A 72089-nucleotide genomic window follows, 5' to 3' on the forward strand; every position below is an offset into this window, starting at 1 on the left:
GACCTCAGTGACAGGTACTGTTAAGACGCTCTTAGCCGGTAACGAGAACTCTGGAGTAGTCGTAGATCTACGAGTGTTTTCACGATGCTCTTAAGCTACGATGGTTTCGGGAAACAGTCGGCAAATCTTAAGACGTTCGTAAGAGGGACTTTACGACGCTCTTAGGCTTAAGATGCTTTCGGGGAACTGGGCCAGGTATGATAAGGGATCAGATTCCAAAAATAATTCCGTGGAAATGCATGGATTCCAGTTGCTGCTACTGGAAGCAACTGAATCCATGCATTTCCACTGAATTATTTTTTGGATTTTGATCCCTTATCATACGTTCACACTCGGTATCATGTTTCAACACACGTCAAAATCACAGAATTCTCCTTTAAGAGCAGAATAATATGGCTATGCAATATGAACAAAGTATGAACAACATGTATAGATATGTGCAATGTAGTAGCAGTAACATTATAATAGTAGTATAGATACAGTATATACAGTGTATTAACAGAATATAAAATAAGAAAACAGAATACATGTGGATATTCAGTATGAAAAATAAAGACAGATATGTACAGCTATGTGCAGTGTGGTAACATTGTAGTGCAGAAACAGTAACATTATAAGTATTAAGAAAAAGTGTATGTGCAAGATGAATAGAATGAAGAGCAGTAGAAAATGGAATGGCTATATGTAAGTGTAATTACACTATGTACATTTGTAAATAAATAGATAGAACACTATAGATGGGATAGGGTAGTGTAAATGTCCGGGGCGGGGTCCGCCTCCTTGTTGTCCCTGTCAAGGTTGCTATGTCGTGGACACCTAAACAGGCACAGGCAGGAGGCATCGGGCAGGTGTGGTTGCTCAGTAGGGTGACAGCCGCAGGACAGAAGCTTCCTCTGAACCTGCTGGTTCGGGTGCAGAGAGACCTGTAACGCCTCCTGGAGGGGAGTGGGGTGAACAGTCTGTGTTTGGGGAAAGAACAGTCTTTGATGATCCTGCGCGCCTTACGCACGCATCGCTTGCCCTGGATGGCCTCAATGGAGGGGAGTGAGGAACCGATGAAGCGTTGGGCAGTTTTCACCACCCTCTGCAGTGCTTTTCGATCGTAGGCAGAGCAGTTGCCATACCAAACTGTGACACAGTTGGTGAGGATGGTCTCGATGGTGCAGCGGTAGAAGTTCACCAGGATCTGAGGAGACAGGTGGACTTTCTTTAGTCTCCTCAGAAACTGCACCACGATGTTAGGTGCTGGACCTCCTCCCTGTAGGCCGTCTCATCGTTGTTGCTGATGAGACCAATTACCGTGGTGTCATCTGCAAACTTGACAATGGTGTTAGAGCCATGTACAGGTGTACAGTCGTGGGTGAAGAGGGAGTAAAGGAGAGGGCTCAGCACACATCCCTGTGGTACGCCGGTGTTCAGGGTGATGGTTGAGGAGGTGACAATCTTGAGTACTGTAGGTGACAATCTTCCCTCTGGCCAAAAAACAATCCCAATGTCCCAGTGCAATGATGGGGACACTGTGCTCGTCTAGGGCCACGGTTGTCAAACTGGGGTACGCGCACCCTCAGGGGTACGTGGACTGATTTCAGGGGGTACGCGAAAAAAGATTTAAGTCATATGCCTTTTCAAATGTTTTCTCTATCCCACGTTGGTAACTTAACTTCCGCATTTGCACTGCACATTAAAAACGTATTTTCTCTGCCTTAACAAAATATTCGAGAGTGGAGACAGAGAGGGTAAAACAGCGTTTCTCAAATGGTGGGTCGCGGAGACATGCCAGGTGGGGTGCGAACTGACCTGAAAAACAGGAGTTTTTTAATTAATTTTTTTATCTGTAGCCTAGGCCCAGGTAGCACCCGATGCGCAATGGACGCACTGTGTTATTCATAGGGAAGCGCTCGTGTCAAGGCAGCATAGTTTTTCCCGACCTGAATGAGATTTTGAACGAGGTTGTGAGAGTAGTGAATTTCATCAAGACCCGGCCCTTAAAAGCGTGTCTATTCTCCGCACTTTGAGAGGAGATGGGAGCTGACCAAAAGGCTGTACTGTTTCACAGCGAGGCAAGGTGGCTTTCCCGAGGTAAAGTGCTGTGTCGCGTGTTTGAGCTCCGAGTCGCCTCTTCTTGGAGGAAGAGCGCATGTTTGAATCTGCAAGCACGTTCACTAACGAACATTTCTTGACAAAGCTGGCCTATCTTAGCGATATTTTTGGAAAGCTCAATGAGTTAAATCTCCAGTTACAAGGCAAAGAGAAGCACCTAGCAGATAAGACCACTGCATTCAACAAGACGATTGTGTGTGAGATTAGGTGCAGATCTATTTAAAATCATTATATTCAGTACATTTGTAGGCCTATCATATGTTGACTATTAATGAGATTTGTATCATATGTTTATGATCCTATTCACTATTCTTGACAAAATTGATAAAAATAAATATTAATAAAACAATTAAAAAGAAAACTTGTTAACAATTGGTGGTGTTGGGGGTACTCCGGAAGATCATAATGTCTCAGGGGGTACATGCCTGTTAAAAGTTTGGGAACCACTGGTCTAGGGGATGCTGTCCTTCAGGTGAGATCTTAAACTGAGGTAAAGATCTGTAAAGATCCCATGACACGTATCACAAAGAGTAGGGGGTTTCCCAGTGACTAAAGGCTAAATTCCCAACCCAGGGGGGTATTCCATCAACCTCGCTAAAGGCCAAACCTGGCTTATTTCGATAAGGTAAGTTAAGTCTCGCTAATTTTAGTGAGAATTCCGTTCCATTAATGAGGTTAACGTGAATCCCAGCTTGGTAACTATGGGAATTTATGTCACAGAACTAACCTGCTCCGTATCAGGTTAACTTTCAAGCTAAATTGTGTTGCAAAAAAAACAATCGAAAACGGGTCAAAAAAGATGGTTCCGTCAATCTGTGTTTTCGTCACCTGTAGCCTACAATTTCAAAAATAGAAGTAGGCCTAGAAATGTTTTTTCCGACAGTGTCACCAAGCATGGATTTACACATTCACTTGCTCCAAAGAATTTATGAAGATTATGCGACTTAAAATGTTTTAACTTCACGTGCGTGTGGTTCTAGGGATCTTGCTACTCTACGTCATTTACGTTCTGTGGCGGTGTAACGTGCATCGAGACGACACATCAAAGGAGTTACATTAATGCGTGTCCCACATGAAGTAGGCTATATTAAGGCTTCATTGCTTATCACCTTGATAATGACATTTTTAGTACTCTTTAATGAAAGACATACACTGTTGATAAAGGGTCATGCACATTTGGTAGGCTGTTCATTGACAGTAATATGCTTTGCAGTGGGCTATATTATATCTGATGCAAGCCAAAGGATAATTCTGTAGCCTGTAGGCCTATAGGCAGCTAATAATTAAAACTGCTTCATGTGTCGACGATTGTTCATGAATGTCAAATCAACTGTGTGCTACACAGATTAAATACTAGGCATAAATGACAAATTGAAAGCCATATTGCATTTCAGATAATTGTATTTCAAACACTTTGGGACTTATGGGAGACAATACTATTATGTTGATACTAATTTATTTTATGACCACCTACACCTAGATAATAATTTGGAGTGAACTCTTTTACAGTAATCTAAGAACGTAGGCTATAGTATAGATAGTTTTGAATATCCATATGCCAAAGTTGTTTTTAGTTTATAGTATTTATTCATTCACTCGTTTTGTTCAAGCATAGACAGTATGACTGTATCAGTGAAGCTAATCAAACTCGCAATTTATTTCAAACCATTAGCATTGTTGTTTTAAATGTAGGCCTATGCTTTCATTATTCTCCAATTTCTGTAGGCAACTATCATTTGTTTTCTCTCGATGTTAAATTTGACTTTCGATGAAAATCCTGTAGATGGCGCTTGCCAAATCGAACAGAAATCGTCTAGTATTGTCTTAATTTTACGACATATATCCTCTTTTCGTCAATCTACTGTTTTGGTCTACTGTTCTACCTCGTGCACAAGCAGAGATGAAGCTGAACTACACCTCGCTTGAATAAACGAGGCCAAGATGCTGCTAACTTGAGTTAATGGAACGGCTTCAGCCCCAAGTGAAAGTCTACGCTAGTTCAAGCCGGGCTATTTCTGTTAAGCGCCGCCTTCATTAGTGAGGTTGATGGAATACCCCCCAGCTCACTCAGTCTGGCTTCCTAATCACCCCACAGTGTAACTGGCTCATTCATTCATTCACTCCACCTCAAACTGCTGTGTGGTGAGCACTCAGACGCATAATGGCTGCTATGCATCATCCAGGTGGGTGCTACAAATTGGTGGTGGATAGTAAGGGTCCCCCATCTCTGTAAAACGCTTTGGGTGCCTGGATCAAGCACTACTGTATATGAATGCAATGTGTTATACATATTTATAAAGACAGGAATTAAACCCTGGTCAACCACCTAATCTAATAGCCAGCAATGATGGCTTTCTAGCTAACAAGGTAGAAAGCGTATTGCACCATTGCATTATTATAAAACACCACCATATGTGAAATAAGCATTTGATATCTAGCCCTAAGCCTATTTGTGATTCTCGTTGTCAGCAGATGAAACATATAAAGCAACAATACATAATAAACCTGATATCCCCTGCTGAAAAACACTCCATGATCTTCAAAAATCTACAAAACATTATGCCATGAAAGATTAGAAAATGTTCTCTCTCTCACTCTCTCTCTCTCTCTCTCTCTCTCTCTCTCTCTCTCTGTGTTTTGAAGACAGAGATATAAAGCTGCGTCAGGCAGATGGGGCGTTGAGGGCCAGCTTGGGTGTTGAGGGCCAGCGTGACTGGGCCTCTGTAGTAATTAGCCATGTCTTCCTTTCTCTCCTCTCACTTGCAGCTGGAGCTCCTTCAGTCTTCTCCAAAGAGCCGCAGCTCCAACAGGTTCTTTGGGCCCCATTGTGCTTAAAGCACACACTTTCCCAACACATCTTTTTTTTTAAGGAGTGGGAGGGGGGGGGGCTTAGAAAGAAACCCTTTGTAGAGCCAAGTACCTCTGTCTACTCACAGTCATTGCCTGAATATGCTGATCAAGACTATTTGTCCAACAGGCTCTCTAGTTATTTGCTTTTGGTCTTTCCACATCCGTACCTTTAAATACACCATTTCTCTCTCTCATATTCAGATTCCTTTCTATACTATAGATAATGCATCATCAGGTGTCAATTCTTCAATAAATGTTATCTTCCAGGAAGGAAGCATAGTGAAAATGTGTTGAAGCTCAACATTTTCAACAAATTATGAAATGAGCAACCATTCCAGTTTTACCTTTCTGGTAAAAAATAAGACATTTAGCACTGAATAAGACTTTAAGCACTAATGTTTATTGGTCTCCTGATATTTTCCCATTTCTATTTCTCCCTCTCTCCATATCCTATCAGTGTATCACTGCCCCTCTCCTTTCCTCCATCCCTCCCTCCAATACCTTTGGGACACTTTTGTCCCTTCTATTCTTTCTGTGATCCTGCCGGTCCTCTGTACCAGACTTAATTGCCAGCCTTGCAAATACCCTGCCCTGTCAAAGGCCAGGACATTGCTGTCAATTTCCCAGAGGAGTTTCCCGGGGGAGAACAGCATTCCTGTCACCATTCCCTTGCAAGGCCTTGCCACCCCCCGCCTCACAGCTGTCACGCTGGCATCTCTCTGCTTAACATAGTCATTCTAGAGTGAGGCACTGAGAGTTGATCATTCATGTTCCCAACAAACTGAGCAGCAGAAATATGTGACAGCACAAAGGATTGCATTGAGGTAAGTTCTCACTCAGCCACTGGTGTTATACATTTGATCATTTTCCCTCCCAGACATTGGGACTGCTACCCACTTCTTTTAAATGCAGGGTGATGATAATGTAGAAAAATGGCATCTTATGACCATGTCTAAGATGACAGCTGCAAGACATTATATTGCATTATAACAAGAGTTTGACTTCTATGTCCAATGTTGATACTACCCCTGTCAGACTATATTCTAGCCTTGTGCACAGTTTATGGAATGAATATGACTAATGAATAATGCATAATGAATAATGAAAGAAGGATCATTATGGTGATGAAGATAGAAGAGGAGAAGACAGACAAGAAAGACAAATGAAGAACGGGAAGAACTAGGTACCTGTAATAATGAAAGACTTAAGAATAGAAACTTGTTGAAGCACACTATAGTGATGTCATTCAGAGTCAACAAACTAATATAAAATATTAACAAGCAGCATATGTAGCATGAGCTGCAGTGCCCGCAAACTGCAGTATGCCTGTAGGGCATCACCGCCTTAGCGGCATTCAGCTTCAGTCGAGCAAATAATCTTTTTTTAAATCATGTAAAATAACCTGCCCTGGACCATCTTCCTATACCATATCTCACACTCCTTATGGAGCCAAACAGTCCCTGATGTCACTGTAACCAAGGCAGACCAGAGGCAACAAGCTCTGCCCCCCTCTCTCCACACACACACACACACACACCTCCACCACCGCCAGAACGTCCTCTAGTGAGCCTGTGCTAGTTCCACGTGCCCATGCTCCTTGTTGCCATGGTAACGGTCGGAGACCGGCCGCACTGTTGACATGGATGCTGTAGGATTCTCTTGAATGCAGACTCCAAAGCACAGACTTTCAGTCCTAATTAAAGGACTATCTATTTTCTCAGCAGTGCAGTAAAAAAATATCCTATAAAATGTGCCTAAGAAAACTTTTACAAATGGAAAGTTCCTTACCTGGTCCAAAGCATGGTGCCTATAATGGTGCAATGTTCAGGGAAAATAAGGGGATAAAAAGGGATTACATGGATGGGTTAAAGATAGTAGACACTTCTAAAACATAACAAATAGCCTGTTCCATAAGCTATATGGCAGAAAATAGCCTTCAGTCACAATATAAAAGAGTAGAGGTTTGGTTGCCTGATTTTTTTTTTTTTTAAGAAAATGCACTTGTGAAAGTCGACATGAGATAATTCTACTGTTACAGAGAGAACATGTTGACAGATCCTCTGACAATGGTATCACTCACAAAAAAGTGTGAAAAGTGCCACCAGTTTTTTTGCTGTTAGAAACACTGGTTTCTGCAAATCCTTTATAGCTGATACCTGCTCATAACCAATGAAGAGGGTGTCATTTTTCTTGTGATATACAGGTAAGGTCTGAACATGCTTGCTGTTGTAAGACATTGATGTTTTGGCAATTACCTTTTTCTCCCCACTCATGAACAGTTAGCATCATATGTTAACAGGCTGCATACCAGTAAATGCATACATATGAACATATGTAACATTCTTGACTCAACATTAATAAAGTATGAACTAAACCTCACTGAATGTAGAAACCTAAATATTTAAAGTCTATCTGGGCTATGACATTTGTACGATGTGTTTACACGCAATCATGAGCATAGATAAATAACGTATTTAGCCTATACAGCTCTGGTAAAAATTAAGAGGCCACTGCACATTTTACTGATGTCATCCTACGGTTGCTGAGTGACATTCGAATGAGTTGCCGGTCATATTCAATGTAGAGACCACTGCAAAACATTACTAGCCAACTACTACTTATTTTCGATCTGGTTTAATTTTATTTTTTTCATGGCGCAGTCATAGGCGAAGCCCAAGTAAAAGTCAAACAAAAACCTTAGTTTCAGGACCTTGGACAACGACAGAACAGTTCCATGTCAATTATGTTGTAGGTTGTGTTTTATACATGGGTTTAGCTCACACTATCTTATAAGTCTTTATTAGCACATTGCTCACAAACATGTAAATATTATGGCGTGGTCGTGTGCTCTATGGAAAATCTGGTTTTAGATTTGAGTGTATTTAAGTAGACTATAGCCTATTATTTGTCATTAGCCGTTCTGACTACAGTATATCGATGTGATTTATGACCTGCGTTCTTATGTCTTAGCACTAGCACCCCCTGTAGCCATTAGGATGACTTAAAGTCACGGAGAATCCATCACGACTGAAAGAATATGGAGAAGTCGAGATGTGGAATATTATTCAGCCGTTATTCATTCTAGAAATCCAAGTTTTTGCAAGTGTGTTTAGTTGCTTTGGTGATCCTTGATGTAAAGTTTTGTGCAAACATCTAAGACCGATTAACTTTCTAAGTAAACAAATCATTTGTTCTCTAGTGATGCGTTCAGGCATACTGAAATCTCGCCTGGACACTAAGCCCAAAGAGCAAGTCAGTGCACTAGAACAAATTAAACCTTTTATTTTCCAAGAAATATAAACAATCCCCCAGGATCCTACAAGCCCACAGGCGCAGTCGGGGTTGTCTGAACCTGTGGGGCTGTACAACAACGAATATAATATGTTTACTTCCATAGCCTTTTTGCAAATACCCTAGTAGTCTATATCGCGATAAGTTTCTTCCTATGCAGCTCCAAGGGAATTGAGAGGATGGATAGAAACGTGTTTTAGCTAGGCCGACGCAATCTGTCCAGCTGCGCGGGACTCGTGCGTAATGAGCTTAGGGAAAGCGCGTGCGGAGAAAACAGTGCGAGCGTGGAGAGGGGGCACGAGGGAGTCGAACCTAGCGGAGAGCAGGCACCACTGTAGTTTGACGAGCAAACCTATTCCAGGGAACTAAAACAACCAGCAAGCCTTCAAACACACCTCCCCCTCCCTTTGAACTCTCTCTCTCTCTCTCTCTCTCTCTCTCTCTCTCTCTCTCCGACTCACAGAAAAAAAATGTTTCTCTCTTCCCTGAAATCTACAGTAATCTGAATAGCTCGCGACTATGGAAAAGACAACACCGCAGAAAGACTGAGACGTAAACAGGGTACTTGTACTATTTAAACTAAACATATATTTCAAGAAAATACCCCCCGAGTTCCATTCGGGAAGCTTGAGGGTACGTCCTCTCGAATAAGGATCGCACGGACCTCGGCTCCCTTCGGTATCAACGGTATGTGAACACTAACCTTCAATTCCCGCTGCATGTACTTTTTGCATTTTTACATTGTTCCTTCAACTAGGCTAGCCTTTTTTCGTTCTTGTTGGCTATTAGCAGTACAACATGGAATGTAGTGAAAGCAATAAGATACCCGCAGACGTTGGCTGGAGATTACCTCGTATGAAACCATTATCTCCATCAGTGTGTAACTGTTGCTTGTAAAAAAAACTGTGTGGATGCGTAGTATATCTGTAATAGCTGCTCGCCCATGGATTTTAAGAGTCTAAATCTCCTTGACCATTTTAATGTGGCGCTGTATAGCCCGTTGCTTTATACATAATGGCATCTCCTATATCAAAAGTTCAGGCATCTTGCATGGTGAGTGTTGTGTTTACATTTTGTCCTACACTCGCTTTCTCTTTCCTCTCCCCCTCTCTCCTCACACAAAAGTAGGCTGATGGAGTTTCTAAACGAATCGGGCTTCGTCGACTTCAGACACCTGCAACTGTACAACGACTCGCTGTTTCAGAACCACTCTGCTAACGACACAGAGGAGAATTTCCTCCCCAGCGGCTTGAAGATCACCATCGTGATGGTGTACATGATTGTCTGCGTGGTGGGGCTGGTGGGGAACTGTCTGGTCATGTACGTGATTGTCAGGTAAGGTTGTTCAAAACCAATACACAGTCACATGGATAATGTGTTTGTGTGTGTCACCTATGTATTCATGTCTCCTACCTGGGGCAGTTTCCCAATATTGGGTGGAGAGGAGATTGTAAAGGCAATAGAGGGGAATTCTGGGAACTGGGAATCGCCACAATGGCTGTGCTTTCAGCACTTGAAACATCTGCTATAGACTGTATCCTTCAGATAAGTCTTGATGACTCTGATTGTCTGGCACATTCAAGCCAGCCACTCTGGCAAGGTCAAGCTAGCCAAGTGAAGACATACAGTTCTTAGAAGAGAGAGGGGCTTCCATGGCACATACACATGCTTTGTGCTCATCTGGGGTCTTGTACTGAGCAGTCCAGAGCAACTGTCTGAAACATGTCAGGCTGTGATTTACAAACTTCATTGAGTTCTGACAATGCTGGTGTGCTTAGTGTAATTGAGTGAAAAGACAAAGGAGTAAAGGAGTGTGCCTCCAAGGTAATCATAGGGACTTTGGTTATCATGGAGTTTTTTCATAAACAAAAAAATGTCCAATGATTGTGATATGTAAATATTATTTTTTCTTCATTTTGACACCATTGTTTAGCGTTGACAACCTTTGTTTTGACCATGTAAACTTTAGTGTGTTTGTGTGTCTTTAATGTGTGTGTCGCATAACCCTCCACTCCGCACACAAACAACATATCTATCTGTTACATGTATAAACACTACCCCCCCCACCCCTCTCTGTGTCATTCAACTGATCTTCATCCCCTAGAATCCCCAAAAGTTGGCTTGTTTTCAAGGCACAGATTTGATCAAATTAAGCCCATGTACCCCACCCCATCGTCACCAGCAGGACCCCCTGCACATTTCTGATCAGGTCACACCTGTTGCCCCTCTCGCCCTCCTTCATTAACCTTATTTGGTATAAAGTTTGTGGATCCTCCATCTGGCCATCTCCTTTTTGTGTGTGTGTGTGTGTGTGTGTGTGTGTGTGTGTGTGTGTGTGTTTTCGCGTATGTGTGTGTACGCGTATGTGAGAGAGAAAGTTGTCCAGCAGTAATGACTCGGTAGCATGTGCTGAAGCGGCCTTTGATGTGGAAGTGATGATGAGTGTGTGGCTCACTCCTGACCTATTCGAAGTAAGGTCAGCCGCCCGCTTCTGCGAGTGGTGTGTTTATAATCCAGTGGTGAGTTTGTGAACTTGGCTTTGATAGCGTCAGAATATCGTTCTTAATCTCACTGTAAATATTGTGGTATTCTGATATTATTGCCGTACGCTAATATCACTGTAACTGTAGAATATTGCAGCTACAAGGCTTCTCTCCACCTGCAAGTGCAGTTATACAGTATGTTCACAGCTCAAACACTGTGATTGGGTGATACTGCTTGTGCAGATGAAAGACATATCAGCAACAGCAATACAAGAATATCCACGACTGTGTAATAGTAAGGCTGGCCTGTAGGATAGGTTAGGCTAGTCGTTGCTATGTTTTGGGATATCTCTTGAAACACAAATATGCAATAAATAAGTCCAGTGCCGCGAATGTAAACAAAGTGGTTGGGCAATATTGACATTGAAGTTATTGTTGATCAGAGTTATTGTGTTGATATATACATGTATTACGATGGGTTGATAACATAATTATTGTGACACACCTACTAAATTTTGGGTGGGATTTTGGGTGGATGGATGAATCTTGTTTATGTACTTCAACACTATTCTGCTAAATGTAAAGCTCACTATGGTATATGCAAGGTATATGCTCTATAGTTCTCCCTACTCTATATTATTTTTAAAATGTAGGCTTTTATTCCAGGATATGACCATGTGAAGAGGACAGTTGTCTCAGCCTGGACTAGTTTTGGTTTCAACTGGGAATTTCCATTCTAGATACTGGTTAGATTTATATCTGTGACATTAAGCTAATGTTTTTTCATCTTCATGATCAAAAGATCATCTAAAAGAGGTATTACTCCAGTTCCCTGAAGCATGAGAAAGTACTTGAGCCCGTCTTCATCTCAGCTATAAAAATAAATGATAAAATTAGTTTTTTATCATCCCAATAGGGTTATTCGTCCTTAATAGAGCTCCAAATAGCCATAAACCATCCATAGTCAGCCACTGTTTTTCTTTACAGGCCTGCTCCATCTCTGTAAAAGTATATTAGAAAACATATGGGCAAGTCGGCTGAGTGAAATGGGAAAAGGCTGCAAGCCCTTCACTTTTTCACTATAGCTGGTCTATTTCCATCTGATCAATGCTATAGCTTAATGAATGCGCCGGCCTCCAGCCCCATCTAAAAGGAGGGCTTCAGTCTGACAGTATGGAGCATAAATATCGTACTGCATTTTGGTCTCATGGCACTGTTGCTGTCAAGATGTTGCTGCCTTCCAACCAAGGGAGGGTTCTTAGATTGAGCTTAGGAAGAAAGATACTACACAGGGAATGATCATACCTTGCATAAGCAGAGCCATGTCATATGTTATGTGTGTGTGTGTGTGTGTGTGTGTGTGGGGGGGGGGGGGGGGGGGGTGTCGTTTGAGTGTTTTTGACAGTGTGTTTGTTTACACAATGGCATCTGGTAGTTGCAGGCAATACTTATGAATCTGCCAGGGATGATGCCTGAGTGATGTTGCTCAAGCTGAGGAGAAAGCACACTGTTGGCTCCTGAGCTGACTCTTATCATGGATTGACATTACGTGCAGCCTACAGCAGTTAGTGCACTAACTGCCTTTTGCACTGAGCTGCACTTCTATATAGCCTCCAAGTCAGTGGGGTAATTTGTGCTCTTGTAGCGATAATCTTGAGTAATATGGGTCCTGAGAGAGAGGGGGAGGGAGAGAGAGAGAGCCACAGGTTTGTTACATGTGCAATATCAGCACTAAAATACATGATTACATTGGAGTCTCTATTAGGAAAATCTCAGTGTCAAACCTACTGTAACTGCCCAGAAGCTTCTCTATTTCATGCTCTACACTTTAGATTTACCTTTAGGTGGAATTTTAATATGGTGTGAATTTTATTTCGTTGTGATAGCATGTGATGAAGAAATATTTTAATGTTAACCCAAAGCCAATATCAACTAAAGCAGTCAGCCAACTGCAGACCCTCGCATCAGTAAAATATTAACCAGAGTGGAACTGAATTTTAATGAAACTGACTTTCAGTATCTGAGCCAGATCCTGATTATCATGTCGAGAGGACAGAGAAATTGAGACCCTCTGCCTGTTGTAGTTTGTTGTTCTTTGGACCAGTGCTTTTAAAGTTGTGTGAGCGGACACGCAGACAGAAGGACAGACGGACCCCATTACGATGCCCTCTTTCCCCTACTATCTCCTCATCTTACCCCCTATCTACCCCCTATCTCCTCATCTTACAGCCGGGGTACAATTGAAGCACTCCCGTTCGCTGAGCATAAAAATAGTTTTTTTAAAGGCTGGTCCAAATTGTATTCTAAAAATGTTCTGCTATTTTCTCTGATTTAGCCAGTTCCATTGATTATAGTGGAAGCTAATTGGTGCAGCAGACACTGTGCGAATGGAACACTTCAGTTACGTGCCTGGCGTTGCCTCCCTATTAGACCTATTTAAGAATAATCAGATGTCTGATGTTATTTATGCAGGTTTGGAATAGATGCATACAATAGGCATGAAAATAATTAGCTAATTCTTAGTCAATTATCTCACTCTGCAATATGAGTTAATGACTTCAGGCATGCAATATTGGAATGGGCTACAGGGGTGTTACATTAATGGCTTTAGCTGTTGGCTGTGAGTTATAAGTTCATTTTACAAACTTGGAAATTGTGTTTCATTGGAAGGAAACCAATAAAATAGAGGACTCATGGGGGACAGGCAGGAGCCTGAAGTGGAGGGTGATAATTTTGAAAAAAAAAAAAAGGTTCCTAGTGAGATCAACAAATCAGTCTCTCTCTCTCTCTCTCTCTCTCTCTCTCTCTCTCTCTCTCTCTCTCTCTCTCTCTCTCTCTTTCTCTTTTTTTTCTCTCCCAAACCCTCAAGATGTTCTTTCTATGTTTTCATTTCATGTTACTTCCTCGCAGCCAACAGAGACAGAAACAGAGCATTTGCTCAGGATTTGTCAGATCATTGAGTTTTTATTGGGGTTGTTCTCTGCTCTTCTTTGTTTCAATCACACAAGACCTGGAGCTGGAAAGGTGCTCTAGAATCGAGGCCTTCCATTATCTGCCTCTGCATTTATCAACTTAGGTGAGAATCCCCAGGGATTTTGGAGTTGTCATAGCCCACTGACTTCTCGCTGTGATTCGATGTCTTTGGTATTAGGGTGATACTCTCTCCATCATTTTTCCAAAACAAGAGTCATCGACAAGCTGTCCCTTGAGTGAGCCATATCTGTCAGATGACGTATGTTGCTAGGAACCTTTTTGTGGTATTATTGTGGACTCTGTGCCTCTCTGGGTCCTTCATCCTCCTGCTGCTGCTTTCTCTGATAGCCATCATTTAGTTTTCATTGTTTCCAGTCATCAGATCATATCGTGGTCAACTATAGGAAATTGAATGAACTTGGTTTGATGTTGAACGTGCCTATGCCTATTCGGTTTTGTTCGTTGTGTCCTGCAGTGTTTTAAGTGCACTTTTCATGATTGTTGCTGCTGTTGGTTCAATAAGAGTTTTCTACAATAACACATGTATGAGTACTCTGGTCAGGTTAGCATTTCTGTCATCTTCTCTTTTTACAGTTGTTTGAGGCTGTACTCACAACATGTTTTTTTTTTAACTCCACCAGTTACTGAAGCAAAGATTTGACCAGATGTGGCTTTGGTCTAGGAAACGCATTACCTCCAAACCTTCAAATTATTTGTAAGGGATAAGAAATAGTTAGATTCAAGAAGTGATATACCCAAATTAAAATATATATATTGGCCTGTTTTCACCTAATACTGTATTTGCTCATAGTGTACCTTGTATGATTTGAACAGTATGACCCCATTCTTATCAAACTTGCATATTTTTCAAATCTGTGTTGTTTCATAAGACTATTTTTGTCCTCTGTCCTTGTGGAGGTTTTTGGGGTTGGTATTGTTCCAAAGAAGAATTGGGTTCACAATACCACAATAGCCATAGTCAGCCATTCAAGTACCAGAGAGGCTTCTTTTCAAGTCATTATCAGGTCAGTTCTTAAAAGATGAACCTTTGCAACTACCAATGTGTTTTTTTATCCTCTGCAGACAGAAACAATATGGTTTAAATGTGTTTTACATTCATCACAGGACTCTTTTGGAGCTCTCTCTTTTTGATTTGATCCTCGGCGTGGTGCCTAAGGAGTTAAGAATGGAATCGCTGTGGTGCAAGTCGTTTGTGCTAATGACGCCTCAGATGGCGATTTATGGGGGAGGACAAATTTATTTCACTGAGGGTAATTTCCCCAAGCTCAAGCTCAATGTGCAGCCATTCTATATTTTCCGCTTTCTTTTATGAGACTTCATTTTCTCCAGCAGATCAGCATCCAAGTGCAGTTTTGTGCAGTGGTGGTAGGGTACTGGTGTTTGTGTGTAGGTCAATATGTTTATGTGTGCCTCTGTGTGTGTCGGGGGGGTGTACTGACTGTAGCTCACTGGCTGACAATGCACTTTATTTACCATAAGTGCCCCTGCAGTCAAACACAGACCCTGTAGTGTTCTTGGCTGGCAGCGAACAGTTCTGCTCTGGCTGGCATCCTCCCAAAACCTGTATGAAAATACTACAGAAAGCTGCAGACACTGCACTCAGATTTGTAAATCATTCATCATTCACGGATATGAGCGATAGGAATAATAATAATCTCCCTGTCTTCCTTCTGGGAGACTTACCTGAAGTAGAGGTTTTACAGAGGTTTTCCTTTGAAAATAAGCCTTGTTTGAGTCTGGTGCAGACTGTTATAGGGTGACTTGCCACGTGATGTTAGCACCAGGCTCAGCTGTAACCAACCTCTATGCCTCTTCGAGAACCTCTTCTGTATTACTGTATATGCAGAACTCTGCTTTGTCCCCCACCAACAGTACAGTTGCTGCTATGGTAATGAGGATTCATGAAACCGCCATGCACAGAGAACGAGGGCAAATATCATCTGCTGCTCACAGATGTTTATCTAATATTTTCCACATTCAAATCCAGGAAAATATGATCTGTCCAGCAGTACGCTTACAGGGGGGGGGTCTTATAATGAATAGTGACTTATGAGTTATGTATCAAATCAAAGTAATTGAAGCATTGACTACCTTGCTTGTGTTTAACCATTTTCTTATTTTGATTTGTGGTCAAATTGCCTATTATATACAAGGAACATTGGTGCATTGTCATGCTGTCAACTTATTACGATTATTTCTGTCATAATACAATATAAAAATGATGCAATGATGTGAAGTTCATAGATGTAGTAAAAGAAAAGAAGAAATATGTTTCTTCATTTAGGCAGAGCCTCCCTCCTCTGTTAACTTCTCTTGAGACTTGAGTCTGGACTGGATTCCCTTAAGAGCTAGAATAGGCATTGTAACCCAAAAAAATAGTTTAGTCTAGATTCAACATAATTTCAGTGAAGGTCCCCTTGTGGTATGCGATATCACAATGTGTTATGGCTTAGTAGCATATTTCTTTTTTTCTCAATTTATTCATATTTTTGCATGGTTGTGTAGTCATCCGGAACATGAAACAGCAACATTAAATTCAGTACGAGACTCACTAGATGTAGTAGGATATTTTATTGTCGATTATAATGAAATGTTGGTCTATTTCATACAATTTGCCTGAAGAAGACTCAGCAGGGTCGAAACGTTGCATTAAATAATTGGGAGTCAAAAGCAGTGTTGCGGACATTATTTTTTTTCAATTGAGTATAGTTTTCTTTTGTCCTGCACCTGCCAGAAGGTGGGATGTGCACACTATAACTGTTTGCTATTTCATACAATGCCATATGGGGCTCTGTAATCCACCATTGTGTTTTATATAGTGAGTTATCATTTGTATCTGTAAATGGTTTCTCACCTTTTGGATTTCCTTACAAGACAGTGAATTAAACCAGTTAAATTGCGGAGATAAGCAGATTATTTTCATTGATTTCTTTAGTGTAACAAGGACAGTGGTTTTCACAACAGCGTAGTCAAGGCATTTTCACCCAGACGCAGCGTTAGAAACAGAGTGTGTCCAGATGTCATCTCTGGCCTGTCTCTAATATAATCAAATAGAAAGCTTTGCATGTCCCTTGAGCAGTGACAGTGAAGTGAGGCACAAAGCAGACCCTGTGTCTCTACTGTATGTGTTGAGCCCTATCCTGCACCCGGCGCATCATGGCACTACGCGCTACGTGCTGATGGCGATAGGGTTAAACAGATACAGTATGGACGTGTATTTTCTTTGGAATTGAGTAAACGAATGCATTTAAAGATGTGTTTGCAACAACACTGAAACAAGTAAAAGTTTAGCACCATTTAAGCTTCACTGCTGGTTATGCCTCTGGAAGTTGTAAAAGTTCAAAAGTTCGGAAACGGAATCTGTCAGTGGGATCCTTTCCAAACGGACCTAAACGGACCTCTAGAGCAAATTCAAATTTAACAGGTTTGTTTGGGTTCAACCAGGCTAGGAAACAGTGTCACTTTAAAGAAATTAATGTACTTAGAACTTCCTGGCCTGTGCACTGACCCCTATGCTTGTGTATAGTGTTGCGTTGCTAAATATTAGCTAAATGTTTTGCCCAGTTCATTAAATTAGCATTCGTTTGTGCATCTCGGTATTAACACATTGCATTGCACGTTGTGTGTTGTACAAATAAAAGCCTGTAAGGTCTAAGACGACAGCCATTTACAAGTGTGTCTTTTACGCTCTTTAGCTGTTCTTTTAATGTTGATCACGAATCAATATAGACATTCAAATGACTTTCCTTCTAACAAAAAGCTTGTGGCATTTCCAAAAGCACTGAGTTCATATGGTTCATAAAGCTGATTGGTAATATCTCTCAATGACCCCAAACTGATTATGGGCCACGACTGCAATAAGTCAGCCTAACATTAACACAAACAATGCATTAGCATAATATGCATGGCTTTCCTAGTAAGAAGGCCATCTAGTCAACTAGAGTGCATTTAAAATTAAATCCTCACTCAGAGGTCCATATTTATTTTTTAGAATAAATTCTGAGAGAGATGCATATTCCTTTGTTTATGAAAGCATAGTGATTTTCCAATCCCCTAAAAACATGTACAATAAAGCACTGACACTGATATTTGACTGTAGACAGTATATAGTGTCTGTATGTATATTGCACAATGTGTAGAATGTACATATGGATATTGGATAAGAGTCTGTAGGTGTTCACATTCATCATCTTTTCAGCATATGCCTATATTGACTCATTGTAGCTTTGGGTAAGTTTATCTCCTAAAGGATGCTTTCCACTCAGGTTCTTTTTTTCAAAGATGTGGTTCTTCCACAAAGTTATCTGATTTTAAGACATTGTACCTATAAAATAATTAATGAAGGTGCATTAGGGCTGTGTGTTCTTTTGACAACAAGAATGAATGTACTGTACACGCAAACGCTTTTAAATTGACTTTATTCTTTCCTTTGGTCCATTCACTAATGCATGGCTCTGATAATGTGGCTGTATTGGATGGTAATTGATCACGTGCATCATCATCCAAACTAAGCACTTTGTTTATTCTAAAGAGAGTTGGAACATGTTGTATGGAAAATACAATGCATGGAAGAAGAATGTATGTTGCCATTGAAAACCTCTTGAGCCTCAACCTGTGACAGATCCCCATGTAAACATTTACGGCAGTGTGTTTGTGTGTGCCATGCTTCACCCTAACAGCACCCTCCACTTTGTTTAGTTTGATTGATATAATGGAGAGGGGGGTCCGGTGGGGCTGGCAGTGTTATTGCCTGAAATGGAAAGCAGGCAAGTCTACCCAGCCCGCCGTCTAGTCTGATCACCGTGTGCCACGCCACCGACATGTATAGCACATTCCCTGAGCGCCGCGGTGTGTTTGGAATCCTTTACACCCAATTACCCCGAGCACAGTGTTTCACAATTGCTGTCGAGAGAGATTGATTTCCCCGGAACAGACAAAATGTTGTATATATATTTAGTCTGCGACATGGCACCCGCATCTTCTGTTGAAGCTCTCGGAACATCAAGGGCAACTCTAAGAGTCATGGAGAGACGTAAGTGTCTCTATAGAATTGTAGAAGTCTGTGGTTATAATTATGTCACCAGAGTTCTGCAGTCATAGTGGGTTGTCAGTACCTTTGTTTGGTCGAGTCTTCAGAGCTTTTCATCCTTGTGTCATTTTCTCTACATCATACTTGTCATTTCCATTCTTTGTAAGATTACAGAGACAGTGCCGTACTAAAGAACAATGGTTTGGCCTTTACAGATGGAATTCATCCATCAGAGCTCTGACCATTACTCTTGAAGCTGTTGGGTATATCCATGAAATGCACGTTTTGGCCTGCTGACTCACTGGCACGATCTTACAAAATGAAGAAACATTATCATTAGCTTCATCTAAGAGGTCCTTGTCAGCAGGCCCTGCTGTGTGATTTTACTGCCCGCCAGTGATTGATCGCTGTGCCATAGCAAAGGGCTTTTAATAACAACTTGTCCATTTAAAGGGACATCATGAAGCCAAGTGATTTCATTTGCCATTAGACTTATATTATCAACCGTATATTCAGTTTTAATTGCCTCTCAGATTAGCCGGGTGTTGCCAGAGAACTTTATGAATGATTGAACCCGGTTCAATAACTGACATGTGTTTCATTTTTCAAAATGGCCTTTTTTTATAGTATAAGCGCTATATCACATTGAAATTATTTCTGTTGGTATTGAATCTATCATCAAATGGATTCAAATTGTAAAATGGCAGGACATACTCTGAAAGTGCATTCAGTGCATTTGTTTGTTTGTTGGTCTGTCCTGGGAGAGAACAATCCCTCCCCAGGAAATAAACAGGTATGACTTATGGGCCCTCAGTGAGTGAGAAGCTGTCTTCTGCCCCTCAATAACATCACACTGCCTCTCTGACAGTTTGCGTATTGACACTGATCTTTAATAATGCAGGAGCCTCATTAAATTTTGAAATATTAGGGTATAGGAGATGGAATTAAATTCCTCAAGTCAATTTTTTTCTCCTATTTTCCTTTATTGAGTTGCTCTGTGCCCACAAGGCAGAAAAATGCTACAGTTATTTTGAATAAATCATCATACATGAGATGTCATGAAAAGTTTATGTGGCAAAATGAGATTTTCCCCCTACTTCTTTCGTGTCTCCATCAAAGCATTTTTGAAAGTAGTAAAATATATTAATAGGCGAATATTTTGAGACATGGGATGAGGCTTGGCCATAATTTCCACTGGACTATCACCTTTTCATGACCAAATGATTTCATCACTCATTTATAATTACACTTAATTAACATTATCCAATATAATATTATGATTTGCTCATAGCTTCAAAGGCCCAAGAGTGAAACTGTCATGCATTTTGAAAAAGTTGTATTTATGAGGAGCACTGACTGACTCAAAAGCTTGTCTTGGGACCCATCTGGCCTCTCATTCTTATTGGCAAATGATCGAATTGTTTTGGTGTTCTGAAGTTCTAATATGCCCCAGGGCATCTCTCCCTGTCTCACTCTCTCTCCTTCTCTTTTTCTTTCCATCACACTCTCTCTCTCTCTCTCTCTCTCTCTCTCTCTCTGAGACGTAAGAGAGAAAGAGAGAGAGAGATAATTCTGCCACTGACCAAGTCTAACACTCTCGTAAGTCCCATCAGCTTTCACACCCTCTCTGATGGCTTAAATTCCCAGGAGGACATAAACACCCTGCCTGCCAACTTTAAACGCCAGGACAGATTACATAAACAAACCCAAATGACATCTGAACAGGAGCACTGGGCTGAATATTAAGCTCTGCATAGCATGATGACACTAATTATTCTGCTAATTGGTTTGCATCAAACAAATACCACTCTGCTGGTAAAATTAATTCAAATTATAAACATGAAACCCCATTGTACATCGCTCAACATTTAAAAGGGAGTATGTCCAATTCACACCCCTGGTGCCCCATAAAAGGGCACTGCGCTTGTTTGGATTGTTATGCCAACCATAGGCAGATATTGTGGAAATAAATCCTGACCAGAAAGATGTAAACGACATACGCAAACAAACAAAGTAAGCTGATGAGTGTTAGAGAGGCGCATGACTGTTGTTTACACTGGTGTTTACTTTATTACAGTGCGTTTAAGCATCTCACTGATAAATGGTGCAGCAAGAGTGTGAACAGAGTGGTCAAATTTGGTCAGAGATGTTCAGCATCATACTCAGTCTGATTGTGTTACTTTTTGCCATTTTTGGTTACATGTAATGTTTCTCAGTTTTAAGATAGACGAGGTATGAATCAGAACCTAGCGGAAAACAAATTAATGACATTTGCTTTAAGAAGCTACACTTTTAACACTTTTAACAGCTGTCTGAGCAATATGGTCTACCAGAACTGAGTCTACAAGACTGTTTAAAGCAACAGTGTAGTTCTATCACCTAAACTTTTAGACTATTTGGATACCCCCTTAGTGCTAAATGTGTACCCCCTAATACGTTGGAAATCAAATTGAAGAGGGTAATTCCCACATTGTGTGTGTTTAAAGGTGCCATGTGTAAGAATTGAGGTAAAAATATCCAAAAAATGAGCTACACGCATCAAAAGAATGGAAGGAAATAAGAGTGATGATGTCATTAAAAAAATGACAAGGTATAGTGCTGAAGAGATATCAACCTGAATTAGCATGCTAAATTACTAGCCACAGCCCGACAAGTGTCATAATACCAGTTTCGGCCATGGGAGGCAGTATGCGGGTAACATTACCGCCAGCCAAACTGCAATACACGTGTCTCGGTTGTTACTCTAGGGTAGACAAACTCACTTTCTGGAGGTATACTGCCCCATCTTTTATGGAATGTGGAGTATGAATTGATTTTTTGGCAGACATTACACATGGCACCTTTAAAGAAGAATTATCTATAAACAGCTACGTGGCCAACCATATGGATTTCACACAGTGACGTTGTAACCTGGGATGATAATTACATCAGGAACTAAAAACAAGCTCAACTGCATTGTGGTGACACTTTCAAAACTTAACATGGAAAACTAGCCCATGCTCATTCATATTAATAAAATAGTGTAGGGTAACAAAACACTCTGCTAAACACAACATCCAAGCCAGTATGGAAACATCCATGAGAAAATAACTGCATAGGTTTAAGCACAAATCTGCAGAATGAAGACAGCAATGTCTTGAGCAGAGAAATGGAGAGATACAGTATGCAGTATGAACCAAAGCCAAGGCATGCACAGAATTTGAAAGCCTGAATTCAATGATGAATGCAGAGGGAATGGTAGCGCAGGGTGGGCTAGAGTTTCCCCTCTTGTTAGGGGTTGAGTTAGAGAGAAATAGTATAACTATGGAGTAAGTGCACACTGCACAGGGCTGGAGAAAAAACAGTGGTGACATCCAGGGCCTGAAGTGGTGGCCACAAACAGGGAGATGGGAGACAGCTGGCACTGCTGATGGAGCTGATACTGTAACTTAATAGACTCAGTTACTCTCACTCTTAGTGCCAGGTTCCTAATGGACAGGGGTGACAGGGCGACAGGACAGGTTTACAGAGAAACTCAGCTGATATAGGGTGTCAGATTACTGTAATGAATACATCTAAATGACTGTAATCTACTTTGTTTTTACTTCCTTTATCTTCATATTCTGTATGAATTGTTAAACTCAGTGAGTCAGATGTGCATTTTCCACAGTATTGACCTGGACATACAAAGAGTAAGGGATGCTAAAACTGCTTCATTCTTCATGATTAGAAGAAAAACACCAAAAAAAGCATACAAATGATGTAGGCATTAAGTGGATCCAAAACTTACGCAGACCTGTTTACAGCATCATATTAATGAAAATCCAGAAAGTGATGGATCTCAACAACATGTCATTGAGAATTACTGTTCTTTATGACCTCCACATTAGTATATTTTTAGACTTTACTAACTACTGTAACCAAGCCAAGCCTGCTGCACTCCAGAATAAGGCTCTCTTCTTGCCCCAGTACAAAGAGGCTGTATTGTATTGGTCTCTTCTTCGCCCCATTTCTTGCTCCCAGTCCATCCCCTGCGCTGTGCCAGCTCAGGCTGTACAAAGAATCAATGTGAGGAAATGAGCTATGCGGCATAATTATCTCATCATTATGCTTTCAAAGGAAAAGACAAGCCACACTTAAACCTCCCAGAAAAGGCCCACGCCGAGAGGCACTGGAATAATCTCTGTGAGCGTTTCAAAATATATTATGCCGTTTTCAAAAAGATGCCGAGGGGGCGGCACAGAAAAGAGAGATGAGGAAGAGGTGGAAAGGTAGAGGTACACAAATGCAGGATGCAGACGAAGAGAGAGAATGAGAGAACGCGAGCGAGCTGGGGGTGTGAAGTGGGAGAGGAGCAGAAGGCAAGTCGGGGAGAGGTGACAGGTTGGTGGGGGTGGGAAGTTAGGATGCAGAAAAGAAAAGTAGCAGATGAGAGGAAGTTGCTGTTCCATTTTTGTCTCTGCTCCCCGAGCGAGAGCAGTATCAACCTATTTCAATGTCGTCAAAAGATTTTGACACTGTTTATTGTGGGCCCATTGGAAATGTGTCACTCTCGATGAAGAAAAGAGCTGTAGCCTATGTGGAGGAGGAGAGGGGAAATATGTACAATTGCCAGGAAATTGCAACAGAGCTCACTGCACGGTTGCTAAACTTTTGGCACCTCAGTGCCTAAACTTAAAAACCATCACTGATGTTGAGAAGGTTGTTATTCTCCTAGCGCTCAGCTAAAGTAAGAATGTGTGTGCTCCCTCACACATTTCCTTTTAGGCTCATCTCAAACAAAATGGAAAATTGCCTCTGTGAATAACTATTTCATCTCACAGTTTTGGAAGGTATCAAGGGTGTATAGTTCAGTTTAGTATGTAGATTGGTTTTTGTTTGAGCATTGCCTACAACTATGTAAAAAATGTGGCATATATGTGTACACCCAGCCAACACCCATGTCGTTTCTACACCTATAATTGTATATGATTAATGTCACAGAATTTCACATCTGTAAATTGCCTTAACTGCAAAACGTAGCTAGTTCTTTCCATTGCCTCAAATAACATGTTTTGCTACTCTAAAGTGAACAACCAAAATAATATTTGTCAGTATGTAGCAATTCACTAGATAATTCAGCTGCCAATCCTATTCCCACTGATCTTATCTTATTATGTATGACTGCCAACCTTGTTGCCTCATGATACCTACAAGCTATGCATACTTAAGTTTTTTTCTTTTCTTTTCAAACGTTTGTGTCGAAGTTACATCCTCAAACTGAATTCTTAAACTTTTTTACCCTCTGAGTACAAACCTATATTAGTGATAACAATGTCAGCACCTTTTAGAGACATGTCATGTCTCCAAGTGCAGCAACCTTATGCCAAACTACGACTTAATGTAGAGCCTAACAGCATATATCCATCTTACAGCCCAATTTTCAAATTTCAGTCTTGCATCATGCTCTCTGTGTTAGGTGAGGTGGCTCCAGTTAGGCCAACACAAATCCAACTAGACTATTTCCTTCATCTAAATTCATTCTTGATCTAAATTCATACATTATTCTTTCTTTGTTACTGACATCATAAATCCCTTCCTTTTCCTGTTCTCAAATAAAGCTGTTAGTCGTTTACATCATTGATGTCTAGTATTGCAGTGTGCTTACAACACCTACCCTGACTAAAAGCCTACACTCATTCCCGCTTATGCCAGTCCAGTTATGACCTTTTGTTACCAGGTTCCCCATGTGTGCTGCCACCTGCCTTCTGTCATTTCCATGTATGCCTTTGCTTTGACAGCTGAAACAGTGCTTGTTCTTACTGTACTTCCTGATCCTGAGCACCTGACAGCATCAGCTCCAAGCAGACCCTTTGCACATTTAAAATCTTAGTTCACTAAGCTAGTCATTGACACCTCTGAAATCCGCTTCCCATAAAAAGGCACAGAACATAGACAACATGGCATTCCACGCCTGTTCTGAAAGGCCCTATTAATAACTTCCCCTCACTTATCAACATATAATGCAACAACAACTTCATAAACAGCAGTCAATGGACATTTTAGGTATGGTTGTAAAGAGTCCCATTTTAAAAGGCAGAGGCAGATAATAGATAGCAGTAAAGGTTTTCTTCTAAATCATTTCTTTTGTCTAATACTTAAAGGGCTGGTTTTCTGAATAGAAAGACTCTTTTCTCTTCCTACTTGTCTTTTGGACTTAGCTAGGTCCTGTTTGAATGTTGTACCTTGCTGTAGAATACACTGTCTCTCACAGGGTCTATTTCATGACTGTGAAGAATATGAAACAAAGGGTTCACTGCAAAAAATGAATTCTAACCAAGTGTTATTGATCTTATATTAAGATTAAAAAATCTATTTGGTATTGATTTTAGTATGAAAAGACTTACCTAGCGCCCTCTCAAAAGATCATTTTGACTTAATTTAAGAAGACTTTAACTTATTTTAAGGAATCTTATCAAGACAAATTTGCTCAACGCACTGGCAGACAAATTTGCTTGTTTTTAGGACAAATTTGCTTAACGCACTGGCAGACAAATTTGCTTGTTTTCAAGATGAGATGTCTTAAAATAAGTCAATTTTTTTTTAAATTAAGTCAAATGATTTCACAAGAAAGCGCTAGGTAAGTCTCTTTATACTGAAAACAATACCAACTAGTTTTTTTTTATCTAGATATAAGATTAATAACACTTGGTTAGATTTTCTTAGATAAGCAGTTTTTGCAGTGTTTATTTAAAAATCAACATCAGCATAAAGACAAGAGAATAGGCAGTGGTGTGCAGTTTGCTGCCAGTAGACAGCGTGCACTGAAAGTGCATTGATATTGAATAGTACTCATGTGACGAATGTAAGAATGAAACGCACAACTCAAAAGGGCCTGGCATTCAAACCATGTGTGAAAAAATATTTTAATTAGATATAAATATAGATTTGATATAAAGGATACAGACAGAAGGTTGTGGGTCATTGTTTGTGTTGCTCCCCTCAAACTGAACAATCACCACCACCAACCTCTGATTCCATCAGGTACACCAAAATGAAGACGGCCACCAACATCTATATCTTCAACCTGGCTCTGGCAGATGCGTTGGTGCTGGCCACCTTACCCTTCCAAGGCACCGATGTTTACCTGGGCTTCTGGCCATTCGGGAATGCCCTGTGCAAGGCGGTGATCTCCATCGACTACTACAACATGTTCACGAGCACCTTTACGCTGACGGTGATGAGCATGGACCGCTACGTGGCCGTGTGCCATCCCGTCAAGGCCCTGGACATGCGGACGCCCCACAAGGCAAAGCTGGTTAACATCGGCGTGTGGGTGCTGGCCTCAGCTTTTGGAGTGCCGGCAATGGTCATGGGCAATATGGACCTGGAGGAAGGTAAGGCTGTCACATTGGTGTTAGTTTGTTTGTGTGTGTGTGAGAAAGAGAGAAAGAAAGAGAGAGAGAGTTTGTGTGTGTGTGTACCGGTATCCTCAATGAAAGAAGAATGTCATAGAAGTTATAGAAGGAGCTGCTTGGGGGGAAAGTAATTGCTGCACTGAATCAATCTTTTGCAAGGTGTTCTATCATATCCTACAGAAAATGTCATACTTTTACTTAATTATTCATAGTGCGAAATTGCATTGAATCTTTTTTTCTGTATTCTACCTACATTTAAATTGGACTCAATTCTGCATTATTAACTTAAACTGAGAAAGTAAAGCAATATTATTTCTCTTTTATGCATAACACGCCAGAATCCACATTATTGAGGTATTCAGTGGGGAATTAGCATGCATATTAGCGTGCGCTCCCCACTGCACAGGAACACCTGCACAATCGGAAGAGCCACCTCATTTTCTCCTCTCGTCTCCTCCCACGCCACCCTCTCATTCCCACAAACCCCCGTCAGGCTACAGCCAGCACATTATTGACTTATCTCCCTCTCAAATGACTCTTAAGGAGCACCCATCCTCCCTTTTCCTCTCCCTCTCTCCCCTCCTCTCCGGTGTGATCCTGGTGTCACAGGTTTAATCTACCGTGAGATATGACGAGGCGGATTTGTCCAGAGCAGCGGCTCACCTGAGCCACGTTACAGGGACGCATCCGTACCGTAGTGGGAAGAGCTGGGTGGGTCGGGGGAGGAGGAGGAGGACTGGCTGGAAAAGGATTGTTGCGCAGTGGAAATGTTTTATTCATGCCAAGGCTTCTGTCTAAACAGGGCAGCAGTAAGCGCAGACATCAACAGAGGACAAGGGCGTTTGCCAGTGTCTGTGCCTGTGCGTGTGTGCCTGCGTGTGTGTGTGTGTGGGGGGGGGGGGGGTATGTATGTGAACGAAACAGAAGGAGCGAATGATATGCAAATATGTCTTAGTTCCTGTGTTGACACACATGTTTCTAGGTATTTTAGAACATAATTGCTTTTTCTAAATGTGTTTGTGAATACTGATACGGAACTAACACCTGTACTTACACTGCAAAAACTGCTTATCTAACACAATCTAACCAAGTGTTATTAATCTTATATCAAGATAAAAAAACTAGTTGCTATTGTTTTCAGTATAAAGAGACTTACTTAGCCCTTTCTCATGAAATCATTTGACTTAATTTAAGAAAAGTTTGACTTATTTTAAGACATCTCATCCTGAAAACAAGCAAATTTGTCTGCCAGTGCGTTAAGCAAATTTGTCCTAAAAACAAGCAAATTTGTCTGCCAGTGCATTGAGTAAATTTGTCTTGATAAGACACCTTAAAATAAGTCAAGGTCTTCTTAAATTAAGTCAAAATGATCTTACGGGAGAGCACTAGGTAAGGTTTTCATACTAAAAACAATACCAAATAGATTATTTGATCTTAATAGAAGATTATTAACACTTGGTTAGATTTCATTTTTTGCAGTGTACATGTTTCATGTGTCTACATGTGTGTACATCTGTGCACTCTGAATGTGGGAGTGAGAGTGATTCTCTCTCTCTCTCTCTCTCTCTCTCTCTCTCTGTGTGTGTGTGTGTGTGTGTGTGTGTGTGTGTACACTGCTAATAATCTTGCTGACTGATGAGATGCCTGAATAAATTAACTTTCTGTTACATCAGACTTTAACAGCTGAGTGCTTTAGAATATAAAATAGTGACTGGGGACATAAAAGCTCAATCTAGCAATGAAATGAAGACATCACAGGAGAATTTAATAGACTAAGTGTGCCTTTTCAATCATTATCCTTAAATTAGCTTTGAGATTATGAATGCAGGTATTATTTAATACACCTAATGACATGAACCATACCTGACTGGAGTACCTTCATTTGCACACTTGAACTGTTGTAAGCAGCACACAGTGCATTTTCCATAGCAGCGAGAACAAAACAAACAAACCAACCCTGTGGAAAATGGGTGCACAGACAAGCAGAGACACAGTTTTCAATCACCACTCCCTAATTCCTGCAGGTGTCAGACCTCTTCTGAAGAATATGGTAGGAGTAACAGCAACTAAACAAAACAGAGACAGACAGAAAGACAGAGAGACCAACAGATAGACGGGTGTATATGACCTTGACCTCTGTGGGATTGGCATCAAGGAGAGCCAACAGACACACAGTGTCGCCTCTTTGGTACCTTGTCTTCTCTCATGACTCATTCTGAAGGTAAATAGATGCTGAATAATAAATAGCATTTTTAAACCATGTCACTCTCAGCCTTTGTCCTCTCTGCAGAAAACAGATAGAGCAAAGAGACCATGCACTTCACACGTAGGCCTTAGCCCTTCACAAAAAAATACACCACATTTAAGATAATTAGTTCAGTGAATCAATGAGTCCTTTTGTTCTCTTTATTGTGCTTGAAGATGAGGTGTTCTTGCAGCCGTTTGATTAGCGAAAATAATGAAAGTGTTGTTATGCTAATGGTTTTCATTTTGTTTAACAATTCAGATATGCCAATTCCCTCCCTGTTACTTTGAGATCATTGCAAATTCATTATTTATCTTTAGATATTATGGAAAACATGTTACATAACTAATTATTTTTATTCAGAGAGGAAAAGAAGGAAAAACAGATACTGTATGTGAATGTTCTAATGACACCTGAGACTTTGAAATTACCATCCCTCACTCTCCAGGAGTGAATTCAGGACACATTTCACAGTCTGTCGTGAGCAATCAAAGCCAGTAAACATTTGTGCCTAGACAAAATGCCCTCCAATTGGACAAAAATTCCTATCATTTTGACCCAGAGTGAATAGGCATAGATTGCATTCTTTTTGTCTCGGCACTGGTAAAATAATTTTGTAGCGGAGTACAAAGAGACCTCAGTGACCTGCGGGAATACCCAGTGGAGGCCACAGCCAGATTCTGTCTCCGAGCATTCCAGGCCATTCAGAACGTCTCAAGCATTTACATTCATAAATTTGGCAGACGCTTTTATCCAAAGCGACTCACAAACAGAGAATAACATTCAAGCTATGGTACAGAGGAGACCTTAGCTAGGAATTACTACTGCATCAGTCAGTACTGTTACAAGATGATAAGAGTGCAGGTATTATAAGTGCTAGACAAAGTGTGGTAGGAGGAAAGGTGAGGAAAGAGGTAGAGGAGGAAAGAGTGGGAAGTGCATGGGAAATGTGTATTAGGAAGTGTTAGGAGAGGAGATATCCTTGGAAGAGTTGGGTCTTCAAGAGCTTCTTGAAGATACATAAGGATGCCCCTGACCTGGTGGCACTTGGCAGGTCATTCCACCATTTGGGGACCACAAGTAAGGGATAATGTAGGCTATAGAATGCCAGTCATTATCGGGAAAATAAATCCAGGGCGACCCCGACATGTCAGCGGAGGTGTCTTGCTTCGCCCTAAAGGGACTTATTTCCCCGAAAATGACTGGCATTCTATATTCTATATTATCCTGCTTTTTATGACCGGCGCTAGCAAAGCAGTGTGTCCCCCAGCCCCCCCCCCCCCATCATCTACTTCCTGAATTTTTGGTCAACGATACCCGGGACACCGAAACACCAGGGCACATGAAAGTTGGTGGGTATGTAGCCCCACTAGATTTTTACGGAAACATTTTGTTTGGTCCCCGGGGGCCACTGCCACCACCCCCACCCCCCACCCCCACCCCCCTTGCGCTGGGCCCCCCAAAACCCAAAAAATCCAGTTTTTCCAAAATAACTACCTGAACCGTGGAACAATAACGTGAAACCTACCGTGAAACTGATTTGTAATTTGCACCCCCCCGGTAAAAAATGTAATCGCCCCTATCTTCAGTGATGTTCAGAACTGCACCAAATTGTATGTGTATGATTAACCTGACATTATCTGGGAGTATGGGTTGCTGGAAGAGGATATTGTCTCACACACGCACTCTTTCTCGCAAACACACATACTTACTCAACACATCAGCACATACACATGCACACATACACACGCACACATGCATACACACTCACATCCACAGGCACAGACACACACATCCACATCCACAGACACACAGACACAGACACACACACACGCACACAGGTATGCACATACATATGGGTATCGGCAATTATAACGGCCGATACATAATTACAAATTCAGTAGGATTCAAGGAAAACCGAATATTCATCACCATCATTTAGGCTGCATTTCCAGTATTGGCGTTAGGTACAGTAGTTGGTCCGCCAGAAGGCGCAGCGTTTCAGCAAGAGTCAAGACGTAACTTTGTTGGAAGTAAATCTAAAGTGAGTTGGAAAAACAATAGACGCTTCCTACAAGGACAACACTGTAGTTTACGGCATAGAATGTCTAATAAGGGTAGGATGATTTTCACATTAAATGTAATTCCCAGTTCTTTTTGAAGCCAAAATAAACCTCAGAATGCAGGTATGTTAATCTTATACAAGCTAAATGTTATTCAATTAGCCCAGGTAAAATAATGTTACCGTTAGCATTGGTTGAGTGACGGTTATACCAAGCAAATTGATAACAGCACTGTAATTGTATCTTTCGACTGTTATCTCATTCTTTTCTGACCATAGCCTACCCTACTAACATGAGCTAAGTGAGTTAGCCACAACACGTTCGCTAATGCGATGGATTTCTAATGGAAAATATACCTGAGGGAGTCACGTGGGGCAGCCGAGGAAGATGGCAGCATAGTTTTGTTGGTACCTAAACCCACCAACTTAATTACAATATCAGTACAAATTTACTCCTTACTCTAAGCAAAGTTGTTACCACAATTGAACATTATATATAGCGCTTCCAATATTGCAAAAAAAAAGCTCCAGATGTCGTCATCTACATCGAAATATTTCCAAGGAAAATCCTCGACCCGCATGGCTACAAGACAGACCTCGCCGACACCTGAACACTCCAAAATGGACAATGTGTTATTGGAAATGGGTAAAATTGCCACCACACTTCAAACGGTCGCCACAGATGTATCATCGATTAAAGAAACAGTCACAGATTTAAAGAACTCTGTGAGCTCACTTCAGGTGAGATTGGATGAAGCAGAGGACCGTATATCAGCGGTTGAGGATACTACATCAAGGCTAAGACAGCCAGAGAGCAGATGAACGTTTGGAGGCATTGTATAACCGAATTAAGGAACTGTAAAATATGAATCGTCGCAAGAATGTGAGACTGATCGGTCTAACGGAGGAATTAGAAACAGATGGACTTGTCAACTGCGTTCAACAGCTGATATCCGACGGGCTGGGAATCGAGTTGGATGGAGAGTTTGAGATCGAAGGGACTTATCGTGTGGGCAAGTGCGAAGCTAAAAGAGCATCGAGGGCTACCGACAATGACGGCGAGGATAAACCACCAAGAACCGCCTTGATCAAGTTCCTGCGCACATCCGCGAGGGAGAAGGTTTTACAAGCAGCCAAAGAAAAAGGCTCTATCGAATGGAGGGAGTGCAGAGTGTCTTTCTTCCCCGACATGTCGAGGGACCTGGCCAAGAAGCGAAAAAAGAATTCACTGCGTCAAGGAAGATGCTGCGTAAACTCGACGCGAGGTTTACACTTGCGTTTCCAGCATCCCTCCGTTTTACATGGAACGGGAAGGAGCAAAGTTTCACTTCCAGCAAGGAGGCTGAGAAGTTCATTCGAGAGCCCTGTGGTGGGTCAACTGAATAATGATGCGAGCACTCATTTTACGTTAGCTTGGATGGGGAGCTGGTGATGTGGGTGTTGGTGGGTGGGACTACTAGCTAATTGTGCTGCTGTTCAGGAATAGCCCTTGGGGCTACCCGGCATGCTACAGACCGGTTTGTGGAGAGAAGACCGCGGGTCTTTATTCATTCTTTTTTGTTTGTTTATTTTCTTGTGTTTGAAGAGGGGGGTACTGACAATGTTATACGTTGTTGTTTACTTTTTCATGGGGGGTTACAGAAATGTTTTGTTTTGTTTGAAAGGTCCAACTATTTTTTTCAGAATTTAAATGAACGTCCTGTACTACGCCATTACCCACTACATGACATGTATCTTGACATGTATCTCCATTATGATTTATGTTAACAGGTAGTCATATTAGATGTGTAACGTGGAATATTAACGGCTGCGGAAGTCCTATCAAAAGGCGAAAGGTGTTATCTTATCTAAAACAAAAACAGGCAGATATAGCCTTTATACAAGAAAGTCATATAAGGGATACAGAAGCGCTAAAATTCAAACGAGAATGGGTGGGACATGTTTTCCACTCTTCTTTCTCTAGCAAACAGAATGGAGTAGTCATTCTAATTAATAAGCACCTTAACTTTAATATAATATCAGAAACTAAGGACAAAGAGGGGAGAATTATATGTATTGAAGCACTTATTAATGGTATAAAAGTAATTCTGTGCAGTGTATATGCACCAAAGATGCAAGCTTTATCCATAATTTAAATACAATTTTGGGGAGTAAAAGTGGGCAAATAATCCTAGCTGGGGACTTTAACCAGGTTATGGATGGTGTTTTGGACAAGAGTAAATATCAGGGAACATCCATGCCAAAGGACAGGGCTGCCCTTCATATGCTGGTGGAGGATTTAGGTCTAAATGACATATGGAGATTAGTTAATCCAGGGGAAAGGGAATACACTTTCTTCTCGCATTCCCACAAATCCCATTCAAGGATAGACTTTTTCTTACTGTCACAAGATATTATTAATAAGGTCATAAACTGTAAAATCGGACCAATTGCATTGTCAGATCATGCTACGGTTGAACTGGATATCATTCTAAACGCAGATATAGGTAGAAAAGGAAGATGGAGATTAAATACTTCATTATTACAGGACGAAACATTTAGCACAATGCTGGCCGAGGATCTGACTTTTTTGACTTAAACATAGGAAGCACAGAGAGATTATTCTCAGTTTGGGACGCGTCTAAGGCCTATATCCGAGGAAAACTAATTGCACGTGCATCTAAAATGAAAAAGGAACGAAGATAAATTCTCGGTGACCTAGTAATGAAAATATGTACTCTGGAAAAGAATCTATACCAGGAGATTTGTAAATATAAGTACTAGTTACATGACTTGTAAGCTGAACACGCAGTTCAGGTTACGGACAAGATTTTATGAAGGAGGCGAAAAAACAGGCAAACTTTTGTCTAGGCAGCTAAAACAACAGAATGCTGCTAACATAATTCCAGCAATTAAGAAAGGGGATAACATGGTCTCAACCACAAAAGAAATAAATAGCGTCTTCCAAACATTCTATGAACAGCTAAATACAGCCCCTTGTAATGCAGATGAAGAAAAATTAAACCAGTTTTTTGCAAACATGGATCTCCCCACATTAGACGCATCACAAACAAAATCATTAGACCATTACTGAGGAAGAAGTGAGAAATGCAATATCTTCTATGAAACCTGGGAAATCCCCAGGTTCAGATGGACTCCCTATTGAATACTACAAGAAATTTGTAGATACGCTGGCTCCAATACTGACTGATGTTCTTGCTGAAGCATTTCAAGTCAATTGTCTGCCTAACTCATTTATGGAGGCGATTATAACACTATTACCTAAGAAAGATCGGGACACAACTGAGCCTGCAAACTTTAGACCAGTTAGTCTTTTAAACGTGGACTGCAAAATATTAGCAAAAGTCTTAGCATCACGTTTGGAGAAGGTCTTACCTAAGATAATCCATAAAGATCAGGTAGGCTTTATAAAGGGAAGATCATCAGCTGACAATACAAGGAGATTAATGCATCTTATGTGGCTAAACTACTCTGAAAGTACGCCAGGGGTGGTGCTATCACTGGACGCGCAGACGGAATTTTGGCTTAGGCAAGGTCTTCAGAGCATGGGTTAGTTTGCTGTATCAGAACCCGAGAGCAGCAGTAATGACCAATGGTATGATGTCTCATTTTTCGCAGTATCTAGGGGCACCCGCCAAGGTTGTCCACTGTCCCCATTGCTTTTTACCATGGTACTGGAACCTTTGGCTATTAAGATTAGGAAGGACCCAAATATCCTAGGGTTGAAAGGGGTAGACGAAGAGACAGAACAGACACTAATGCTGTATGCCGATGACATTTTGTTATTAATGAGTGACCCATCCACTTCTTTACCACTACTGATGGAGGTAATAGAATCATACTCAATTGTTTCTGGCTACAAAATAAACTGGGGAAAATCAGAGGCAATGCCAATAACAAGGACATGTTATTCTCACATGGTAACTGGTTTTGGTTTCAAATGGGTTCCTACAGATATGAAGTATCTTGGTGTGCGCTTGACTCAGAATTTTAGAGGGGATTATGGCACTAAACTATGATCCCTTGCTGACAAAGATACAACATAATGTGAAAAAATGGAAGCACCTCAAACTAACTCTGTGGGGAAAGGTGAATGTAATCAAAATGGTTGTAGCTCCTCAGTTCAATTACATATCTATGATGTTACCCTTGAACATTCCAGACATAATTTTCAGGAGATAATATGACAACATTGTTAAGGACTTCCTGTGGTAAGGAAAAAGACCCCGCATTAAAATGAGTAAAATGTGAAATGTGTGCCTTGAAAGATAAAGGAGGACTTGGACTACCACATGTGAAAATGTATGACCTTTCTTTTGTAATGGCGCAGCTTGCAAAACACTGGAGAAATACTGACTCAGACCTGGACTGGGTCAAATTCTAACAGAGTCTGGCCTCTCCATGCAAGCCCTTGGACATTCTTTCACAACGCCCTGGACCGATACAGGAGCCAAACCCAGTGATCGAACACTCGCGATATGTTTGGTGTAAAATCCATAAACTCCTCAAACTGTCACACTACAGACAATCCTATGCATCATTGTGGAATAACCCGGACATTCGCAATGGAAAGAAAATGGTGTTTTGGAAACAGTGGCTTCTTACAGTTTTTTTTCAGTCGCTAACAAGCGTTTGTCTAACCAGTTGTCACATTTTCAAAATTCTAAACACAATTAGCACAGCATCGGTCTTTTGTGGCCATACCATTCACACATTTTTTGTCGTTTTCACACAATATGCAGTCAGTAAACACATTTCCACAATGCTTTCATTTTCTTAACAGACAAGCTATACCTCCCAACAAAACAATGGATTGTTTTTGTAGTATTTACGAATGTTAACACACAACATCCCACAATAGCAAACACAATATTCCAAACCTTAGATACACTATCAAAACCTCTGCTTCTGCTCTGCTACCAAATGGTTTTATCCCAGGTACATCGCCTTGGATAATATCAGATGTGATGTTGATGAAAACATGTGGCCTAACTCTGAAGATAGCAGAGATTAGATACAGTAATTGTGTGCTTTTTTTAGTTCCCCCCCTTTTTATCTGGGCTTTTTGCTGTTGTTTTTTGTTCAGAATGCTATTGTGTGTTTCATGGATATTTTGTTCACTGTAAGCAATACTGTAAAACTTTTCCTGTTCTATCATACTGTAAACAGTATTTCTACTGTACCTCCTGTAGTAAACAGTAAAGGGAAACAAACTGATTTGCTTTTTACTGGAATGCTTTTGAGTGTGAACATTGCATGTGGACATACAGTTCCCAACCAAGAAATTTAGTGTAAAAACGGTGGATAGCATGTTTTGCATGCAAATACCTGTAAGACATAAAAGTCTATGCAGTTTTTGTAATGTCAACAATAACCAGTATTTTGAAACCTGGTGTACTTTGATTGACTGCATGTACCTTGTGAAGTGAAAACAAGTGTTATTCTTTGACAGAATAATTTCATTTTGAGTCAGATTTCCAGTGTTTTGGTAAAGTTAGTGTGTGCAGAGAAAGATGTGTTCTGTTTTGAAATGAAGAGTTAGTATATATTTAACAAAATGTGTTTTTGAGAAGAAAATGATCCATTTGGCCAATTGTGTTTTGTAGGTGTGAGTCTGTGTTAAGAGTTTAGAAAAATTATCTAAAGTATGGGTAAGCGCTTGTTAGCGATTGAAAAAAAAACACATATAGCCCATACTGCATCTGTGTGTTATAACTTAATCATTAATGTAACTGCAGATAATTGTTGTAGTTTGAAATTAATATGGCAGAGGGATTTACGGGTTGACTTTGATGAAGGTGAATGGTTGAAGATTATGTCAAATGTGGGTAAAAACATCAGGCAAGCAAGAGGAAAATGTATCCACTATAAAGTGGTACACAGGTACTACTATACTCCTTTTAGACTTCATAGGATGGGTATTGCTGAAAATGGCTTATGTTGGAAGTGCAAGGAAAAAGATGGTACATATCTCCATAATGCTCTGGGAGTGTTCTTATGTTCACCCATTTTGGTGCAAAATCCTTGGAATATTAGAAGAATGGCTGGTTTTCTCATTGCCTGCTGATCCCAGACTTTGCTTACTTGGAGACAAGTCAGTGGTACCAAGCATATCAAAACAGGCATTCACTGTGGTAAAACTCTGCTGCATAACAACGTTAAGAATTATTCTACTTAATTGGAAGTGTGTTAAAACTTTGGAATTAAAAGACTGGGTCAATGCCGTAATTGAAGCAGCCTCATATGAGAGCATGCTGGAAAGGCTGAATGATGAGAAACGAATGATCTGGGATGATTTCTGGGTACACATGAAAGGGACATAAGGTGTATTTGATGACAGCCGTTATATTTCTATTTCCATTTATTATTACTGTTATTTTTTGGACCATATTTTCTGTTGGAGATGTCAAGGTGGCGTATAGGGAAACTATGTACAATAGGACAACATAATGTACTGTGTGGACCTTTTTTGTGTGTGTTTAAAGTTTGATCAATAAAAAAAGTTTAATTAAAAAAAAAAAAAAGAAAATATACCTGAAAGTAGGGGTGGGCGATATATATCGTCTACGATAATATTGTGATTGCTGTTTTAACGATGTGCAAATTGACATTATCAATTATTTAAATTACTTAGGGGGAAAACACGCGCATTGAACCCCTATACATTCACTAAAACCAGGAGGTGTATGCGAGAGAAGCCCCTGGTTGCAGCAGACCAAGTCACATGATTAGTGGTCCACGTTGTCACACACACGCCTAATGTTTATTTTGTGCAGCTACTTTGTGGCATTGAAGTGGCATTGATGAGTTAGTCACGTTTTTTCCTACACGATATTATATGTAAACATTAGGCTAGCCTTTGAGTATTTTAATAGTCAGTTATAAACAAAGAACTCTTCTGATGTTACCCTTTTGTAAATGGACTGAAGTTCGCTCTAAATATCAACTTTTATTGATTATGCTAACCGTTAGCACCTTCAGGAAGTGGACACCCGAAGTGGATGAGGCTCTGAGAGACTGCTTCGAGTGTTTTACAGAATGGAGAGGACTTAGAGGAGGTCACACAGTGCACAACTGACTACCTGAACTTCTGCATGGACATTGTTGTTCCCACCAGAACTGTACGCTGCTTTCCCAACAACAAGCCTTGGATAACCAGCAATGTCAAGATCCTTCTTAACAGGATAAAGATGGCGTTCAGAGAGGGGGACATGGCAGAGCTGAGGCGTGTGCAAGGGGAACTCAAATTCAAGCTGAAGGAAGCTAAGGAGGATTACAGAAAGAAGGTGGAACAGAAGCTGCAGGAAAACAACTTGAAGGAGACATGGGACTACATGAAGGTTATCACTGGCCTGAAGAAGAACAGCAGCTCTGTGGAGGGGGACCTGGACAGGGCGAACCAGTTGAACCACTTCTACAACAGGTTTGACTGCCCTGCTCCAGCTCCAATGGCGGTGGTCTGTCCACCATCCCCCAGCCCCCACCCCCACACCCCCCCAATACCAGCGCAACACTCATCTCCATCATCACAGGATATCGTACCCCCACCATCACTGGATTTTGCACCCCTTCCCCACATGGCGATCACAAACAATGAGGTGACAACGACCTCAGTCAACAGCCATCAGACACACAGATCCCAGATGCACCCCTCCCCCTCCCTTCCCCTTACACCCCTCACCATTACAACAGATCAAGTGACAGTCCAACTAAAGAAATTGCGCAGCAATAAAGCAGCGGGGCCTGACAGACTGTGTCCAAGGCTACTCAAGGTGTGATGTGTGATGTGATAAAGACAATGGAGCGATTGGTCTTAGGTATGCTCAGACCCCAGGTACGCCATGCACTAGACCCGTTACAGTTTGCATACCAGCAGGAAGTGGGCGTGGACGATGCCATCACTTATCTTCTACACAGGACACATTCCCACCTAAGGGAAAAATGCTGTGAGAATCATGTTCTTTGATTTCTCAAGTGCTTTTAACACCATCCAGACCCTCAGATTGGGAGACAAGCTCTTGCAGATGGGTATGGACACTCACCTGGTAACCTGGATTACAGATTACCTGACCGAGCGACCACAGTTCGTCAGACTGAAGAACTGTCTCTCTGACACTGTGATCTGCAGCACCGGAGCGCCACAGGGAACTGTGCTCTCTCCAGTCCTGTTCACCCTGTACACATCTGACTTCTGCTACAACACCGAGTCATGCCACATGCAGAAGTTTTCTGATGATACTGCAATTGTGGGGTATATCAGGAACGGGCAGGAGGAGGAGTACAGGAGCCTGGTGGAGGACTTTGTGCAATTGTGCAAACTCAATCATCTTCAACGTAACACTTCAAAGACCAAGGAGATGGTGGTGGATTTCCGCAGGTCTAAGCCCACTCTGCTACCAGTCCACATTGATAGGGTCAATTTGGAGGTGGTTAGCACCTACAAGTATCTGGGTCTCCACCTGGACAATAAACTGGACTGGTCAGCCAATACTGATGCACTCTACAAGAAAGGGCAGAGCAGGCTGTACTTCCTGAGGAGGCTGCGGTCCTTCAATGTGTGCAGTAAGCTCCTCAGGATGTTCTACCAGTCTGTTGTTGCCAGCGTCCTCTTCTATGCAGTAGTATGTTGGGGAGGAAGCACAAGGAAGAAGGATGCGGGGTGAATTGACAGGATGGTAAGGAAAGCTGGCTCTGTAGTGGGAGCTGAACTGGAGTGCATCACTTCACTATCTGACAAAAGGACCCTGAACAAACTGATTAACATCTTGGACAATGAGTGTCACCCACTCCACAGCACTATTGTTAAGCAGAAGAGCCTGATCAGCTGGAGACTTCGCTCACTGCCTTGCACAACTGACAGACTGAGAAAGTCATTTGTCCCCAGGGCCATTGAACTGTTCAATGCCTCACTTAAGGGAAGAGGAGAGATAGACTTCTCTGCATAGTCTGTCTGCCTCTTTACCCCCTCCATGTTTGGATACTGTCTGTCCACTAGCCACTTTTACCAATGTCTTTATGCCTCACTTTTTGCATGCTATATTAGCACATTAGCACATATGCATACCCCCCCCCCCCCCTGCCACAGCCGAACTGTGGCCACACTTATACATTTTCTTTACATAGTTAAATATATATATATAGATATATAGACTTTACTTTACTTTATTTCTGCATTGTTGCACTGTTGGACTTACTCATTTGCACTACCACCATGACACTCATTCACACAGAGCACCTTAGAGCACCTTACCATACCTTACTATGCACAGAGAATTACAGGCTCAGTCCCTGCCTCAGTCATTGCAAGCGCCTCTGATTGATTAATCACCACTATGTGGATACTGTTTTTAGAATTGATTTAGATTAAGTGTTAGTTAGTATAATTTGTATTTTAGTATATTTAGCATATTCTTTATCTTCTACTGTCCTTATTGCTTAGTTGTGTTTTTATATTATATACTTTAATTACTCTTTCTGCTGTTAAAGAATGTGTTTGTGTTGTCTGTATGCTGCTGAGACCTTGAATTTCCCCTGGGGATCAATAAAGTAGCTATCTATATATCTGTCTATCTATCTATCTATCTATCTAGCATCTTTATGGGATTTCTCATACATTAGCCATAAGCTAATTCATTAGTTTATATTCTGTAAGGTCTACTTAGTTTTACAGTGAAACCTAAGTAAAGGTTTAGCTTCAGACTTTCTCTTGGGAAACTGTTCTATCTACAGTATCTTATCCTGGGAAACTGTTAATTCTATCTTCTCTAATGTAGCTGGCTAGACCATGTCATTGTCACACACAAAAGTGGGGGCAGAATTGGAAATGTGTCACAATGAGTGACAATGTATTGGTTTGGTTAAAAAGTCACAGGTTAGGTTATTGGTTATTATTGTAATGATGTTATTCATAAATAATAAGCTGTAAAGTAACTCGGACTTTCACAAACAGTTTTGTAAAGGATATCGACAAATTATCGTTATCGTCAAAATCCCAAAAAATATTGAGATATTATTTTTTGTCAATATCGCCTACCCCTACCTGAAAGATAACCTGTTTATGATGCATCCTAAACACCGGGCTGGGACATTTCTGTTGCTAAATAGGCTTTTTTGCTGTTGATTTGCTCAGTCCTTGGTGGCCCTGTCAGTGCTTTGAAAAATGTTGCATTAAGACCACAAAAAGTCTCAAAAAGCATCCGAGTTAATGTTTATTCCCAATCACCAACTAGGCTACTTCAATCCTCTATTTTCAAAGGTGTTTCAAGTAAGGAAGAGCATGGCTCAAAGTAAAGTAACTAGGGCTGAGGCGACATAATTGACTACATACTGTAAATTTGTCAAAGTGAATAATGTGTTAACTGCAATGTAGATTTTTTAACACACCCGTGATGATCTGCATCTCCATTTAAACCAAATATTTTAGAGCGCACTTTGAGAGATGTATCCAGGGCAGGGCTGTACACATATTTGTGCACATGCTACAAAAATCATTCTGTGCGATGGATGCAGTGTTTCCTCTACTCTAATTAATACTGCCACGGTATCAGAATCAGGGCAGAGATTATTATGGCCCGTCCTGTTTCACTTCACTTATTATATATTGTATTGATGTAGCCTATTTAAAGCATTAACTTTCTTCTCAGTGTTTCCACTTCATTTAGTGGTGCCACTGCTTCAGAATTAGGGGAGACGCAAAATATTGTCCAGAAGCATAGTAGGCTAAATGCCCCCCGCTGGCTGCTGAAAATTGCAGTTTAACAATAAACAGCAATGCTAATCCGAGAGACTGAGACACTTGTTTGTTTGTTTGAAGTGCATATGTAGGGTGTGAGAGGGGAATCGATGTGCTTTGATTCTAGCTAGGCATGTGTGTGTGAAGTATCCAAACAATGACAACACTTTCATTATGGCTGCTTTAGCCACAGACCTTCAGCTACTGTATGTGCATGAACAGTCTAGCAACGCATTTGATGAAGACCCTTTTAGATATGCCAGTTATTTGAACCACTGGTTAGATGTAAAACTGCATTTCGTTTTAGACTACTGGTATTTAATTTGTGCATTGACAATAAAGTTGAATATCATATGAAGTAAAGATGACTAAAATCTTGCATATGTAGAAGAAGAAACATTCACAAAAATCCATGTTCACATCTGTTCTTGATAGCTGTTGAAAACTGCATGGAACTGACAGGGATTGTTTTGTTTATAAATAAATAAATAAATAAATAAATAAATAAATAAATAAATAAAACATTTTGCTGATACCTTCTGCTTTTCCCAAATACAATGTAGCCTACAGGTGTACATGACCTTTCATCAGTCCAGTTGCAATGGATGAACTGTGATGAACTGCCCTACTTGTGATTGTTTCGAGATTTTAAAGGTTTTATTAGCCTGGCTAACGTCAGACCTCATCTCATTTAGCGTGATCCATCCAAATCATGCGAATTAGTGATGCGCATCCGTGGTAATGCACATAAATTAAATGCGCATTAGTCAGCGTTTCCAACACCTATTGATTCTAAGTATTTTGGGACACTTTGCCTATGTTGAGTGAAATGGACGCCCTCCTCTCTGCGGTCGGAATAGCCTAGGCCCTATAGGCCTAATTCATTCCTTCATTTTGAAAATATTTTGTTTAATATCGATTAGAAGGAGAAGGCGGAGAATGTTTATATTGCGCAATCGGGTGTTGGCAGCTTCCCATCGCCGGAGACCGCCATACACTTGGGAATGACCAAGGTCTCGGCAGTTTTTTTGTCAAATTTGGCACTTCACTGTAGAGCTTCATTTCTATCACTTCACGCGGGCTCGGGCTTGCGCGGTAGGCTAAATGAGCGGTCAGGTGATGCGTTTCGGTTAGCTGCGAGAAAGATGCAGAAATGGATGCTTAGGAGGTGAAACAGAGGCTGGCCTCTTGTGACTGGCGTTTTAGTTGCACTGGCAAAGAAAGCAAAGTCTGAGGTGTGGAAAAGTTTTGATCATAATGAGAATAATGAGCCAGTGATTATGTAAAATCCAAAGGATGCAACATTCTGTAGAACGACAGGGAATTCGTCGCTGATAAGGCATGTTGATCAAAGCTGTCAGTGCCCATCAGGATCACGTTTGTTAGGCTACAGCAACAAAATCAAACCCTGCAAAGGTGAAACAAATGGTTACGGAGAAGAAGTGTGTCAGCTTTCGCTGTAAAGACATTAGGCCTTTTAATATCGTAAATGGCGAGGGGTTTGAAAAGCTGGCGCAAGAACTAAGACAAGAACAAGAACTAAGACAAGAACGTATGGGAGGGTTCCCGCAAACTTCAGAATGCTGAGAGGACTTGGGCTATTTGATTTCTTTGTTCCAACTTCCAAGTGGCCTAGGCTACGTTAGTCATGAATAAATGATGTCAAATGTTACTCATTCTTGACAAAAGGCAAAAGAGCTGTGTGCGTGCGGACATTTGAATAATGTCGGGCTGTAAACGGGTTCGGGCTTTTAAAAAGCTGTCAGTCTCGGGCTCGTTCAGGGCTCGGGCTGATTTCTGTGGGGCTCGGGTCTTGTCGGGCCTAAATTGTAAGGCCCGATTATAGCTCTACTTCACTGACCAACAGTGGGTGGAGACCTTTAGATTCACAAGTCAGGGTTTGAAGAATTATGATGAATGATAGACCTGGCTGTTGCCCCGAGTACTCGTTGTCGGATGCCTATCCCAACAAACAAGCCATGTCTGTCTGTCTGCATGCCGTTGGTCCGTTCGATTTCAAACTTGGCAGGTGTCTTGCTACTGGCATGAGTAAGTCCAGTGCATAGTTTGACATTGTTTGGATATTAAAAGCTAAATATATCGTTATATGTCGGTAAAAGAAGCACACGTTGGCTTTCTCCGCTCTACCATAGCCACCCTCTCACACAGCACTGCGTGCAGGACCAGAGAGAGGATAAGCGGAGATTTGGCAGCACTAAATCACATCTCTGACCTCAAGAATAAAGACTTCCTGTATGTTTGCTTGCATTAAATGATTACACAGATTTTGCAACAACACGCCAACAAACACGGGTATGTAGTGGCTATTCAAAATTACATGAAAAGTATGTGCAATAAACTGACGCTTTGAATAGCCCAGGCTACATTGGACGTGAGACTTTGAATAAACAAACTACATTTTCAACTGCAAGGTCCCAAATTGAAACAAGCGATAGAGCGATAAAGCGATGTGCTTTTGAGTCACATCGTTGCAAATGTCAAACGATCACAAAATGGCTTGTCTTCACTATCAGAAAAGTTATGCAATAAGCTATAGGCCTATAGCCTTAACTCAAAACATTTGTTATGCCATTCTGATCTGTAGAAATCACATGCAGTCATGCCTAAATTCTGCTTACTGCACATTAATTATAGGCTAATATATTATAATATTCAGTATACATTATTGAATGCTTAGCTGGAATGATGTTTTTCCCTATCATCCTATTGTTAAAGCAGGCATACCTGCGGGCATGTACTGTAATCGGGCTACAGGTTTTCTACAGGAATGGCATGTTTGAACGGGCACTGCACTAGTTGTATAAACTTGCGATGTGTGCCGATCGAGTTGTTGGCGAAAACTTTAGCGTCAGCAAAACAATTGTGCACCGATGTGTGTATTCAGTTTGTTTTATTCTACGGAAACAAGCAAGAGAACACATCAAGTTGCCTAAATGTTATAGGGAAGCGACAGAAATTGCTGAGATTCTCTGAAGGTTATGTCATATGATGCGAATAAACCGTTTCCATCAACTTTATTCGCATTATATCTTATGCGCATTGAAAGTTAATCCACCCCCCTCTAGCGAATCAAATATAGATGTGCATTAGGATTTTTGATGCGCATTTCACGTGTTTCCAACCGGGATTTCTTATTCTAATAGATTAAATGCGCATTAGGAAGTTGGATGGAAACACGCTAATTGAGATGGGGTCTGGGAACTAGACATTAATTTTCTCGTATTTGAAACGTGGTTTACAAATGCCCAGAGCTGTTTATTGGGCGCTACGAATGTCTATCAAATGCGTCTGTACATAGCTCATAACGGCTTCGGCGTCGTCATCGTCTTGCTGCCCTCCCTCCGTTCTGTGATTGGTTCCTTCGTTGAGGTGAAAACGAAGTCCATAGAATCCAGGCTGCTTAGCAGTGTGAATAAAATTGCGCGCGTAAGGCAGCATGGGAAAACCCAGGCAAAGGTTTTATAACAATGCTACAATTTTATTGGCTAGGGCTACAAATCTATTTACCTTTTGCAACGCCAGTAAGCTACTTTCTGTGTGGCCCGCACACACACAAGCAGGCATGTCAACCAAGCATACACAAAAGTTTCAAGAGGGAGGGATGGAGTAGGAGATGGAGACAAATTGATAAGTGTGATTTATTTTCTCGAACAGATGTACAGGACTGAGCGGCTGTCATATTTTGTACATCTAGTTATACAGCTACTTGCCAAAAGGAAAAAATAAACTCCACATGATATGTCTCTTTACATTTATTTGTTTAGTCATGCTTTGCTGAGAAACAAATTCAACCAAGCAGTGGAATAAGTACCATGTAATGACCGCTGAAACATATAAAGACCGCTGTCAATGGCAACGGGTTTTGTGCTTCTGATCTTTCATAACACTCATTGCACTCACACATTTGGAACTTCAATGGAATGGCAATGGAATGCAATATAACTTAATTCAAAAGTGAAAGCAAATGGTTGATCAGAAGTGTTCTAAAGAATGTTTGATTCAAGTTGAACTTGAATCAAACTTGGATCAAACATTCTTTAGAACACAGCTGATCAACCATTTGCTTTCACTTTTGATTTTGCTGGCCGTATCACAGTTGTATATTAATTTGCCAAACTGGTTAAGTTTCAATGAACTGTCACGTTGCATCCAAGCTGTAAAATGCAGACGTTCAGAACATAGCAACATTGTAGCATATGACGGAGGTGGATTTTAGCTAGTTGGATGAGGCCATCCTTAAAAATATTTTCGTTTGCCGTAACCCGACCGACCCTGTCAATTTAGAACCGACCCAAATATTTATTTTTTTCCCCTTTTAGTCCAATCGACTTGCCGGTTGTAAACTTACGTATACAAATACAATACAAATGCAATAAAATAAGGTAACACTTTATTTTAATGTGTCGCTGTTACAGTGTACTTACCTAATTAGGTACAGTGGTACAACCTGTGTAACAACATGTACTATCAGGTACTATCATTGTACTTGCATAATGTATTTGTGGGTACCTACATATAGTTGTTACATTATAATACTGAGTGCTTTTACAAAACTTTGCCAATTTGCCTAAATTTTCATCAGAGGCAAAGAGCTGACCTGAGACCTGCTGGATGGGGTAAATCGGGTCATGATCGATTTGATATACAAAGCATGCTTAGCTCCAGTCAAGGCCTCATTGTCTTCAGTGTACATGTAACAGCTGTGCTGCTACAACCTTGTTACTCTTTGATACAGTGGAATAAACTGGAACAGGTCTTGTCTTGGAACAGGTCTACTAATTCACATGTACTGTGTGGTGTAACAGCAGACACGTTTCAACACATCAATGACAGGATGCATAACATCATTGACAGGATGTATATATGTAGATGTAAGTACTTAACTGGTACACTTTATTTTAATGGGTTTATTCCACTGTACCAAAAGAGTAATACATGTGTACCAACACAGTTGATACATGTACTACAGTATGTAGGGTAATGGCAGACATGTTCCAAGACACCAATGACACAACATACATGTAATACTGTATGTAATTGTAAGTACTTAACTGGTACACTTCATTTTAATGGGTTTATGCCACTGTATCAAAGAGCAATACGTGTGTACCAACACAGTTGATATATGTACTATACATATATCAACTGTAGTGAATTAGTAGACCTGTTCCAAGACATCGAAGACATAACATACATGTCATATGTACATGTAAGTAATTAACTGGTACACTTAATAGGTTTATTCCATTGTATCAAAGAGTAACAAGGTTGTAGCAGCACAGCTGTTACATGTACACTGAAGACAATGAGGCCTTGACTGGAGCTAAGAATGCTTTGTATATCAAATCTATCATAACCAGATTTACCCCATCCAGCAGGTCTCAGGTCAGCTCTTTGCCTCTGATGAAAATTTAGGCAAATTGGCAAAGTTTTGTAAAAGCACTCAGTATTACAATGTAACAACTATATGTAGGTACCCACAAATACATAATGCAAGTACAATGATAGTACCTGATAGTACATGTTGTTACACAGGTTGTACCACTGTACCTAATTAGGTAGGTACACTGTAACAGCGACACATTAAAATAAAGTGTTACCTAAAATAATATTTATTTTAGTAGGCCTAAGTATTGTTGAATATAAATTGCCTACATGCAAACGTAGGCTTACTTAAATAAAACCATGTGGCGTCATCTCTACACCATTGGTTTTACGCATGTCACACTATGGCCTACGCTTCGTTTCATTCAACGCTTTTACTTGGCACGAAGTTCTGGAAGAACTGTGCCCAGATCTTTTCCCATTCCTTCTCCCCCCTAGTCTAACGGTGACCGTGTCGAAGTATTGAAATTGGTTGTGGTTTATTCAGCATTTCTCAAAATATCTAATGTATAGAACGTCGGTCATTATTGGGAAAATAAGTCCCGACAGGGCGAACCGGACCCCGACGTGCAGCGGAGGGGTCTTGTTCCGCCCTGAAGGGACTTATTTTCCCTATAATGACCGGTGTTCTATACATTATCCCGCTTATTACACGGCTACTTGCCAAAACGAAACAATAAACTCCCCACGATGTGACTCCTTAGCCTACATAGCCTAGGCTATAGCCTATTTGTTACCGTTTCATCGTGGCTTTTGGTGAGAAACAAATAGTTCGACAACAGCACACGCTGAACTTAAATCAAACATTCTTTAGAACACAGCTGATCAACCGTCTGCTTTCACTTTTGAATGAAGTTCCAGTCCTTGCATAGTGATATGAAAGATGTGAAATAGAAGCACAAAGCCCATTTTCCTTGACAGCGGTCTGTTATAGTTAGCAACCGTCTGTTATTGAGAATTAGCAGACCACCGAACGTTGGGAAGGCCCATTCAAGTGAATGGAGCATTCTGCAGCATTATGAAGAGGGTTGTTTTAGGACATGTTTGAGCGTGCCTGTAGGCAGCCACTCTGACTAGTCAAAGGCGATTCAAAACGAGTCAGAAAAGTCGAGACAGGACCAATCGTCAAAATTCGGTGTCCACCACTCTAGTTCATCCAAAACAAACCAGAAAAGGGAAAGTGCTAAATACCAGAATTTTCCTTTAAAGAAATGAAAAAGAGTTGAGTAGTGTGACTTTACTGTTGAATGAGCCATTTGGAAAAATAAAGACAGTTATACTCATTTACCATAACTATGTCTGAAAGAGTCAATAGAAAACACAATAAACAGAAGTCTAATAATATTGCAGTCAAGTTAAGGAGCTAAATTGAATGTAAGTCAAATATGTCTCAAACTAAAACCAAACCAGTTCCAAGCTAAATTAAGTTTTCAATGACTAAATCAAAAATGAATGACGGCACCCAAAAGACGAAGGATACAACTAAATGTAATGATGTCTGCCCAAATACTACCCCAGCACCCAGCTGTGTTTTTATTTATTCATCGTCTGACGCTGCTTTGCCCAGCTGCCTTTGGCGTGACTAAGAGAGGAGGGAATGAGCGAAGGAGAGAGACAGAGAGAGGAAAGGAGAGAGGGAGAGAGGAGGGAATAACCGAGGGAGAGAGAGAGAAAAAAGGAGAGAGGACCAGGAAATGAGGAGGAGGAAGCAGCCCACAAACAGATGCTCCACTGAGCTGGCTGTGAAGGAGGTGGCCCTTTTGTTCGGGGGGAGATGGGGGGGGGGGGGGGTGAAAAAAGAGAAGCCTTCTGCGACACTGATAGCATTATTTAGTTGGACAAAAACGTCATGCAATGTGCAGTGTGTGACAAGACTGACCCACTTGCAGAAATTATACTGTAATAGTCTGTCAGGGTGCCATGATTGTGTGGGCTTTAGGGTTCTCACGCAATGTAATTAAGTCAGTTGAGACCAGTTGCAAGACATTTTCATTTCATTTTCAAGGGAAGTATGGGTCAGTGTTATATAAAAGTTTAATCTACCAAGCTCATGTTTTTTTTATCAGATCTCTGCCAAATGTGGTGTTTCAGAACTCTGCCTGTAGTACATCACCCAAAGATACAGTAGTAAGATGCACAGCACATGTTGTAGACAGCCTGTAGCAGAGGGTTAACAATGCACCATGGGCCTCCCTGCTGAGCCAGAGTAGCCTTGTTTCCGATGGCAGGGTTCAGTTGCAAACTTGAGCACCTAGAAGGTGGAGGAGGGCTTTAGGCAGGTGGTGTGGACTGTGTGAGAGCATGTGAGCCTCCTGAGAGCGCCTCTTAGATTACCCCGAGTGGAGGAATGGATGGAATCAATAGGGTGATGCAGCCGCAGATAGAGGCTCCTTTTTTCTCTCTCTGTCTCTGACAGAGATGGGATGCGCCGCGGCAGCAGAGAAATGAGGAAGAGCGTGGGCTTTATTTTTCGGTCTGCGCCTCATCCACCCGACCTCCCTCTCCCGGACACGGCAGCCTGGAGTAAAACCCTTTCACAGCTCAGTGGACACACTCAAGAGTTTGCAATGGAGTTCGGCCTCTCGCCCGCGCAGACAAATCGATTTCATCCCCCCACCCATCCATACCCTCCTTTTTTCAACAATAGTTACTTCAAAACACCCAGATGATTCTCTTCCTGCTATTAACTGGATCCAAAAGCAATCTTGACTCAAAAGCTTAACCAAACCTTTGCATGCCTCTTGTACAGTGACTATAAAAAGTATTCACCACCCGTTGGATATTGCTTTAATAAATGGAATCTTTGTCAATTTAATTCAGCCTTTTTTTACAATAATTTACAAAATTCCCCTCTTTTATGTCAAAGTGAATGGAAATTTCTACAAAGTAGTTTTAATTAATTAAAAAATAAAGTATTAGTAAATAGTAAAATAGTGAAATGGAGATCGCCTGAGGACAGTGAAAGTGTATAGTATAGTAATATAAAGACACCTGCATCTGGAAGCTCCAGTCACTGGTCAATCAGTATTCCTGACTATAATTCCTCCATGAAGACAAAAAAAATACTCCAAACAACTCAAAGACAAGGTTAGTGAATTTTTTGTCAATTATTGTAAAAAAAAAGGCCAAATTAAATTGATCAAGTGATTAAATTGAACAGTAAAAGTTGAAATATTCAAGGGGGGTGAATACGTTTTATAGGCACTAGTGTACACCTTGTCTTTACATGTACATTCAAAGCATCTCAAGAAGGGCTTTTAGTGCATGACCCAATTGACATTAAGACACTGTAAGTGCAAGGAGCTGATTGGGTCCTTCAGAGTGCCAGGGAACCAGATGCATGCATCAGAAGAAAGGAAAAAAAAAACTAACAAAAAAAGAAGAGTCATTTCTTGCCCACTGGTGAATCTGTCTATGCCCATTTGCCACCTGAGTGGGGAGGGAGGGAGGTCATTCTCTGGGGTAGCAGACGTCTGGCGTACACGGGGACTTTCAAGAGCCAATGGAGGCAGACGGAAGTGAAGGGGATTCAGGGATTAAAATACTGTCACAATCAATGAGGAGATTTTTGGCTGGATGGTGTTTTGAAGTAGTGTCTCGACTGAAGTGTGATAATGGCTGCCACTGTGTCTGGCTGCTGCAGAGGGAGAGGTTTTCCTCTGAGCAGTTGGAGGAAATAAATTGAATGTGTCATTTTTGGCAGCCAAAAGGAGTAAATGTCTGTTCAAAGGATAAAGGTTGAAATGAACTTTGGAAACTCCGTCTATCAGAACTAGTGCTTGGATTGTCAAATTATTTACAGTGTTCAGTGCAGATAAACTGTGGACAGCTATGTTTATTTATTGAGTAACATCTTGTTTGTAGGCACTGTGTCGTTGCATTGTAATTACTAGTGCAGTGCCCGTTCAAACATGCTATTCCTGTAGCCCAATTACATGCCTGCAGGTAGGCCTGCTTTAAAAATAGGATGATAGGGAAAAACATAATTCCAGGTAAGCATTCAATAAAACAATTTATTATACGGCTCTTCACAGTGCAAGTAGAATGCTCTATTGACTTGAATGGGATTTCCGAAAGTTCTAGCGGTCATTATTTCTTGGGAAAGGACCTCTGAAAACAAGAATGACCGCTGTCAATGGCAACGGAGTTTGTGCTTGGAACTTCATTCAAAAGTGAAAGCAGACTGTTGATCAGCTGTGTTCTAAAGAATGTTGATTCAAGTTCAGCGTGTGTTGCGAACTATTTGTTTCTCAGCAAAAGCCACGACGAAACGGTAACAAATAAGTGTAAAGAGACATATCATGGAGTTATTTTTTTCGTTTTGGCAAGTAGCCGTATAATAAGCGCTCACTTCACATTTATTATATCATTATGTAAGGGATAATGTATAGAACGCTGGTCATTATGGGGGAAATAAGTCCTGACAGGGCGAACCGGTTTCGCCCTGAAGGGACTTATTTTCCCATGATGACCGGCGTTCTATACATTATCCCTTACATAATGATATAATAAATGTGAAGTGAGCAGAATTTAAGCATGGCTGCATGTGACACTTTTTACAAATCAAAATTACATAATCCTAACAGCTGTTTTGAGTCAAGGCTGTATGCTTGATGATAGAAAAACAAACCATTTTGTGGTATGATGCATCATCATATGAAATTTGCAACAGTGTGACTCAAAAACAGTTTATAGGTGGCCTATAAGTGACATCACACTCTGTCTGCCACTCATTGCTTGTCTCTGGTTATGCTTTGCATGTGTGGCATTCTGAGACGTTCTTTAATTCGGGACCATTATCGCTCGTTTCAATTTAGGACCTTGCAGTCGGAATTGTCGTTTGTTTATTCAAAGTCTAAAGACAGTCCAAAGTAGCCTGGGCTATTCGAAGTGTCCGTTTATTGCACATAATGTTTACGTCATTTTAAAGAGCCACTGCATACCTGTGTGTGTTGGCGTGTTGCAAAATCCGCGAAGTCATTTTATGCAAGCAAACCGCATACAGGGGGTCTTTATTGTTGAGGTCAGACATGTTAACACATCTTGCACTCACTTAACTTTTTACCAGTGTAACCTACACTGATCCAGTTCAGCACTTACAGTGGGGGAGGCGGAGTGGCTAGCGACGAAAGCCAATGGTTGCTTCTTTTATATATATATATATATATATATATATATATATATATATATATATATATATATATATATAAGTATAAGTAAGTATACATACTTTTTTGATCCCGTGAGGGAAATTTGGTCATTTGGTTTTACCGATATATTTAACGATATCTTTTGCATTTCTTATTCAAACAACGTCAGATTTGGCACTGCACTTACTCATGCACGTAGCAAGACACCTGCCAAGTTTGAAATTAATCGGACGAACGGTTGACAGATATGAGAATAACACACAAACACACAGACGGGGGAGTGGCTACAGTAGAGCGGCGAAAGCAAATATATGCTTTTTTTACCGATATATTTAACAATATCTTTTGCTTTTCTTATCCAGACAACGTCAAACTTACTGGCACTGCACTTACTCGTGCCCATAGTAAGACACCTGTCAAATTTGAAATCAATCGAATGAACGGTTCAAGAGATATGCGAATAATAGACAAACAAACAGACAGACAGACGTTTCTGTGATTTATAAATAGATACAATCCATACCAAGTACAGGATAACACACAACATGTCACAACATAATAGTTCCTCTCTTCTCAGATTATATTTTTACGAGTGTGACGACATCCCACACTGTACATCCTCAAAAAACTACTGCCCTACAAACACCTACCACATGATTAATCTCCAGTGAAACAAAAGCAGCCATTTTCTAAGCTGTCCCAGCCTACTCATCCTCTTCCCACCTGGCCACTGCATCAGCCCATTGTCTTACTGTCTGGTTTGGGCATCAGTACAGGAATTCTCAAATATGAAACGCTGATTCAGGAAAAGCTTTGTAATTTCCCCCTGTAATCACGCACACACACACACATACTGTACACACACACACATACACACGCACACACACCATAAGAACGATATAGTGTCTTATCTGCATTGCTGTTATTTTGGGATATCTTTCATTACATTCCTGAGGCTCAAAGCACTTTTTTTTTTCCACTGCTGAATAGAGAGTCTCCAGTGGCCCAAGATTTCACATATTTCTCTCTTAAATGTGGCACACTGACTGGAGACGGTCCAAGCAATCTCAGCAAGGCTTCAACAAATTTAAACCAAATTTGGCACTATATTTCAGCACCCTGTCCAGACAGTATCTATTGACTTATTGCCATTTGACCTCTGCTTCATACATCAGCAATGATGTTATGTCCTAACATAAACCAAATTTCTCTCTGTGAACAACTCTCGGTGTGCGTCAGCAAATCATCGTCAGTTCTGCAGGTTTTCATTTATGCATCTTTAAAAGATTTTTATGAGTGATGGTTAATTAGTTGGGAAATGTGTTGCCTGGCAACAGGAGAACCCTCCCATCCAAGGTATGACGTATACGATGCCCTGCACAGAGTACAGTCCACTAATTGCTTTTGTAACAAGGAGAATGTGTTATACATAGGACATACATCACTTTATTTTGTTCATAAAAAAACACTTGGTGTATATGTGAAAAAATATATATATTTGTCAAAATACAGTATATAATCAGGATGACCTGCTTGGATTGTTGTATAACCAACCCCCCTCTCTCCCATGTTTGTGTGTCCAGGCATCGAATGCATCATCGCCCTGCCCCACCCGCGCAGCTACTGGGACCCGGTGTTCGGCACGTGCGTGTTCCTCTTCTCCTTCCTCATTCCTGTGGCCATCATCAGCGTGTGCTACAGCCTGATGGTGAAGCGCCTGCGCAGCGTCCGCATCCTGTCTGGCTCCAAGGAGAAGGACCGCAACCTGCGGCGCATCACGCGCATGGTGCTGGTGGTGGTGGCCGTGTTTGTGGTGTGCTGGACGCCGGTGCAGATCATGGCGCTTGCTAAGACGCTGGGCTTCAACCTGCACAGCCTGCTGACGGTGGTGCTCATGCATTTCTGCATCGCCCTGGGCTATGTCAACAGCAGCCTTAACCCGGTGCTCTACGCCTTCCTGGACGAGAACTTCAAGCGCTGCTTCGGCGAGTTCTGCTACCCGTCGCCGTTCCGTCTGGATGGCCAGCCCTCAGGCCGCATGCGCAGCATCGCCCGCGAGGTGGCCTACAACTGCAAGACAGTAGACGGCAACACGAACCCCGCATGACTAGGCGTGGAACTGCCCCTGATGGGCGCCGAACCGACAGCCAATCAGGGGACAGGCTGCTCCAACAGCGAGCTGACGCAGATCACCACGCTCTAGCACCACGCGAGCCCCTGCACAGGCAGGGGTCAGAGGCAAGGTCAACGCCAGGCGTGACCTCCGATTCTCTCGGGACAAAGGGGCTCTCCTCTCAGTGTCTTATTCACGTCCTTACGTACACAGTGTCCTCAGCTTCGTCTCCTCAGTTTCTCGCCGTCTTCGGGCTTCACTGCTTTGTACATAATATTGTTTCTGCTAGCTTGGATTGTTTGTCATTTCTGTCACATTCTGTCACATTTGAAATAATCAGTTCTGTACCTGAGAGGAACAAAAACAAAAACAAAAAAAAAAAGACTGACCTACATGGCCTTAAATTTTGCACAATGTCTGTTTAAGCTATCTGTATGAAGTATGTGGATCGATGCCAGCGGGTGCTTCACTATATGTTTTATCAATTATCTTATTTATTTATAGTACTGATGCAGCCTGTTGGGTGACATTCATGGTAATGCAGAGGTAGGCCGACATGGAAAAAAATATAAGAAAACACACCCGAGACTTAGCAATTTAAGCCTGAGTTTGCTACAAAGGTGAAATAGCTAAAACTAATTTCTGTATTTTTGTCGTTTTTCCTGATAAAAAAAAGAGAAAGAAATCATATGACATTTTATATTGCATAGTGTTTTGTAGCTCAATGTTAGGGCAAGTGATTTAAACAGGACAAAAGTATTGCAGATCAATCTTCTTTCTGTGGTGTTATATTGATATATGCATACCTTGTACTCCTGTATGTATGGGTGTAAGTATTGTTCAAGTCATCAGACTCTCATGACCTCTATCTCGAATGTCTTTTCTTCTCGCCGTGTGCAGTATCTTGCCTCTCAGCGCCTGATGGAGACCCTCCCTATTTTTTTTTCTTGGGGGGGGGGGGGGCTGCTCTAGGCAGGGTGTGCTTTGCCAGACCGCTGAATGTCTACAAACTGTTGATGAAGCCAAATCTCGCAAAAAAAAGAGAGAGAAAAAAAACATGATCACAAGTTTTTTAAAAAGTGTGCGAAATAGTGTAAACATACTTGTAACTGCTGTAAACTGTAATTGATATCGTAACATGACATGTTTACTTGTGCACTTGCTGCATATTGATTAGCTATTTATGAATATATATATATATATATATATATATATATATATATATATATATATATATATATATATATATATATATATATATTCACCAGTGGACAGGAAAAGTTGGTTGTCGGACAGTTAATGACTGCTGAGGCTTTTAACATTTTGAGTCATATATTTTTCTCTGCATATGAATTAAATTGCAGTGATTAAAAAGGCACTCCGTTTCTTTGTCTTTTTCTCCCTCTGGCATCTCTCTTCCTTATCGACCACAGCACGGAGAGCACCCTGGGGACACTGAAAACATCTGAAGAGGGTCGAAGCTATCACATGATCATGTAGCACTTTATTCCCCCATTAGCACTGCATAGTGTATAATATTTTAAGCAGCTTTCTTCTCAGGAAAAATATTATGTGATACCTGGCACCACAGAGGAGATGTGTTTGGAACAAGGTTCCCCTAACGATACATTCCCCACAGCAGAAAAACACCTACTGATTCACGAGGTATACAGCAATCTCCTTGTTACATTTGACTCACTAATATGGTTATCTATATGGCTTACTGAGTGTGTCAGAATATTCAGGAAGTTTTTTTCTTTCTATGAGCAGAGCTGTCAAAAGAAGATGAGTGAAATTTGCATGCTTTGCATCTCTAGTGAAATTCATGTGGAGAACTTTTGAAGCTCTCTTCAAGTTCTTTTTAAAAGAGGGATTTCTGCATTCATGCATACACACTCAAGCACACACACACACACTCACAAACACACACACACACATACGCAAACAGCCACAAACACGGTGCTCTATTTGCTTACCCAATGCATTATTCATGAACATTTGCATTTTGTCCTCACATTTCTTCAAATGGTGGGAGCACTGCACGTGTCACCCTGCTAATGAGCAGCCTCAAATGCCTGTGAGGCCGAGCACGTTATGGACACTCCGACACTCTTTTCTAGAAATCTATAGTGACCCTCCTCTGGCGGGGTGTGTGTGGGAGGGGGTCGGTGGTGTTCATTGTGCTGTCATCATGTACCTGGCCTCTGGGCTTATTACATACTCTATGTTCTTGCTGTTCTTGATGTTCTCCAGGTGGAAAGGAAAGAGGATTGCGTGCGTGCGTGTGTCTGTGTGTGTGTGTGTGTGTGCATGTGAGTGTGTGTTGGGTGGTGGGTGCTTGGTGTAATATAGCTTTGTACTTCCACAAACTACATCATCAAAGAAATGAGGCCACGTGCAGTCCCATGCACAAGCAGAGCTCCTGCCGCATTCCCGCATCAATATTTGATATTTCCCATCCTTTTTGACTGTTGTTGCTGGTGTTACCATGGCAACATGTCTATGGGATTTTTCATACAGTCTGCTGGCATACGTAATGCATAATTAGTATGAAGGGTATAATTACTAAATTAGAATTGACATGTTTTCTTGTCTTGGCAGCAGGCTGCTTTGATTCACTTACAATGTTTTTTTTTCTTCTGTTTTTGCAGTCAACACACCCATCTCTAATTTTGCCATAATTCATGACCAGCCTTTATTAATTGTGCCAAGTCTTTGGTCAGGATTAAAAAGTAAACGTGATGCTTTTGTTCAGGTATATACTGTAGGTGTGTTTCAGTAGATGTAGAAGAATGTTAGAGACAAAGTAGGCCTACGCTAGCACATATATCTGCCTTTTGGTTTTCCCCATTCATGCTGTGTAGGTGGTAGCTCCTTTTGAAAGCTCAAGTTGTTATTAATGTTGAATAGCCCCCAACCAGTTTGCATTGTGCACCCAATATTTTGTTTATGGCAAAGCCATTATTTAAATGCTCTTAGACCCGGTTGCCAGGTTAATTGCATCTAGCACAGAGATATTAGCTTATGTATAGCTCATGCATGTGTGGTGAATTTCCCTGGCATCATTTGCACTGAGTCTTGTTCTTTTCCCATCAGCTGGGCTTTCAAAAACACTGACAAAACTGTACTGGACGCCCACAGACTAAAACATCAAAACCCAATGCCATGCCACCCCCACAACACACACGCTGACTCTTCAAACAGACACACACACACACACACACACACATACACACACACACACACAGACACATACACACACACACACACACACACACACACACACAAACACCCACACTGTACCCACAGCTTGCAAACAGTCGGCCTCAATGCCTCTGGTAATATAGAGGGATTGGTCTTTACTGTCATTGCTGTTTGCCATTGTGAGTTGCTGGGAGTATGAGGCAAATTCATATCAAGTCAAGTCAAATCAGTTTTATTTGTATAGCGCATTTAACATGCACAAAGTGCAACCCAAAGCGCAACCCAAAGACATTGTCATTGACACATACACTAACAAAGACAATAGCGGACGGAGCGGCGTAGTCGCCAGCGTACCCTTGACACCAAGACATAGAACTACATTTAAGAAATAACAAACGCAAAAGATGCCGGAAGGAATGGCGTAATCGCCAGCGTACCCGTGACACCAAGACATACAAGACAGACAACAAACAAATGAATAAATAAAATAAATCAAAAATAAAAATAGAATTAGTCCAATTTCCAACCGGCTGAAAATGTCCAAGGGCAATGATGACTCGCGTGAAACTGCGCACAGCTGTGTCTCCACAACCGATGCAACGCCAACAAAGTTCTTTACACTCACTGGCAGTCTGGAGATAACGTGAACGTTAGGCCTTGTTAGTCTGGAGATCACTGGAACCATAGCTCTACCAGTCCGAAAGTCGTGGGCGATCTTGTAGATCAGCTACTCGGTGGACTTATAAAACGTCCCACATACTCGACGCACCCGACCAGTAGCGCGACAATGTGACGTCACAGAAGCGCCGTAACCATTTATACTCGCGCGTGGTGGTCGCAACACTAGTTGCAATATTCTCCTGAACAGAGGTGTCGCTGTTGTGAAAAGACTAACATTAACTACTTACACAGCAGAAGAAGCTGCAGTAAGAAACACCAGTAGCTAGCCTCTGTGATGGTACTTCAGACTTTGGTTGCTACTATTCACAACTACCATCATCATTATCATGTAGTTTCCAAGGTGTGTGCACAGGTAGATAGATAGATAGATAGATAGATAGATGGATATATAGATAGGTACTTTAGTCATCCCGAGGGAAATTTTAATAATTTAAACAGTTTAGTTAGCTAGCTAGCTAGCAGCTGGCTGAGTTTGTGTAATTTCCTGAAGTGGAAAGAGATTTTGTTCAGGCCTTAATAGATATTCTTTGTTTGAAAATAAATCGTTTCTATTCTTTCCTCTTAATTCCATGTGTTGCAACTCTCACTGGTAACTTTGTTAACTTATCCAGCAAACTATTAAAAATTCACGACTGTAACAAAACACTGCAACTCGCTTGCCCTCGAACTAGTCCATCTTCCTGTTTCCGCCTTGTCGCGCTCGTCTGAAAAAAAATGAGTGGTGCGCTACCTCGCGCTACACGGCCAAAACCCTGGCGCGCCAGAGAGATCTACGTCATTTTGACGTCACATTGTCGCGCTACCGGTCGGGTGCGTCAGGTATGTAGAAGCCTTAACAGCGACAGTTTGTTGGTCCGTAATGCAGAGTTCTTCAACGTTAACGTTAGTCTGCTTAATCCAGACTCCAGGCAGTTGGCATGGCAGCTCACAGGTCAGAAACAGCTCGGCAGCCTTGGCAGATCTTTCGCAGAGTAGCTCCAGCTGCTGTCCCGAGAAATCCCCTCGACCAGACAGCGAAGTGAAGCACCGGCTCACAGATGGATGGGAAGGATGTAAGAGGCCCAGGGCAAAAGCTAGCCATAGCAAGCTCCCAATGGACAGACGTTAACAACATCAGCCGACTTGAAAGCAGTAAAAAGGACTAAGAGAATAACACGAAAACTATCAAAAATAACGTAAATGAAGAGAGAAAACATTTAACTAGACAAATCAATACAAAAAATAAACATGACATTACATAAAATTACGAACATTACATAAAAACAAACAAAAACATGATGCCAGACGGAGCGGCATGTCTCGCCAGCGTCCCCGTAACCTAGCAACATATGCTATGCAGCACCTTCCCAAGGTAACTGTAACATGGCTTTCATTATGTAAATGAAAGTAAGACATATTCCAAATGTCAATGCATTCCATATGTCATGGAGTAATAAGCAAGCACAGAATGTTTACGTGTGGCAGTATGGTTCAAGGAACCATGGTGAGCTGCTAACTTAAAATGTTGCTTATAGAGATGTCACGTAAATGTTGTGAGAAAAAAAAAGAAAAAACAGCAAATAATGGTGAAGACATGCCGATGATTGTAAACGCACCACAAAACCTGCTACAGCCTAAATCTCAGGATCTGCTTTAAGATCTGCTGAAAAGAAAAGAAAAAAGTTATATGGATTCTGCAAACTTAGACAATGACTAAAATATTAATAGTTTGTCTGTGACGTTTTAAATTCAAAACCAATTTTGATTTTATAATTGATTGGTGAACTGACAGAAGAGAGTGTGCAGACTCTGAAGTAATAGATTTGTACCTTTTTTGAAAATGGTCCACACACAGAACACACAAAGTCCCCATCTGTCAGATGGCTTTCAAGGCTTGTTATCGAATTTCTGCGCCCGGTCTGAGAGTTTTCCTTGCGGTGTTAGGCCTGGCATGACCCCTGTCCACTATGGCAAGGCCTCAGTTAATGAGAGGTCTCGCAGAACAGAGATGAATGGCTGCCAGTGGCCGGCGGACCCTCTCTCGTCCATCTCCTTGCAGAGTATGCTGATTTAACCTTCACATAATGGGGCAACACAATACAGCACTGTGAAACAAAGCCACAGCAATCTGAGTCAACCCATGAACCCACTGCAATACATCTGAAAAAACTCTGTTCAACTAGAAAATGATTGAGAGACTGTTGAAAAGGAAAGTTATGTTTCAAAGACTTTGCAGACAGTTGTACAGTACTCTGAATACCTTATATCATTCTATGTAGGCTACTGCATATTTTGAACACAGAATTAATACAAAGACCTTAAGAATGAGATAAGTTGCACTACTGATTACCTTGAGCAAGGTAAGTGAATAGTCAGCTTAAAATGATGTCTCCTATGGCACCAATCGATTTAATAGGATTTCTTTGTTGTCAATTCACTGCACTGCTATGTAATTGGACCAGGAAGTGGGAGTATAATGCTTCCCTTTTGAAAGATCAGCTCTAAATGGAATGATTTCTTTTACTCCATACGACTCAGGGAGGATAAAAGAAAAGAGAAACATCTGAAAATGCACAGTGGTAGCAGAAAGTAGGCTAAACCTGACATGTTCTGCTGAGAGCCATTATGTACAATCAGCCTCTCGACTCACAAGCCATGCGTTCTCTCCAGCCAAAAGAAAGGGATTTTTGCTACATGTATATAGAGTCCACTCTATTCAAAGAGTGTCTTTATAGATCCCGGGTGCAAAAAGCAGTGCATTTGTGCCTGCCAACAAGCCAATAGTGCATTGTCGTTGAATCTCACATTATGCTGTGTAATGTGGCCACTATGGGAAATCTCTCCCTAGAGTACAAGTAAATGAATACCTTTCCTTTGTATCTCTGAAAAAAAAAGAGTTACTCACTTCTCATTTACAGAATTAGATATGAATATGGGAAAGTAATATAATATGCCTCATCTTACTATACCTATCATGGTTGGTAGCAGATACCGTTTGCAGGTTTGTTTCAGTTTAAACAAACAGAACAAAAGGCCTCAGGAATTTACTGTTACATATTCAGGTTACTAGGCAGCTAAACCAACATAACGACAATCCTAGCACACTAAATCTTCACAAATAAACGGAGAGAAGCCACCAGGATTAGTTATACACAAAGGAACAAGACTGAACTAATATACCTGAAAGTAACCAATGCTTCAGTTAACAGGATTAACTAAGAAACCAGGAAGTAACAAGTGAAGAGCTGAAGAAGAGACAAGGGACATGGGTGTGTAAACAAACTAGCACATGGCTATGTAAACAACACTCCAAAACCATGAACATTCCGGAATGCAGCTGCATGTTACATAGCATTTCCATTTGGCTTCTCAGAGTCCAGGGAACTTCAGCTACCCTGACTCACTGTGTGGTCCAGTCAGCTAGTTCTTTATGACTCATGGTCTTATTTGTGCTCTCTTGCGATGTGTGGTGTTATGAACTGATGACGGTTTGTTTTGCCATCAATGGAAAAGCCTGTAGACATACAACAAGGACAACGTCTATTATGCAGTCCAAAGGAAATTTTCCCAACAATCATGTGTTTTCTGCATGTCTAGACTTTAATTGTGTTCCTTACACAAAGAATCAATGCACAGGGCAAGTTGGAGCTACAATATCTTTTTTTCTGCATCTTGAAATATGAGAGGTTAAAGAATGTCATTCTTGACAACATCAAAACATGCACATTGTTAATAATATTGGTATGAATCTGTATCCGAATGGTAAAAAAGAATGTCATATACTGTACAGTATACACTGTACACTATGTCCTGGGTTCATTTACTGGTCAATTCCTCACTCTCCCACAGGGAAGGAGACAGATATACTCAAAACAGATGTTTTTATTTGGAGCATTAATCAACACATCTTTCAAGTCAGGGAGTCACTCCTAGTTCTATAAACACCCCACCACAGTAATGCATTTCCAACATTTCCAACATTGGTCAATTATAATTATTTATACGTTCTAAACTAGCAAGATATTCAGGTCATAACTGTAAATGTATTTGATCGTATTCACACCATTATCCTGTGCTTGTTCTACAGCTTGACTTGACTAGAATAGCAGAATGGACAAGTAGTGGATAATGGCAGGTGGTGGAGAATTGCTTGTTACTGTAGCTCACCATCAAGATATAGCCCTGCCTTTTGTGTTCATTATTATTATTATGTGTTTCTGTGCATTTTGTGCCTTAAAATGTACAGTCACACGGAATCTTTTAGTTTCAATTCCTTTATTTCTCGATCTTGAAATGTCTAAAGTATGTGATCCCTCCCTTGTGCCCTTGCGTTCCAAAGACCTCAGATGTGCATTTTCATGAGGCATTTGCATAAACCCCTCTGACTGCAGGGGCCTACAGCTTCTGCTCTGACCTTATGAGAGCTCCTCTCATTATTACATAAATGCCTGTGCAGAGGGTCACAAAGCATTCTCACAGCACATACAGAGGCAAACAAAGAGAGAGAAAAATAAATCACAACCACGTGTAAAAGATAACAACACATGAGGTGATGAAGTTGGACAGCTTTAGAATGATTTACATACTCATACCTCCTTAGGCAGGCACCCCCCCCCCCCCCCCCCAAACCCTCCCCCAGCCAGCTTATAATAAAGAATTAAACTGTAACCTCTTGAAGATGAAGATAAAATGAAATGAAACAATGATGGATGAATAGAAGAACATTAATGATTCAAGTGTTTTTGCTTTCTCACTGCCCCCTGAATGATGTGGCGGTACTGAGACGACAAATCACAAGAACACTTCCATGAGAACACAAATACTTTTTTGAATTGAATTTGAAAACACACACACACACACACACACGCACGCACACACGCACACACACACACACACACGTAACGGATACCAGCTAGCTTAGCTGTGCGTGTGGAATGTTGGTAAACCTCACTCCCCGACACCTTAAGAGTGATGCTGGCATGAAAGCTTTTAGCTCGATTGTCAGCAGATTCGACTCCCAATCTGAGGTGCTGCTGTTTTGCGGGTTCGAGTCCTGGCGTGTGCAGGGCTGAATCACGCAGGTTCCACACAACGCAGGTTATACACATACACAAACACACACACACACATTTTAAAAAATGATGGTCGTCTTCCTTGAGCTCTTCTGGGAATGATGCAGAATTTAATTTGAAATGGTCATGCCAAGGTAACCCCAAGAAGACCCACATATATTAGTCCCCCAATCGAGACATGGCCATTGCTTTTCCTGCAAAATTAGAAGGAAAAGATGTTGAGTATTATTGAATTTAGCTCTCTGCATGTTGGAGAAGATGGAAAAATGAAATGTGCATAAAGACATTAGCGCATGCTTCCACAAGGACAGGCAAAGAGCTTCAATGTCACCATTGCATCCTGTAGAGGTGAGTTTATTTGATACCAGATGAATAGATGAGGTTTGCATTTGGAAATCTTGCATATCACCATCAGAGTCTCTGCTATTAATGCCTATCCGTCAGATACAACACAATGATTTGGTGCGTGATATGACTGACCCTGGCAATGCAAAATCCACCTTGCAACCATGTGACCAGTCCAAGAAATTATGTGGAATTGTATAGTCTTATTATTTTAGATACACAACTTTTTGTCTAATACGCTATAATTACATTAATATAAATATCACATTAAAATATTATGTTTTACAGCATATCCTTTAACCTTGAACGGGTAACGTGAACGGTAATGTGTTTCTTTTTAATAAACTGCCTGTACACTAAAGTTCTCAATGCTTCGGTTTAAATGTAGAGACCCTCATTATGCTACCGTGTAAGTGTGATGCTATTTTGAGCCTTGTTAGTGGTATAGAAATAGCGATTACTTTTTACTGTACGTCTTCCCCGAAGGCTAGCGTTAAACGCTAATTAGTGGTTTGCAATAAAACTGGTCACATTCGACTAGCATGAAAACAAATTCCAGCGAACGGTCGAACTCGGTAGGCTACACATGTGTTATTAACCCCTAGGTTCATTTTGCGCCGGAATTGTCCTTTAATAAAGATGATTGACACCAAAGACAGAGCATAACTTTATGTCATCTCCTGAGACATCTCCTGTAACCACATTTAAGCTTGAGAATTAATAATGCAAATATAGCAATTAAAGACTTCAGACACTTACATCAAAGCACCCCTTAAGTTCAAGGGGAGCTAATCCTATCAAACCAGTTGAGATATAGTGAGGTGATCACATAGGATTGGCATTTCATACAAGCCAATAAGTAGGGAGATGTCAGCTGCTCTGCGACTCAGGCAAAGCTCTGTTTAATCGACTGATGTGTTTTTTTGATGAACACTTAGTCATTCCAGGTCATTAGAGTCCGTTACAGTTAGCTGTCCCTGTTTGACAAATGTGCACAACTCTTCACACAGATCATGCTGAGATTCTAGATTTTTTTTAGGGGAACTAAGCTGAAATAGTTTGTTTGTTGCAAGGTTATGCTGTATGCCTGTTACTCAGCCCAACTACAGCAATGCCACGCCATGGATCCAGCTCAAGGCTAGCAGTAATGCAGCTGCCAGTTTAACACTTGAACCATAAACATTACATGTTATGAAACAGACATGGGGCATTAGAGTGGGAGTCAAGGGCAGGTGGGGGCTAGTTGGCATCACCATATCACCCTGTGTGTGTGTGTGTGTGTGTGTGTGCATGTGTGTGTGTGTGTACGTGTGCTGATAAACACACTGCACCTGACTGTGAATCCCTCACCACAGGGGTTGTCCTTAACTGGTCACTGTTGGCTGGCCATGTGGAAGGCGAGAGCAAATTAGTGGAGTAGCCGTTGTCACACAGTGCCACCTCTCATTTCATTTCATACCAGTCGCGGTGCCAAGCTAAACAAGGATGTGCATCTCTCTCTCTATCTCTGATATGATGGACACCCAACCAGGGGCACCACTGCATTTTATAGCTTTAAGTACACAGCTGCAATAAGCCAGGCTATTCATCTGTAGGGCAGAGCCAAAAATAAGAACAACATTAAATTGCTGTCATAGACAAACTGTGAGCAGAGGCGGATATCATTGAGTTTAAGTGCCTGTCAGAAAGTACAGCGGAAAACAAGGCCACAATATAGTCTGCAATTACACACTGTGCTTAAGTGCTAAAGTGTGTTTTATCCAACTGACCTAGTAGGTTGATACCCGTGTGTTTTATCATTCTGCTGTAAATAGCGCATGGTGCAGCTACCCATTTTTGAGGGGAATGCAACAACAATATTGCCGCCCCCCCCCCCCCCAAAAAAAAAAAAAAAACACAAACAACTAAAGCAAAACAAAAGGCCAATAATTTACACTATTACTGTGCATTAGTGTCTATTTTTAAAGAGATACTGCCAATTTGATGTTTAACTTGATGTTTGATAAGTATTGATAAATGGTGGATTGCCACTAAGAGAGTCTAAACGGTTCCCATAACGTCCTTTTGCCAGCTATTGCTCACAATGGATAAGGCTGATAGGCACTCTAGCCTTGTTTGTTTGCACCACATTGACAACACAATATATTATTACAAGGAGCCTTCATTGTTAGGATATGGAAACATGTAATGAGTTGCTGCTAGCATGACATTTCTGTTGGCCATTAAAAGTGCAGTATGAGCATGGTAGCCATCTAGCTATCTGAATGAAATAAGCTATGTTTCAATCGGCAAACGCTAGTTAGTCTGTTAACATTCATATTTGCAAGCCTCCAAGTACAGACGTCATCACTTTAAATCCTACCTGTTGCCTTTCACCGTCCACTTATTTAACTGCTGTCGCATCCCTTGACGTGCCATCTCCGTTTCCCTCTTTCTTTTTCTATTTTTAGTCGTCAACAGCTTTTTTTGCTGTATATCTTTTTCCATAGACGGCAACTCACTACTCGTAGGCCTATCTGCTCGCCCAGCGCTCACAGCGCCCCCACTCCGTCTTCTATGTCAAAATTCTATGATGGAATCTTATGAGATAGGGCGCCTACTCTAGCCTGTTAGTCCTCTAAAATGTTATAGAACATTGAGAAAATGTTGAAATGATTCAGAAACGGACAGCAGTAGCTACATATAGAAAATACCAAATATATTATTTTATTTTTTTTACCATCGCTTTGGCGCCCCCATGGAGCTGCGCCCCTATGCGCCGCATATAGCCACATACCCACTTTTGGCGCCACTGCTCGCAAGATGTCTCTCACTCGCCGTCAGCTAAATTGCAAAGCTAAATTTTTACCTGCAAGGCGTTGCCAGCTATAGGTGCATGATTCACCCTATTACCAGTTTGATTACCATCAAAATGACTTTGAAGCTGTTACATTAATGTGAAGACTTTAGTGCTGCTCAGAGGCGGACAGAGTACACAGCTTCATTGCTTGAGTAAAAGTACAGATACCCTTTGCTAAATTTTACTCAAGTACAAGTAAAAGTTCAACAGTCAGATGTCTACTTAAGTAAAAGTACTGAAGTACTTGTTTTTAAAAAGTACTTGAGTATCAAGAGTACAAGAGTAGCCTACATTTTCTAAATACTGCATTACTTACTGCCACAGTGCTTACATTTATGTACAGAAACGTCATACATGGAGTAATGGAAAATGTTAATACCTTGGAGAATGTAAAAGGAATTGAAAGTAAAATCAAGTCATTTTCATCTTTTTACCATGTTGCCAGTGATGGGCAGTATTTCTAATACATGTATTTAAAATACGTATTTCAAATACAATACTATTTTGTAATTGAAACACTTGAAGCGAAAACTATCATTAACTTGTTCAGGAAATTTAAATAGTCCTGCAAGGTGGGGCCACAGGTTGGCACATTCCCGGGATGGACCTGCTGCATCTTCATCCATTGTTTCGTTCATGGTTTCGTCTCTTATGTAAATCTGACCATGAAGTTGACTTTGGCGGAACGCTGAAGGTGATTGCTGACAGGCTGTCCCAATCAGTGGCGCCTGCACAATCCAATCACGTTTGAGAGGGAAACAACAAATTGAGGGTTTCCGAGATTTTTCTTTTTTCCTTTTTTTTTTAGAAGTAACGGGTACTCACGGTTATGGATAGAAATGTAGTGGAGTAAAGAGTACAATATTTGCCTCTCAAATGTACTTGAGTAAAGTCCTGAGTACTCTCAAAATTGTACTCAAGTACTGTACTCAAGTAAATGTACTCCGTTACTGTCCGGCTCTGGTGCTGCTTTAAGCATTTGCACCATTTTAGCTGACACTGGGTGATCAATCAGTCCAGTATTACGGAATGGAAGTTTCTTCTTAATTTACATTAAAAAAAAAAACATATCTCCTGAGTTCACTTGTATTTAAACCAAGTAGGCCTAGTTACATCTGTGTGGTTATTGTATTGTTTTATTTACATGTAATATATTACACAAAGATGTACCAACTCTCAGTGATAAATCCCTTAATGTCTCATCTGTTGTCAAGTGTCTTCATCTTTCAATCTCAGCCCCATTTATTTGTTGACGTGAGCCCTTGGTTTTTGTGTCATTGCTTTTCAGCATGGCAATGCCTCCCAGCACAACAAAACAACACAGTGAGAGTGCACACGTTGGCAGTCACACACATTGTCCTCAAAAAAAAGAAAAACTGAGAGAGGGAGATGGAATGGAGAAAGAGAGAGAGATAGAGAAGGAGAGAGAGGGAGAGAGAGAGAGAGAGAGAGAGAGAAGCTCATAAATAAAAGAGCTGGCTGACAGATCAATAAGAGCACCGTGCTCCCTAAATCTCATAAACTTCAGGACCACACAGTCAAAGCATTCCCATGAATAAAACATGGGGAGGCTTGAGAGAAGCAATGGGAAATGTTAATCTTTGGGGAGTGTTGCTGTGCATTTCGACCATTTTTCTTCCAGTGACATTAAATCCTGGGTAAAGTGGAAGCGACTGGTGGGCTAAATGGGAAATATTTGGGTGGGAATTACTTTTGCCCAGCACCTGGTATTTTTCTCTTTTTTCCTCTCCTCTGGAAAGGTTTATGTTTATGCAGCACAAAATAGGTCCTTGCCACTGATTAAAGAGCGAGAATGTCACCTACCAAAACAGAGACAAAGCACTCAAACACTCCGCAAACAAATGAATCAATCATCCGCACCTGGTGTTATTAATGTATTGGTAACATGGCTGTTGTTTGACGAATGCTAGGCTAGGTGTTCTTCCCTCAGGTGTTTTGTGTGTGTGTGTGTGTGTGTGTGTGTCTGTGTGTGTGTGTGTGTTTTGTGTGTGTGTGTGTCTGTGTGTGTGTGTGTGTGTGTGTGTGTGTGTGTGTGTCTGTGGTCTCTGGGATGTAAGATGCTTACTAACACCATTCAGTGGCCCTTGCAAAAAACCCAGTGCCAGATTTGAAATGCAATCAGCCTGGCCTTTGACATCTGTCTGCCACTCAGAGTGAAATCACTGCTCCTCACCCCAGTCGGTTTCACCGCCGCCGCCCGTGACCTCAATCTCTGATCTCTCCCAGCCCGCTCTGTTCCCTCATTAAAACCCAGGCGGGGTAGCCTCACACCACTAACCTGCAGTTCACGCCCATGCCTGGAGTTTTATACATTTTCAGTGTGACAATGTGTATGTGTGTGTGTGTGTGTGTGTGTCTGGAAGGAATTGCTGGAGAATCATTTTTAGACTCCAGCGCTAAGATTTGTTTCCATGTTGCCCTCTGGCAGATGCTCTGGTTTGACAACATGTGAGCTAACACTTGCAGCTGGTTATTCTGGGAAAGAACTACATCTCCCCCTCCTAGATTCTGTGCTTCTCATGGGCCCTTCATATTCTCTCTGTCTCAGTTCTGTCTTTCTTGTCTCTTTCTATGTTGCTGTTTTTTGTTCTTTTTTTTTTTAATACTGTTATATTCCCACCCCAATCACAGTCTTCATATCTCTTCTTATTTTTATGTTTATATTAATTCTCTCTCTCTTGCATTGTACCGTTGCCTCCTCTCGCTGCATGAGATATCCTTGCTGCCAGATTGCATGAGTTTCACCTCATTACCTTGCTGTCGTTGCTTTCCGTTGGGTGTAATTGCAGCAGACTGCCTGTTCCTATTTCCATTAAAAAAACCACAGCGACCAAAATAAACCCCCAAGATAGTGATCCACAGTGCTTTCCAAGGTGCTGTTCACCTAACAAGTAAGACCTCCTCTTGTTGTCATTTTTACAGCACTTGGTGTTGACCGGGGCTGTTCCTGAACACTACATAGCTTCTGAGAGAGTATGAAGGTGTGAATGGGTGAGTTTGTGTGTGTTTGTGTCAGTGGGATGGGGAATACACTGATAAGCCTTGCACTCTGGGTAGCTTGGGTGAGTGGGTGGCTATAGAGAGAGAGAGAGAGAGAAAGGACGACCAGCCCGCAGTGAAATCTCATTAATTCCACAGTGAGGGGTTGCAGCAGGCGGTATGGGGAGCTTGCGTGTCGTCAGCCCAGACTCCTCCGGGTTGTCATCTGGTTCCCGGCACTGCGCTGAAGAGTCCTCTTGAAGCGCAGGAGGGGCCTGTGCGACTGGGCTGTGAGTTAAAGACCTCCTCTGATCTGGGCAGATGAAACAAGGCCACTCCTTTGTAGTCTCCCTCACTGCCTGTGCTTAATGCACAATGGACCATGTGTCAGCTTTTTTCACTGGCCCTGTGAGGCCTTGTAGCTGATAGCTCATCTGCTGTGAGATAAGGCAAGAGATTTCAAGTAGAGGGAACAGAACAAGCAATATCCAAGAAATCAGATTCATACTGAATGGAATTTCACTTGTAGCTTATTTGGTGTATGTACAGTATACAATATAGGCTAAAAGCTAAAAAGTAGATAAAAAAAATCATAGCAAACCAGAGCAACGCGTTTAGCTTTTGAACATGCCTCAGGTGTCCTTGTGTCTCTTGTGTGAATATATCACATAATGACAGTACCCCAGTAAACAAAATAAAGTCCTGGCGACGTCCCCTAAAGGTCCCCTGGCGAACGTCACCTCCTCGACATTGTGTAGAGTTCCCTTGACCTCTGTTCGGGAGGTCTAAAAGATGTCCCCGAGACTTTGAGGGGACGTCCTGTAATGGTCACCGCGATGTTTATATTTCCGCGATGGTAACAAAAAAAAAACATGAAACATGATTTAGCAGTATTACATCCTGTAGGCTTCATCGCTGCTAGGAGAGAAGTTATCAGAACATCAACACGCATTTATGACTTGCTTATGACAATTACACAGTCAATTACACTTACCTCATGTTTTCACGTTGACCAGTCATGTATGAAATCACGTCCTCCTTATGTATTACACTAAAGATGAGTAGACATGGACCTTTATACCGGGCTAGGATGTGCTGCTTTCACATCTACGGTGTATTTTTCTTAATAAACAAATACGATTTTTGAATGGGCATATCCCGTAGCATATTGTTCAAAACATCATCAGAGTAGGCTATCCTAAGCTAAATTGTTCAAACCATATTGTTTCAAAATAAAAAAAACTAATAATAGCCAAAAATACATAAATGTATCGCATTGCATGCTGGGAAGCAAAACTAAAGTAATAAAACTAAAGAAATAAAGTACATGAAATATAACTAGAATGCATTGACGTTATATCCACTCTAAGGCGTTTTCTTGGACCTGTGATCAAACAGGGACAGCCTAAAATAGCCTATGTAAGCCTATCTTCCTGGAATATTGCAGATAAAGAAAAATGTATCATTTTCTTTAGGCTATGAATGCTCTTTGTAGCCAACTTTAAGCTGAAATAAATAGATTCCAGATGTTTCTATTCCATATCAGTTTATTTCTTATCTATAAACTAAACTAAACTGTCGTTCATTAAGAAAACCTAATGATTGTGTCATTATAGCTTTGTGTAACCCAGACATCAGCAACATTTATTTTACACGACCAATCACTATCGTGGCTGCCTGCACTTTCCCTGTCGTCACAGCTGTAACTTTCGCACTCGTTTGTGCTTTTTAAGCGCAGTGTTCATCAGGTCCCGGGACACCCATCTGAGCCTCCATGGACCATGTGAACAATGAATGAAAATTAGCTTATTATTAACGAGTGTTATCAATTTGAGCGAGTATGCTACACATACATTTTTTTTCTAAAGATACAGGACTGCTGCAGACAATGACCTGCCAACCACCATACAGTAATGTAATAGCAACCCAAGATAATGAACTTGCTGTCCTTATAAAAAAATAAAAAAAAGGTCTCGGCATGCACATACTTAGTCCAATGATTCAGTGACAATATAGGCTACTCAAGTGAATAAAGCAGCCTAATAAATAAAATATTTGTCTCACTCAGTACATATAGGCCTACATCTCGTAAATCGGTGAGCCATAGAATATCCCAGCGTCACGATTATTATATTTCAAGATTCCAATCTATCCCACCCAAATATGAAAAGTTATTTCTACTGACATGCTTCCTGGTGACATAAAAACACAAATGGTTTCCCTTGGCTAACATAAGAGACATAGGCATTATACTTTCCCAGATGGGTACAAATCCCTGACTGTCCTGAAAAATAAACAAAAACAAGATATTGGATGTATAGATTACAATGACAAATCTCACTCCAAGCTGAGCTCAAACCTTGAGAACCCAGTGTATGATATGTTGCCTTAGACTACGGTAGGCTAATGCAGCTACTGCTAGAGACGTTAGATAGATAGATACTTTATTCATCCCCAGAGGAAAATTACAGAACGTTACGTGATACGTTAGCAGCTAACAATATGACAACTTTTCATTCAGTTTCATTCAGTTATTGTAGCCAGAGCGCTCTCAACTCCGCTGCCATGTGTGAATAAACAAACGTCCCCTTGATGTCCCTGGTATAACGTTATTGTCGGGTTCTTAGGACGTCTTTGAAATTACCAAATGCAAATGTCATCCGAGGGACCTGACGGTGACGTCCCCAGAAAGTCCTGCACCGGATGTCACGCAATAACCAAAGGATAACTTGCTCTGGACGTCAATAAGGTTACCGGAACGTCCGCTATGTGTACATGACATTCGGGACCAATCGGAGACGTTGTGAACGTCCGCATAAGGTCCAGGGGACGTCCCGTGTTTGTCGGGACTATATCAACATAATGTGTTGACAAATACAGCAACTAGTTAGCAATAGTAATAGTAACAAAAATGTAATTGGAATGTCTGAGAACACTCTGCAATCTAACGTTATAGGCTCATGACAGCAGAAAAAAAAATTTAATCTCAAAGGTAGGGCATGGGTTTGTTAATTACAGTAGCTATGGTTCTCCGGTACTGTATGTCCATAGGGTCTACCAATCACAACACCTGAAGTGGTTCATGCACAGTGGTAAACAAGGCAGTGTCAGTTCCCTTTGAGAAGTTTCACCTTCAAA

The 72089-nt window shown here is 41.2% G+C and overlaps 1 protein-coding gene across 2 annotated transcripts; it reads left to right on the forward strand.

Moving 5' to 3' along the window:
- The first annotated feature begins 8591 nt into the window (after positions 1–8591).
- oprl1 (opiate receptor-like 1) lies at positions 8592–55041 on the forward strand. 2 transcript variants are annotated; one of them, XM_042099330.1, is made up of 4 exons: positions 8592–8928; positions 9367–9576; positions 25750–26102; positions 53302–55041. In XM_042099330.1, exons 2-4 carry the CDS (start codon positions 9374–9376, stop codon positions 53823–53825), a joined length of 1080 nt encoding a protein of 359 aa, XP_041955264.1. In that variant the 5' UTR covers positions 8592–8928; positions 9367–9373; the 3' UTR covers positions 53826–55041. The 2 variants fall into 2 exon arrangements, with proteins under 2 accessions (XP_041955264.1, XP_041955265.1); XM_042099331.1 differs by having other exon boundaries at positions 9370–9576.
- The last annotated feature ends 17048 nt before the right edge of the window (positions 55042–72089 follow it).

Source organism: Alosa sapidissima, chromosome 7 (genome assembly GCF_018492685.1).
Source record: "Alosa sapidissima isolate fAloSap1 chromosome 7, fAloSap1.pri, whole genome shotgun sequence".
Taxonomy (NCBI): domain Eukaryota; kingdom Metazoa; phylum Chordata; class Actinopteri; order Clupeiformes; family Clupeidae; genus Alosa; species Alosa sapidissima.

Coding starts and splice junctions, on each gene's coding strand:
- oprl1 (XM_042099330.1), top strand. CDS start 9,374: ATGGAGTTTCTAAACGAATCGGGCTTCGTCGACTTCAGACACCTGCAA. Junction 9,577..25,749: donor GTCATGTACGTGATTGTCAG/GTAAGGTTGTTC, acceptor TGATTCCATCAG/GTACACCAAAATGAAGACGG. Junction 26,103..53,301: donor CAATATGGACCTGGAGGAAG/GTAAGGCTGTCA, acceptor TTGTGTGTCCAG/GCATCGAATGCATCATCGCC.